Source organism: Bombina bombina, chromosome 7 (assembly GCF_027579735.1).
Source record: "Bombina bombina isolate aBomBom1 chromosome 7, aBomBom1.pri, whole genome shotgun sequence".
In the NCBI taxonomy this organism is placed as follows: domain Eukaryota; kingdom Metazoa; phylum Chordata; class Amphibia; order Anura; family Bombinatoridae; genus Bombina; species Bombina bombina.
The window spans coordinates 260,341,279-260,413,367 of NC_069505.1; the positions used below are offsets into that span (position 1 = coordinate 260,341,279).

At 40.9% G+C, this 72,089-nt stretch overlaps 1 protein-coding gene across 1 annotated transcript; it reads right to left on the bottom strand.

The window, feature by feature from the left end:
• Nucleotides 1–11,436: 11,436 nt before the first annotated feature.
• On the bottom strand, nucleotides 11,437–59,073 carry RAB7A (RAB7A, member RAS oncogene family). The gene is made up of 6 exons (XM_053720730.1): nucleotides 58,938–59,073; nucleotides 22,224–22,285; nucleotides 21,135–21,261; nucleotides 20,572–20,790; nucleotides 13,866–13,994; nucleotides 11,437–12,861 (listed from the first exon to the last, which is right to left on the bottom strand). The coding sequence occupies exons 2-6, from the start codon at nucleotides 22,274–22,276 to the stop codon at nucleotides 12,766–12,768; spliced, it is 624 nt and encodes a 207-aa protein (XP_053576705.1). The 5' UTR covers nucleotides 22,277–22,285; nucleotides 58,938–59,073; the 3' UTR covers nucleotides 11,437–12,765.
• Between the last annotated feature and the right edge of the window lie 13,016 nt (nucleotides 59,074–72,089).

Sequence of the window (72,089 nt, forward strand, 5' to 3'; positions counted from 1 at the left end):
ATAAAGCCACCAAGAGTGGCGAAACGCGTTGATGGTAAAGTGTAAGACACAAAGAATTTTCCAGGTTTATCAGACCAAATGAAACAGAGGATTGCTAAGGATACAAAGTGGGACTACTTTCAAAAGCCAAACACTCTGCGCAGAGTTGAAGAGTAAGGATATCGGACGGATCTACTTTGTTTAAAGCCCCGGACGTTGCGTGTGATGTCACCAACTAGCCACGAGCTGTAGAGACACTTGTGCTACCGGAGGAACATTTGAAAAGTGCCGATCAAAGAGCAAGTAAGCACCCAAAAGTGTATCAGCCCGGCAGTGTGGTTAGACATACATGGTACATCACAAAGACTATTCACATTGTCTATTTATCCAAAGAACGACATAATATAATTTTCAATAACGGCGTTTAAGAACTGGGACAAAAAGAAAAAAGGTTTAAACAGTTATAACAAACCTTAACGGAAGATTGCTCCCTCTAAATTCACTTCAGTAATTGTCTTCTCAGTCTATTCTAAATACTTAGGAAGATACAAAGATTGTTTTTTCTTTGAATTATTCGATACCGTGGAAAATACCTATAAGGTTTTATAAATCCAAACGCACAGTTTTAAGAAGATTTTCTAAGACTTTTTATATATATTTATTCTGAGAAGTGACCGGTCATATTTATCATCTGATTCATTTATTTGTTTGTTTTTAGACCATATTGTCAAATTAAATAAATTGTGTTATTATATTAGTTGTTATATTGTATCCATTTACTTCTACTTTTTATATCAGTTTTTAAATGCAATTTTATCTTTATCCTTTTGAGTGTACCAAGTAATATTTTTAACCCCCTATTAAAGGAAAGGTGCAATAAATATATTCATACATAGTATATAACTCTTCATCAATTTTTAGAAATCCCCATTGCTGCACAGCGCATTTACACACATTCTATAATTAATCTGCCTTTTTTACACTGTATTTTGGGAACAGAGTAGTGTATATGCAGGGGTAGGACTTGCGCACCAAAATCTCTTTTTCTTGTACCTTAATCTGCCCCCTACCAGCTGAGCTGGAATGAGGGCCGCACCTTCATGCGGACTTAGGGGCTGACTTTGTTTTCTTAAAAGGCTTGGATTTATTCCAATTTGAGGAAGGCTTCCAATTGGAAACGGATCCCTTGGGGGAAGGATTGGGTTTTTGTTCCTTATTTTGCCTTAGATTTACCCTTGGGTTTTTATCCTGAAGCAGAAAAAACTCCCTTTCCCCCAGTAACAATTGAAATAATAGAATCAAACTGAGAACCAAATAAATTATTACCTTGGAAAGAAAGATAGTAATATAGATTTAGAGGTCATATCAGCATTCCAAGATTTAAGCCACAAAGCTCTTCTAGCTAAAATAGCTAAAGACATGGATCTAACATCAATTTTGATAATATCAAAAATGGCATCATAAATAAAATTAGCATATTGCAGTAAGCGAATAATGCTAGATATGTCAGAATCCAATTCTTGTTGCGCTAAATTCTCCAACCAGAAAGTTGATGCAGCCGCAACATCAGCCAAAGAAATTGCAGGTCTGAGAAGATGACCTGAATATAAATAGGCTTTCCTTAGATAAGATTCAAGCTTCCTATCCTTAAGGATCCTTAAAGGAATACTATCTTCCATAGGAATAGTGGTACGTTTAGCAAGAGTAGAAATAGCCCCATCAACTTTGGGGATTTTTTCCCAAAACTCTATAGATTTTGCTGGGAAAGGAAACAATTTTTTAAACCTTGAAGAAGGAATAAAAGATGTACCTGGCTTATTCCATTCCTTAGAAATCATATCAGAAATAGCCTCAGGAATAGGAAAAACCCCTGGAGAAACCACAGGAGGTTTAAAAACAGCATTTAAACGTTTAATAGACTGAACGTCAAGAGGACTGGTTACCTCAATATCCAAAGTAATTAACACTTCTTTTAATAAAGAACGCATATACTCCATTTTAAATAAATAAGTAGATTTGTCAGTGTCAATGTCTGAGGAAGGATCTTCTGTATCAGATAGATCCTCATCAGAGGAGGATAAATTATTATGTTGTTGGTCATTTGAAATTTCATCAAATAAATGAGAAGTTTTAAAAGAACTTTTACGTTTATTAGAAGGTGGAAATGCAGACAAAGCCTTCTGGATAGAATCAGAAACAAATTCTTTAAAATTCATAGGTATATCATGTACATTAGAAGTTGAAGGAACTGCAACTGGCAATGTACTATTACTGATGGACACACTATCTGCATGTAAAAGTTTATCATGACAACTACTACAAATTACATTCGGAGAAATAATTTCCACAATCTTACAACAAATGCACTTAGCTTTGGTAGAACCAATGTCAGTCAGCAAAGTTCCAGCAGATACTTCTGAGGCAGGATCAGATTGAGACAACTTGCAAAATGTAAAAGAAAAAACAAAGGAATGGGAAAAAATGCAAATAGCATAGCCCTCTGATAGAGAAAAAGGCAAGAGGCAAACATCAATGGGGTATTAAAATAATGAAAAAGTTTGGTGCCAATAATAACCGGAAATGACACACTCGCGTCACTAATGACGCAACCGTGTGTAAGGCTTCGGCGTCAACTATAACACCGGAAATGACGAAGTTGCGTCAGACTTATTTTTCGCACCAAAAAAATTCTCGTGCCAAGAATGACGCAATAAAGTCTAGTATTTGGCGCACCCGCGGGCCTAATATCGCCCGCAATTTGCAAGAAAGTAGTCAATTGAAAAAAAGACTAAACCCCAGGTAAGAAAAAAAAATTCTTAAAAATGTTTATTTTCCCCAAATATGAAACTGACATTCTGCAGAAGGAAATACATGAACCTGACTCATGGCAAATAGAAGTACAATACATATATTTAGAACTTTATATAAATGCATAAAGTGCCAGACCATAGCTGGGGTGTCTTAAGTAATAAAAAAACATACTTACCAAAAGACACCCATCCACATATAGCAGATAGCCAAACCAGTACTGAAACAGTTATCAGTAGAGGTAATGGTAAATTGAGAGTATATCGCCGATCTGAAAAGGGAGGTAGGAGATGAATCTCTACGACTGAAAACAGAGAACCTATGAAATAGACCCCCGTTAGGGAAATCATTGTATTCAATAAGTGATACTCCCTTCACGTCCCTCTGACATTCGCTGTACTCTGAGAGGAATCGGGCTTGAACAATGCTGAGAAGCGCATATCAACGTAGAAATCTTAGCACAAACTTACTTCACCACCTCCATAGGAGGCAAAGTTTGTAGAACTGAATTGTGGGTGTGGTGAGGGGTGTATTTATAGGCATTTTGAGGTTTGGGAAACTTTGCCCCTCCTAGTAGGATTGTATATCCCATGTCACTAGCTCATGGACTCTTGCCAATTACATGAAAGAAAAGAAGATAACACAAAAGGTGTAGAGTTGCCTGAGGTTTTAGTAAAAAACAGAATTTATGCTTACCTGATAAATCTCTGTTTTGCGATGTACCAAGTCCACTGTTTCATCCTTACTTGTGGGATATTATTCTTCCCAACAGAAAGTGGCAAAGAAAGCACCCACAGCAGAGCTGTCTATATAGCTCCCCCCTTAACAACACCCGACAGTCATTCGACCGAAGGCTAAGGAAGAAAAAGGAGAAACTATAAGGTGCAGAGGTGACTGAAGTTTTAAAAATATACTGTCTCTCTTGAATAGACAGGGCGGGCCGTGGACTCGGTACATCGCAAAAGAAAGAAATTTATCAGGTAAGCATAAATTCTGTTTTCTTTTGCAAGATGTACCGAGGCCACGGTTTCATCCTTACTTGTGGGATACCAATACCAAAGCTTTCACGGATGAAGGGAGAGACAAGACAGGAACCTAAACGGAAGGCACCACTGCTTGCAATACCTCTCTCCCAAAAATAGCCTCCGAAGAAGCAAAAGTATCAAATTTGTAAAAGGTATGAAGCGAAGACCAAGTCGCAGCCTTACAAATTTGTTCAACAGAAGCATCATTTTTAAAAGCCCATGTGGGAGCCACCGCTCTAGTGGAGTGAGCTGTAATTCTTTCAGGAGGCTGCTGTCCAGCAGTCTCATAAGCCAAATGGATGATGCTTTTCAGCCAAAAGGAAAGAGAGGTAGCCGTAGCCTTTTGACCTCTACGCTTACCAGAATAGACAACAAAGAAGATGTTTGACGAAAATCTTTGGTTGCCTGCAAATAAAACTTCAAAGCACAAACCATGTCCAAGTTGTGCAACAGACGTTCCTTCTTAGAAGGAGGATTAGGACACAGAGCAGGAACAACAATTTCCTGATTTATATTCCTGTTAGTAACAACCTTAGGGAGGAACCCAGGTTTGGTACGCAAAACCACCTTATCAGCATGGAAAACAAGATAAGGCGAGACTCATTGCAATGCAGATAGTTCAGAAACTCTTCGAGCTGAAGAGATAGCAACTAGAAACAGAACTTTCCAAGATAAAAACTAACAGTTTATCACCTCTTTCACTTTACCCTTCCTGCTTAGAGCCGGCAAAGAGAATGACTGGGGGGTGTAGTTAAGGGGGGAGCTATATAACCAGCTCTGCTGTGGGTGCTCTCTTTGCCACTTCCTGTTGGGAAGGATAATATCCCACAAGTAAGGATGAAACCGTGGACTCGGCACGTCTTGCAAAAGAAATAACTGTTTTAAATAAAGGGTGGGCTGTAGACTCACCATATCTGGAAATAAATACTTTTAATCAGGTAAGCATCAATTACGTTTTCTTTCCTAAGATATGGTAAGTCCACGCAATCATCAATTACTAGTGGGAATCAATACCCAAGCTAGAGGAAACAGTTGATAAGAGAGGGACAAGACAGGTAGACCTAAACAGAAGGTACCACCCCTTGAAGAACCCTTCTCCCAAAAGAAGTCTCAGCTGAGGCAAAAGTATCAAAATTATAAAACTTTGAAAAAGTATGCAAAGAGGACCAAGTTGCAGCCTTGCAAATCTGTTTCACAGCTTTATTTTTAAATGCCCAGGAAGAAGAAACAGCCCTCGAATGAGCAGCGATTCTCAGGAGGTTGCTGTCCAGCAGTCTCATAGGCCAAACAAATAATACTCCTTAGCTAAAGTGAAAGAAGTAGCCGTAGCTTTCAGACCCTTGCGCTTCCCAGAAAAACAAACAAACAAAGCAGAAGACTAACAAAAGTCCTTAGTCGCCTGAAGATAGAACTTCAATGCACGCACAACATGGATGTGCAACAAACACTCCTTAGGAGAAGGAAAATTAGGACACAAAGGAGGAACCACAATCTCCTGATTAATATTCTTGTTTGAGACAACCTTAGGTAGGAAACCTAATTTAGTACATAGAACCAACTTATCAGAATAAAAAATAAGATAAGGAGAATCAAACTGCAGAGTTGAGTTCCGAAACTCTCAGAGCAGAAGAAATAGCAACAAGAAACAAAACCTTCCAAGATAACATCTTGATATCCAAGGAATGCATAGGTTCAAATGGAGACCGCTGTAAAACTCTAACAAGGTTAAGACTCCAGGGAGGAGTAACAGGCTTAAACACAGGCCTAATCCTAACCAAGGCCTGACAAAAAGATTGCATGTCTGCCACATCTGCCAAACGCTTATGCAACAAAATAGACAACGCAGAAATCTGACCTTTCAGAGAACTAGCTGGCAAACCCTTCTCCAGACCCTCCTGGAGAAAAGACAAAATCCTAGGAATCCTGACTCTACTCCAAGAGTAGCCTCTGGATTCACACCAATACAGATATTTATGCCATATCTTATAAATAAATCTTTCTTGTCACAGGCTTTGAATCATGGTCTCAATGACCAACCCTGAAAACCCACGCTTAGATAAAATCAAGCATTCAATCTTCAAGCAGTCCGCTTCAGAGAAACGAGATTTGGATGAAGAAAAAGACCCTGAAGTAGAAGGTATTTCCTCAGAGGGAGTCTCCACAGGAGGTAGAGACGACATTTCCACTAGATCTGCATACCAGATCCTGAGAGGCCACTCCGGCGCTATGAGAATCACCGACGCCCTCTCCTGCTTGATCCGAGCAATGACTCTTGGCAGGAGAGCAAACTGAGGAAATATGTATGCTATACTGAAATTCCAAAGGACCACCAGAGCATCTATCAAGAAAGCCTGTGGATCCCTTGACCATCGAACCGTACCTCAGAAGCTTGGCATTCTGCCGAGAAGCCATGAGATCCAGTTCTGACTGCCCTCAATTGAGGATTAAAACTGGAAAATACTTCCGGATGGAGTTCCCACTCCCCCGGATGAAAGGTCTGTCGGCTCAGAAAAAACGCCTCCCAATTGTCCACTCCTGGGATGTGGATCACAGAAAGACAAGAGTTGCGAGACTCCGCCCACTCAATTATCCAGCCCACTTCTGCCATGGCCAAGGAACTCAGAGTTTCCCCCTGGTGGTTGATTTACGCCGCCGATGTTAAGTTGTCCGACTGGAACCCGATAAACCGGGCTAAGGCTGAGACCAGGCCAGTAGAGCATTGAAAATCGCTCAGTTTTAGAATGTTTATAGGGAGAACTGACTCCTCCCGAGTCCAAAGACCCCGAGTCTTCAATGACCCCCAAATTGCTCCCCAACCTAGAAGGCTGGCATCCAAGGTCTCGATCACCCGGGAAGGTCTGCAAAAGCAAGTTCCCTGGGAGAGGTGTTCCTGAGACAACCTCCACAGAAGAGCGTCTCTTGTCACCTGATCCAGAACGATTTGCGTAGACAGATCCACATAGTCCCCAATCCATTGCCTTAACATGTGTAACTGCAGAGGTCTGAGATGGAAACGAGCAATGGGAATGATGTCCATGGAAGCTACCATCAGACCAATTACCTCCATACATAGAGAAACTAACGGCCGAGGAGAGGACTGAAGGACAAGACAAGAGTCAAAGATCTTTGTTTTTCTGACCTCTGTCAGAAATATCTTCATTAGTAAGGAGTCTATTATGGTCCCTAAAAACACTACTCTTGTGGCTGGAATCAGAGAACTCTTTCCCAGCTTCCAATTGTGGGAGCGAAGAAAAGACAAGATCTCAGTATGAGAGTTTGCTTGTTGAAAAGACATCGCCTGAACCAGAATGTCGTCCAGATAAGACGCAACGGCAATGCCCAGAGACCGGATCACTGCAAAAAGAGCCCCCAGGATCTTTGAGAAAATTCTGGGAGCTGTGGCAAGGTCCAAGGAAGAGCCACAAAGTAGAAATGATCGTCTAAGAAAGCAAACCTTAGATCTTGTGATGATCCCGATGAATGGAAACATGAAGTTATGCATCCTTTAAGTCTATTGTTGACACCAAAACTTCACCTCCTCCTTGCACCGCAGGCAAAGAGAATGACTGGGAATTATGGGTAGGGGAAGTGACATATATAGCAGCTTTGCTGTAGTGCTCTTTGCCTCCTCCTGCTGGCCAGAAGTGATATTCCAACTAGTAATTGACGATTCCTTGGACTCACCCTATCTTAGGAAAGAAATTGGGTTCTTATTTTTATTAAAAAAAGGCATTTTTTTTAGTAAACTGGGTACTGGCAGACAGCTGCCAGTAGCCAATATGGCGGCAAATAGGTAGAGGGGGGAGGGTTAGATAGCGGTTTGTGGGGGATCAGGGAGGTTGGGGGCTAAGAGGGGATCCAACACTGCAGAATATATATTTAAAAAAATAATAATTATATATATTTATTTTAGACTTTCTGCCGGTACTTAAAATGGCAGTGACAATTGTGAGGTGGGGGAGGGTAGAGAGCTGTTAGAGGGGTCAGGGAGGGTACAACGGGTGGGATGTGTCAGGTGGGAGGCTGATCTCTATATTAAAGCTAGAATTAACCCTACAAGCTACCTAATTAACCCCTTCACTGCTGGGCATAATACAAGTGTGGTGCTCAGCGGCCTTCTAATTTCCAAAAAGCAATGCCAAAGTCATATATGTCTGCTATTTCTGAACAATTGGGATCCCAGAGAAGCATTCATAACCATTTGTGCCATAATTGCACAAGCTGTTTGTAAATCATTTCAGCGAAAAACCTAAAGTTAGTGAAAAAGTTAACTATTTTTTTTTTTTTTGATCACATTTGGCAGTGAAATGGTGGCATGAAATATACCAAAATGGGCCTAGATCAATACTTTGGGTTGTCTACTAAAAAAAAAAAAAGTGTGCATCTCTCTCAAGAGCAAAGCACTCTCTAGTCTTATCAAGTGTACAACACAGTTTTATTTACAGTAAATAAAATTGGGTTGTACACTGGACAAGACCAGAGAGTGCTTCGTCCTTCAGCTCTATCTACTACTCTTAGCACCCTGGCATATGAAGCTGGTTAGTGGGAGTGCACCTATCTCTACACACACACACACACACAAAGGGTTATTCAGGGATTCCTGACAGATTTCAGTGTTACAATGTAACTATCGCTAATTTTGAAAAAATAAAATAAAAATGGTTTGGAAATAGTAAAGTTCTACTTGTACTTATTGCCCTATAACTTGCAAAAAAGGCAAAGAACATTTAAACATTGGGTATTTCTAAACTCAGGACAAAATTTAGAAACTATTTAGAATGGGTGTTTTTTGGTGGTTGTAGATGTGTAACAGATTTTGGAGGTCAAAGTTAAAAAAATGTGCGTTTTTTTCAATTTTCTCATATTTTATATATTTTTTTTATAGTAAATTAAGATATGACGAAAATAATGGTATCTTTATAAATTACATTTAATGGCGAGAAAAACGGTATAAAAATGTGTGGGTACAGAAAATGAGCAAGAGGAAAATTATATCTAAACAAATACGGCAGAAATGTAAAAATAGCCCTGGTCCTTAACGGTAAGAAAATTTAAAAATGGTCTGGTCACTAAGGGGTTAATTATACCTGAAAACTGTCAGCTTTCCAGTTACTGTGAGCATTGGAAGAGCAGACTTTACAAACCTATCACTCTTTAACAAAAGATACCAAGAGAGCTAATGGAAAATATAAGAGACCTACCTTGTGTCTGTGTATAGTGATTTGTACAATATGTATTGCTGACAAATCCCAGGACATTCTTAAAAATGAGAACATTTATTTTTCCCATTAAAACATTTTAAAAATAACAAAAAGATGATAAATGAACTGGATAGAGAATGATTTTTTTAAGCAACTTTCCAATTTGCTTCTAATTTTAGTGTTGACTTTATGGTCTTAAATTCAGAAGCTCATCGCCACCTACCACAAACTACTCTACATGGTCAAACGTATGTGGAATGACCAACAAACTCATAGGTGTGATGTCAGGGGCCCACATACTTTTGGCCATATAATGTACGTCTCAGGCTCCTCCATGTGACTTACCATTAGTTTTGGCTGCCATGTTTTAATTCATAAGACAACTCATTATCAGACATATGACTACCGTTTTTTATTGAAAATTGTTTCTGCGCTGCATACTTAAGATATTTGGCATTTCCTGCAACCTAGGTGGTCTTGTGCAATAATTCATTTATAAGGTTGTCTCCATGTAGTTGTAGTTTATTTTAATTTCCCTTCTACTTTTATGGAACATTGTTACCTCCGGGGCAGGACCCTACTATTCATTAAAGTGAAGGCTTGTCAGTATGGGCAGCTGAGGCTCTGCCCCACCATAAATGTAGACGTCATTAATAAAACAAAATGATTTCCTTTTATAATAGCACTTTGCTTTTCTTTAGAATCTCTATGGCTGTGATGCAGATGAACCAGACAGGCTTTGTATCACAGTAAAGGGGAAGGAGATGTAATAGATAAGGAGTGCTTTACAGGGCGGCCTGTATACAATTTTTACATTTCCCTTGAAACATGTACAACATAGGTAGCAGCAACAGTAAGCTGAGTGCCTTGTAACAGCTGCCTGGAGCCCAGTAAATCAGAAACTCTTCAAACTGGATGCACTAAACAGCTCAATTTGCACAGATTGACTCAGTAAAAACTCTTACAGATATTACCTCCTGTGCAGGAAACAACAATGATTACCATAACCTTCAGCTGTGTTATTAGCATCGGCTATTGCTTCACTGCCTGTTTAGCTTTAACAACCAGGCCCACAATTGTCTCTGCCTTCTGCTGTCCCTCCTCCCAGTTGCAGTGCTGTCAATCCATACTCCATAGAGGGGTGAGCAGAGCAGTAAATCAGCATTACAGTTACTTGTTCTCCATATAAATCTGTCGGTAACTTATAGTACAAATTATTCTTTTATCTTAAAAGCTAACATACAAGATACGACAATAGCTCATTGAGGTTGTAATCTGTTAGTTTAGTTAGTGGTATTAACTGGTTTATATAGATTGCACAGGGAAAAATACCTATTTAGCGCTTACTCAGCACTAAGCAAGGAAGTGTTTAATCTTTTTGTTCTATACCAGTGTTTCCCTACTCCAGTCCTCAGGCCACATATTAATTATATGTTAACTAGAGCACAGGTGAACTGATCAGCTGATGGGTGGACAGATTATTTCACCTGTGCTCTAGTTAAGGTATAATGAAAATGTGGCCTGTTAAGGGTTCTGTGGACTGGGTTTGGGAAACACTGTTCTATACTAATGCAAGAAATGCACTGAAAGCTGGTGTACTACAGCCCACGGTCAAGCACAATAAAGTATGCATAGAGGCAAAGCTATGACTACGGCCCTACCGGCTGAAACGCGTCAGCAATAAGTTCTTTGGGTGTTATCCACACACAACACCAAGCCCCTTTCTTTGTTGATATTATACTTCCCTGGGGAAGTTTCTGTGACCTACAATAAAAAGTTTTAAAGAAGTACTTTGGTGCAGCTCATCACTCTGTTTGCCAAAGCACTTAGGTCAGCTATTCAGGCTACATTTTGTGTTTGAGTTTATGTGCATGTGCGAGTATGCCTGTGTGCACGCATGTGCAACGGTATAAGTGTTTGTGTGGTGCATGTTTGAGGCGATTTCTCTAGGTTATCACCTCACATTCCAGTCTACAGGACATCTCCAGAATGGCCCTTGTGAAACTCTTTGCCTCACTGCGCAATAAGATAAAAGTCTCTCTCCTAGTTTTAAAAGTTTTAAGCGCTCCCTAAAGACTCTACTGTTCAGGGATGCAAACAAAGACACTAACCTTTCCTAAAACCCAGTTCCTTCTCTCCTTTGTTATCCCCTTGATCCTCTTTAGGATGCAAGCTGTTTGTAGATCACCTTCATAAGAGCAGACTACAACAGTGCAACTCTGTGCAAGGCTCTCTACCCACTTGTTCCATATAAATGTTACCTGCATACCATGCCTTTGTTTAAAGCGCTGCAGAATCTGTTAGTGCTCTACAAATAACTGATAATACAATTCCCCAAACTACATGTTTCTTGGATCACAGATTTCTAAATGTTGTTTCATTGAAATCCACACATCAGGTGCAAAGATGAAGCGAGACCTCTGTTTTCTTGTTAAGTTTATTGGCATCATTTTCATTTTTATAGAATAACCCAGCCTACCTAGTAGGATGTAAGCTGATGGAAAAAAAGGTAGAATTGCCATATGGAAGCAAGCTACAAACGCAAGAACAAAACACATAGGGGTAGCTAATCTGCCATGGGGTCATACCATTAATAACGTCTGATCTGTAGCACAGGGGAGGGTTGCAGGGAAACTAAATGAGTGCTACCAGTGCCGGAGGGATAGACGTAACATCCCAGAGAGCAGGGGCTGTAAGTCTGCAAGTTAACAAGTAAAATATTTCCCAAGTTAGTCCTTAGGAAAGGTCCCCTGCAGACTGCACGTGTGAAGATTATAAAAAAAGGGAAAATAAATGATCTGCACTGAACAGTCAGATGAGATATTACAGATCTCACTGCAGTTACGGACGAGGTAAACAAGACAGGAACAAGCCGCAGCTTAACTATGGCTTTTAACCGTGTTAAGAGTCGCCAAAACCTGCCCTGTATGTGCTGGAAGCTGCGTCTATCTGGAGTTTCTAACTTTTGCAGGCATTAGCTCACAGAAGATGGGGAATATATATCCTTGTTTACAGTCTAAATACCTGTGCTTCAAAACTTAAGTAAATCAAAAAGTATTTATACTTACACTAATTTATACATTTTAATTGGTTGCATATATTAACATGTACTATACGATTCCTTTCCTAAAGAAGCATTACATAATAAATGGATTCTGTAAAAAGTTCTGATTAGTTAAAAGTAACAAGCGTTAACAGATACATACAAAACTCAAACCTAGTGCAGACTTGGTGCTGAGCTTGCAAAGTCGTATGGAATATGCAGCCTTCCTGGTTAAAGCCTTCGATTGGGTCACAGAACATGTAAAAGGTTTTGTCTGTCATCACATAATATATTAAACACAGCTGTAAAAAGACAAAAAAAAAAAAAAAAAACACAAAAAAACCCAACAACTTCCAGTCTCTCCACAAGTCACAAAATTAATTTATGTTTAAAGAAACAGTATGCTTGAAAGTTAACGGCTTTGCTGCCAGAGAGTAACCTAATATACAATAGGCCCCTTGGCAACACAGGGGTTAACCCAACATGAATGTACAGTCCACAGGAGGTGGTATGACGAGGACCAGGTGTTCTGCTTAAGTTATGGTCTTGGGTTCCCATTTGGACCAATGTCTAGGAGTTTAAGAGGGTGCACATGTTTAATATGTATTCTTTACACTCTGGACAGAGAGGGAAGGGGTCTTGTGTTCGAAGGCCTAAGTGTGATATCGGTTAGTGAAGGGCTCCGTGTTTGCTGTCGTCCCCCCCCCTCTCAGCAACTGCAGCTCTCCGCAGAGGCTTTTGCTCGGTCGTTCTTGTCCAGTTTGATGGGTTCTGGGAATTCATTGTACAGCTCAACTTCAGTCTCCTGCAAGGTAACAAGAGGAAAAAAAACAAAGAAAGTTCTTTTGGTGCCAATGAAACTGGAATGCACAAAAAAAAAAAAAAAAAAAAATGTATTAAGTATAAAAGTATAAATCTCAGGAAGGAAACAGAATTCAAAAACATTTGCCCAGGGACAAAGTCAAGATCAGACCTGGATATGCAGATACAGCTACTCAATTTAAATAGGACATAAAACAAAACAGGTTAGCAGGACATGGAAATGATATAAAAAGTTTAATGAAGCACTAACTCCTAAGACGGAAATGCTAATTTAGCCAAAAATGTTTCTCTTGTCCTTGAGTTTGCCTCTAATTCTGCATATCACTCTCTTTATTTCTGTATGACTGAGCAGTGCTACACCAGTTCTATGCAATCCCTGAGACAAATAAAATTGCCATAGGCCAAATTAGCACAGAAGGGGATTCTGCATGTAAATGGCTATATTTTTGTTTTGCACTCAGTTATGTATGTTAATGACCACTTGTGTTCTTTTCACAGCCTTTTCAATAGGACTGGGCAATTAGAAATATCTTCCTATTACCTACAAACAATATATTCCTTATAATAAAACTTCAGACTTAAAAAGGGACAAGAAATCCAAAATTTTCTTTCATGATTCAGATAGAGAACACACAATTTTAAACAACTTTCCAATTTATTTCTATTATCTAATTTGCTTTATTCTGTTAGTATCCTTTGTTGAAGAAGCAGCAATGCACTACTGGGAGATAGCTGAACACCAGGTGAGTCAATAACATGAGGCATATATGTGTAATCACCAATCAGCAGCTCATTATCCTACCTAGGTATCCTTTTCAACAAAGGATACCAATAGAACAAAGACAGACAATAGAAGTAAATTGGAAAGTTGTTTAAAATTGTATCTTTTATCTGAACCATGAAAGGAAGAGAGGAAAAAATGGGTTCATGTCCCTTTAACAACTCTTCTAATTTAATTCTGGTTGGTAAGGACGGAATACTACATACCTGTTTAAGTGCGTTCCGTGCGATTGTTTGAAATGCCTGTTCCACATTTATAGCCTCCTTGGCACTGGTTTCAAAATACGGGATGTTATTTTTGCTGTGACACCACACCTGTGCTCGTTTTGTAGTGACCTGTGTAGATAAATACAGCAGTTACCATTTATAAAAAAAGTGGTCAGACATAAATCACTGGACACTATTTAACCCAAATTCAATATAATCACTACATCACGGCCTAATATACACTTTTTCAAAATAGTATCAGAGATATTTTTTGTAGAAAGATACACAGCATGACTAAAACATTGAGGAATCAGGTATTTTTTTGTAAGACACACAGGATTTTAAATACATTTTGTAAGTAGATTAAATAAAGTTCTAGCACTCTGGATCCTAGGATATACAAAGCCTTGGTATACAACTTTTTTACCCAAATATTTAATGATACACAAGCTGCGCTTTACATTCCGTGTTGCATATGTTGCGGCATGTAAGCAGCGCTCACATTTGTATACATGTGTATTAGGGATGGCGCATTTGTTTTGTCAAAAAAACGTCCAAATGAATGCACAAAGAATAGAGTCAGTATTGCTTTCCTTTAATTTTTATTTTTAAGAGGTTAATACCTCAAGACGCTCTTAAAAACTCGCTAACCTGATCCTCTTCGGGCCAGAGCACCGGCTGCTCAGAACAGAAGGCTTAGTGCGCTCAGCTCCCAGGACCTGCACTTAAGTTAGTGTAGGTCCTGAGAACAGTGTTTTAAGCCTGCAGTAAGTGCTGTCGCGGCTCTGGGAAGATCGGGTTAGCACGCTCTCTAGAGCGTGTTGCAGTAAGTATCGAAGCAACAAGTGAACTTTTCACTCGTAGCTTTAAAACATTTACATATGTTTTAATGAAAATTAATGTAAATATTTAAATAAAATTCAGTATTCGTTTTAAACAAAAGTGAACACCAAATGAATGCAGCCACCAAATATTTGGGGAATCCAATATCCCTGACTATTTGTAACGAAAATTTTGCCAGAAACGAAAAACATAAATTATGCTTACCTGATAATTTCATTTTCATCGAGGGGAGGAGAGTCCACGGCTTCATTCATTACTGTTGGGAATTAAGAACCTGGCCACCAGGAGGAGGCAAAGACACCCCAGTCAAAGGCTTAAATACCTCCCCCACTTCCCTCATCCCCCAGTCATTCTGCCGAGGGAACAAGGAACAGTAAGAGAAATAGGATATAAATGGTGCCAGAAGATAATTTAAATTTAGGTCCGCCCATCGGAGCTACGGGCAGGAGCCATGAACTCTCCTCCCCTTGATGGAAATGAAATTATCAGGTAAGCATAATTAATGTTTTCCATCTAAAGGGGAGGAGAGTCCATGGCTTCATTTATGGATGGTTGGGAACATATACCCAAGCTCTAGAGGACACTGAATGAAACCGGGAGGGTAAGCGCTGCGGAATCTGTTGGAGCTCTACAAATAACCGATAATAATAATAAAAGGCGGACCCTAATCTAAGGGCACCACAGCCTGCAAAACCTCTTCCCCAAAAGCAAAAACGTCAAACTTGTAAAAGGGTGTAAGGAGGACCAGGTAACCGCCTTACAAATTTGCTCCATAGAGGCCTCATTCTTGAAGGCCCAAACGAAGCCACAGCTCTAGTTGAATGAGCCATGATCCTCTGAGGAGGCTTATGTCCCGCTGTCTCATAGGCCAAGCGAATCAAGCTCCTCAACCAAAAGGACAAAGTAGAAGAGGCCCTCTTCCCCTTGCACTTCACTGAATACACCACAAAAAGAGATGTATACTGTTTGAAATCCTTTGTAGCCTGAAGAAAGAACTTTAAAGGCACGAACCACATCCAAGTTATGAAGTAACGTCTTAGAAGAAGAAGGGTTAGGACACAAAGAAGGAACAACTATTTCCTGATTGATGTTACGGTTAGACACCACCTTGGGAAGAAACCCCAAACCAGTGCGAAGTACAGCCTTATCCACATGAAAAACCAGATAAGGATGCTCACATTGCAAGGCAGTCAGTTCAGATACTCTGCGTGCCGATGCATAGCCAACAGGAAGAGAACAGAATCTTAATGTCAACGGAATGCATAGGCTCAAACTGAACCTTCTGCAATACCCTAAGGACCAAGTTTAAGCCCCATGGAGGAGCAGATTATCTAAAGACAGGCCTGATTCTAGACACAGCCTGAATAAAAGATTAAATGCCAGGGAGCTCAGCGAGCCTCCTATGAAACAAGACGGATAATGCCAAAATGTGTCCCTTTAAGGAACTTGCGGCAAGACCCTTTTCCAAACCGTCTTGGAGAAAGGACAGAATCCTGGATACCTTCACATTGTGCCAAGGATATCCATGCTTCTCAAACCAGGACAAGTAGGTCCTCCACAGCTTATGGTAGATGCGACGAGTGACTGGCATCCTTGCCTGAATTAGAGTATCAGTCACACTTTCAGAAAAGCCTCTTGGCCAGGACTAGGCATTCAATCTGTTGAAAAGGGCCCTGTTCCAGCAGATCCCTGCGACAGGGTAACCTCCACGGCGAAGAGGATGACCTCCCCACCAGATCCGCAAACCACGTCCTCCACGGCCATGATGGCGCAATCAGAATAGCCGAAGCGTGCTCCTGTTTGATGTGTGCCACTACACGAGGTAGAAGTGGTAACGGTGGAAAAATGTAAGCTAGGCTGAACCCCCAAGGTACCGCTAAGGCATTTATCACCTCTGCCTGGGGATCCCTGGACCTCGACCTGTATCGGGGTAGCTTCCAATTGAGTCTGGACGCCATGAGATCTATCTCCGGCGTTCCCCACCTGAGACAAATCTCCGCAAACACCTTGGGGTGAAGAGACCATTCCCCCGCATGGAAGGATTGTCTGCTGAGAAAGTCTACTTCCCAGTTGTCCACACCTGGAATGTGAATCGCTTTGAGCGAGCAGCTGTGGGACTCCGCCCACTCCAAGATCCAAGACACCTCCCTCATTGCTAGGGAGCTCCTCGTACCCCCCTGATGGTTGATGTAAGCCACCGAGGTAATGTTGTCGGTCTGGAATCTAATGAAGCTAAACGACCCCAGAGGCGACCATACCTTTGAGCATTGTAGATTGCTCGGAGTTCCAGAATATTTATCGGAAGGAGAGACTCCTCCCGGGACCATTTTATTTGTGCCATCCTGGCACCCCAAAAAGCCCCCCATCCTGCCAGACTGACGTCCGTGGTCACAATCTCCCAGGACGGTCTCAAGAAGGATGTCCCCATGGACAGTTGCTCCGGAAGAATCCGCCAAGAGAGGGAGACCAGAGTCTGAGCATTCATGGATATCTGCTGCGATAGATCTGAATGATCGCCGTTCCACTGTCTCAACATGCAAAACTGAAGAGGTCTGAGATGGAACCTGGTGAATGGGATGACGTCTATGCTTGAAACCATGAGCCAGATCACCTCCATACACTGAGCCACCGAGGTTCTTGAGGAGGACTGAAGGGCAAGACAAGTTGACGCAATCTTCCTGCGTCAATGGTCTGTGAGAAATATTTTCATGGACATAGAGTCTATTATCATGCCCAGGAACTCCACCCTGTTGCTGGGAACCAGGGAACTCTTTCCTGAGTTGATCTTCCAACCGTGAGATTGGAGCAAAAGAAGGAAAGCCCTCGAATGATCATCTGCGAGACTAAGCGACGGCGCCTGGACTAGGAGGTCGTCTAGATAAGGCGCTACAGCAATGCCTCTGGATCTGGCCACTGCAGGCAGCGCCCCCAGAACCTTCGTGAAGACTCTCGGGGCCGTCACCAGACCAAACGGAAGGGCCACAAACTAGAAGTGTTGGTCCAGAAACGCAAATCTTAGGAACTTGAAGTGGTCCCTGTGAATTGGCACATGAAGGTAAGTGTCCTTTAAGTCTATAGTCGTCATGAACTGTCCTTCTTGAACTAGGGGCAGAATAGATCTGATAGTTTCCATTTTGAACAATGGAACACTCAGAAACTTGTTTAAACACTTTAGGTGCAGAATCGTGCGGAACGTGCCCTCCTCCTTTGGAACCACAAAAAGATTGTAATAGTACCCTAGACCCCGTTTCTGCGTGGGGTACTGTTACAATAACGCTGAGAGAGGCAAGATCTCTCAAACACTCTAGAAAGGACTCTCTCTTTTCTGGTCTTGAAGACAGGTTTGACAGGAGGAATCTGCCCTGGGGCGGATGGGATCTGAACCCTATCCTGTAACCCTGGGTGACCACTTCCAGAACCTAAGGGTCCTGAACGTCCTGCAACCAGGATTCTGAGAAGAGATAATCTGCCGCCTACTTGGTCCAGAGACCTGTCGGCAGCCACCCCTTCATGCCGATTTAGTCTCGGCGGTCTTCTTGCTCTGCTTAGACTTGTTCCAAGATTGAGCCGGCTTCCAAGTTCCCTTGGACTGGTCCGCTTTCGCGACAGGCTGCTGGCGATGGGCCTTGGCCGCACGAAAAGTATATCCCTTAGGCTTAGCCTTCTTATACTGCGGTAGGAAAGCTCCCTTGCCTACCGTAACCGTGGATATGATCAAATCCAATCCTGGCCCGAACAGAATCTTTCCTTGAAAAGGCAGGGATAACAGCCTCGACTTAGAGGTCTTGTCTGCAGACCAAGACTTTAGCCACAGAGCCCTGCAATTTAAAAACTGAAAAACCTGACACCTTAGCGTTCAGGTGAATAATTTGCATATTGGCATAACAGATTAAATAATTGGCGATCCTCAGCGGCTTAATCTTATCCTTATCTCGTCGATGGACGTCTCCTCCTAGACCATATCACACAGGGATTCACACCAATATGTTGCAGCTCCAGCAACCGCCGCAACAGCCGCTGCAGGCTGAAAAACAAACCCTGTGTGCTGAAACATTGTTCTTAACATGTTTTCCAGCTTTTTATCCATGGGCTCTTTAAACGACGAACTATCCTCGAGGGGAATAGTTGTCCGCTTAACAAGCGTAAAGATAGCACCATCCACCTTAGGGATGGAACCCCACAGCTCAAGCTAAGAGTCCGGAATGGGGAACAGTTTCTTAAAGGAAGAAGGGGAAAAGGAAGAACCTAATCGCTCCCATTCATTCTTAATATTAGCCATCTTAACAGGAACCGGGAAAGTATGAGGTACTACCCTGTCCTCGTATACCTTATCTAGCTTAGGAATTGAAGGTTCCTCCGGAATCTTAGGCTCCGGAACCTCCAGAGTAGCAAGCACCTGCTTCAGTAAAAAGTGCAAATTCTACATCCTAAACCTAAAATCAGGCTCCTCTGCAGCCGGAGGTTTAGAGGACACGGACTCCGACCCAGAAGGAGCCTCCTCCAAAGAGTCAGAGTGGGCCTCGTCATCTTATAATGCCTCTGGGATTTCCATCGGAGTAGACAATCCCCTGGGCCGAGCCACCATGGTACACACTACGCTTGCGCTTAGCAGAACGTGGTAAAAAGCATGGATCATTTTTTTTTTAAACTGCCGATTCCAGTTGGGCCGCAAAGTCTGACTGCCAACGAATCTCTCCCGAAGGAGTAACGGTTGGACCCTGGGGCGCTGCATGTGCAATTGGAGATGACTGCAGGGAATGCACCTCACGGGACGAGGAACCCTCAGAGGTGGACAGCTCAGTAGTACTAGACATCCGTTTGTGGAACAAAGTTGAGCAGGCTGATCTACCAGAACCTCCTCACAATAAACACAGGAATGATACTTTGTTAAAGAGGGAGAACACTAACGTTTCAGAGTCCTCAATAGCTTGCGCTTTTATAACGGACTAGCTTAACTTATAAATAGGCACCTTTATACCTCCAATGGCCAGGGCACTCACCACCTAGGACCCGGACTACAGAAACAGTTTTGTCTCCTATGCCATTGATCAACAGAGGAAGAGAGATAGGCACACCCGGTCACATGGAATGCCTGGCAGGACCGCCCTTGCACTAAGGAAAAAAACGCGCCAAAAAGGACCGCGCAATACTCCCGCCAGTAACCTGAAAGTTCCACACATTGCCAGAGCCTCATCTCGCACATAACGCAGCAATGACAACAATATCATGTATAAACCCCCCTGTACAATAATCCCCTTTCCAGGACTATTAACCCTCAATTCTTTAAAGATAAAAGGTGTCACACTGTGACCCGGTCTTGCATTTTATCATTATGAATACAAAATGAAACTATCTTACCAGAATCTATGCCGTGGAACAGGAACATGGCCCTTCAAGTGTGACAGGTTAGTAGCCTTGCTCCTGACATGAACTTGAGTGAAGAAAGCAGGCAGGCAAACTCATCAATGCCGATTGCTTGTGGAGCTGTTAATATGAGTCGGGATGGTTTAACAGAAAGACTCTCCCTGCATCTCCGGACTAACTTTCACCCAGGCTCTCACTGAGAGGCTGACAGGACTGGGGGGGATGAGGGAAGTGGGGGAGGTATTTAAGCCTTTGGCTGGGGTGTCTTTGTCTCCTCCTGGTGGCCAGGTTCTTAATTCCCAACAGTAATGAATGAAGGCGTGGACTCTACTCCCCTTTAGATGGAAATTTCTTGGCTGCACATCTCCAATGTGTATCCATAGTGAAAATAAGTATTTCAGTAATTTATTCCAACATCTTATTGCAAGAGACAGCCCCAACATGGTGGGAGTTTAACCTCTAACAGAACAAGAAATAGATAACCCAAACCAAACCGTACTTGTCTGTTCTCAAGGTCAATCTTGTTTCCAAGAACAACAAATGGAAAGTTTTCTGGGTCTCGTGGACTGGCCTGAATGAGGAATTCATCTCTCCAACTATCCAGGGTTTTAAAAGTGTTTGGTGCGGTGACATCAAAGACTAGCACGCAGCAGTCAGCTCCTCGGTAAAAGGCCACGCCTAGAGACTGAAATCGCTCCTGACCTGCTGTGTCCCATATCTGGAAGGGGAAAAAAAGGGAATATTTTAAACAAATACAAAAAAAGGTAAGAGCATTACATGGCTTTAAAACAAATTGTAACAGGTCTATCAGCCGCTGAAAGGGTTATGCTACGCCACTTAACCCATTATAAAAAGCAAATATACAATTTTATATTGGTTTTCTGAACACTAAACTGACAATTCCTCACAATTTTTTAAATTCAAGACAGAACTTGACGTGTTCTGATTACAGAGAGTGCACAATTAAAATATACAGCAATAGAGAACCCGCAAACTAAATGGGGAGTTAATAGAAATAAATTGAAAACATTTCTTTCCAGAGTTTTTTTGCCAGTTACATACCTGCATGGTTACTAATCGGTCATCAACCATCACCTCCTTGGTAAGAAAATCGGCCCCTATGGTTGCTTTGTACTGGTTGGTGAACTTCTTGTTTACATACTGGTTCATGAGAGAGGTTTTGCCGACCCTTTGTGCAGATAAGGAAGGTACGTAGACATGTAACTTGCAGTAAAATGAAATTTGTAAATATATTGTACAAAGTGTGTTATCAATACACTGGCACAGAAGGATATTTTAGACTTAGTTTTTATTCAGGGAAAACTGAAATCCAGATCTCAGAAGAAATAATTATTTAACACAGTAGGAACTCAGAGCAAGACCACAATTAGCTGCAGGCCATAGTCATGACCCAGGGGCGCCAAATGTAATCCAGAGAGCTACTCGCTTCTCACGAGATCTAAGGAGTCGTCAAAAGGGTTTTTAAATTTTGCATTTGCTCTCTAATTTGTAATGCACAGACATAAGTGAAACAATCCCAAATAGTCCAACTTAACTCAGTGCAATTTGTTTCGACCACAATGTACCCTGTACCCCTGTATGTTGCTGGTTGTTAAGGGTTTTCTTGGTCTTAATAGTGCAGAACCATGCTCAGTAAGTGACTTGTGCTGCAAAAATCATGTGACAGTAAAAGTTCTGTAATATTTGCTCTCTTATCTCACCAAAGGTAGTGGTTACACTGATAATTTTGAAAGAAAACAAGTAAATTGTTTACCGTTAAAACTTTTTTTTTTTTTTTTTTAAACGAAAGGAGCACTGCTTCATATCTTTTTAATACTAGATCTCAAATGCCCATCTGTGCGTAGTAAGTCGATGATTGTTAAGCATGTTCTTTTGTGCTAGCGTGATCCAAAAGCATATTACCGCTTAAGGGCCATGTAAGCTCTGAGCATGCGCTTGTGGTACATTTCACCTTAAAAAGTTCCCGTGCAACAGTTCATATACACATCAGTACTGACATGTGATTTTAGTGCCACATAGAGAATGTATAGATAGCAGACATATAATTAAAGGCCCAGCTGACGGGTGCTAAGCAAGCTATAAGTGACACGGTACAAATGAAACTTTGTAGCACACAGTTAATTCACTTACCCAGAATCCCCTAGGATGATCACCTTCAGCAGCACTTTCTTCCTGGACGTCATTTTTCAAATCTGAAAAATAAAAAATAAAATATGAATCCTGCGGTGCAGACAAAGCAATAACCCTCATGCTGTGGTTTTAATTCACACTGTGCTTGCATAAATACAAGGTGATTTCTACCGTTAAAATGATTCTTCACTTGTGTTATAAATTAGACTAACTGTAATGCTCTCACTGGGAGGCAGAACGTCACAGCAATTCACACATGCAATAGACAGAGGGCGCTCTCATTCCTGGCTATGAGCATTGTGAATCGCCTGATTTACTTGCAGTTATTCCCTTGCTTTAGTTTGGAACTTGAATAAATAGAACTGCACACTGTCGTAAACCCCAGCATCTCATGTCTAGATGCAGTAGTCCTCTTTCCACCTGATGCCCCCTTTTATAATAAAATTCTTCACGTCATCACATTCTAGTCACCCATCCTTCACATCTCCCAACCCAATCTGGTGCCCCTCTACCCCCCACCATCTGGTGCCGCAATCCATCCTGTGCCCTCTTCCCCCCAATCGGGTGCCGCAATCCACCCTGTGCCCTCTTCTCCCCCCCCCCCCAATCTGGTGCCGCAATCCACCCTGTGGCCTCTACCCCCCCCCAATCTGGTGCCCCACTCCACCCTGTGCCCTCTACCCCCCCCCCCAATCTGGTGCCCCACTCCACCCTGTGCCCTCTACCCCCCCCCCCCAATCTGGTGCCCCACTCCACCCTGTGCCCTCTACCCCCCCCCCAATCTGGTGCCCCACTCCACCCTGTGCCCTCTACCCCCCCCCCCAATCTGGTGCCCCACTCCACCCTGTGCCCTCTCCCCTCCCCAATCTGGTGCCCCACTCCACCCTGTGCCCTTTCCCCCACAATCTGGTGCCCCACTCCACCCTGTGCCCTTTCCCCCACAATCTGGTGCCCCACTCCACCCTGTGCCCTTTCCCCCACAATCTGGTGCCCCACTCCACCCTGTGCCCTTTCCCCCACAATCTGGTGCCCCACTCCACCCTGTGCCCTTTCCCCCACAATCTGGTGCCCCACTCCACCCTGTGCCCTTTCCCCCACAATCTGGTGCCCCACTCCACCCTGTGCCCTTTCCCCCACAATCTGGTGCCCCACTGCACCCTGTGCCCTTTCCCCCACAATCTGGTGCCCCACTCCACCCTGTGCCCTTTCCCCCACAATCTGGTGCCCCACTCCACACTGTGCCCTCTATCCCCAATATAGTGCTTCACAGTACACCCTGAGCCCTCACCCCCCAATCTGCACCTACACACTCCACCCTGTGCCCTGTATCCCCAAATCTGTCGCTTTCTACTCAACCTTGTGCCCCTCGCCACCTAAAATTATTCACCACTTTTCCTTTTTGGATGACAGAAGTAGAGAACAAGCAACATTCACTTGTAACGTTTCCGACCATGAAAGCTGAAGGGCTCTCAAAACTCACTGGTCCAACCTGCCTAACAGGAATGTGAAAGACCCACAATAACAAACACTTAAAAGGTTTTGCAAAAAATATACAGCAATGCGACAACGACCTTACTGTACAGGCAAACAGAGCCATAGATAGCGATACATCCAACCTTATATAGGCAATCGGAGCCATATACAGAGATACATCAGAGCCTTATTATACAGGCAAAAAGAACCATATACAGCGATACATCAGAGCCTTATTATACAGGCAAAAAGAACCATATACAGCGATACATCAGAGCCTTATTATACAGGCAAAAAGAACCATATACAGTGATACATCAGAGCCTTATTATACAGGCAAACAGAGCCATAGATAGCGATACATCCAACCTTATATAGGCAATCAGAGCCATATACAGCAATGCGACAACCTTATTCAGGCAAAAAGAGCCATATACAGCGATACATCACAGCCTTATTATACAGGCAAAAAGAACCATATACAGCGATACATCACAGCCTTATTATACAGGCAAACAGAGCCATAGATAGCGATACATCAGAGCCTTATTATACAGGCAAACAGAGCCATAGATAGCGATACATCAGAGCCTTATTATACAGGCAAACAGAGCCATAGATAGCAATACATCAGAGCCTTATTATACAGGCAAACAGAGCCATAGATAGCAATACATCAGAGCCTTATTATACAGGCAAACAGAGCCATAGATAGCGATACATCAGAGCCTTATTATACAGGCAAAAAGAACCATATACAGCGATACATCAGAGCCTTATTATACAGGCAAACAGAGCCATAGATAGCGATACATCCAACCTTATATAGGCAATCAGAGCCATATACAGCAATGCGACAACCTTATTCAGGCAAAAAGAGCCATATACAGCGATACATCACAGCCTTATTATACAGGCAAAAAGAACCATATACAGCGATACATCAGAGCCTTATTATACAGGCAAACAGAGCCATAGATAGCGATACATCAGAGCCTTATTATACAGGCAAAAAGAACCATATACAGCGATACATCAGAGCCTTATTATACAGGCAAACAGAGCCATAGATAGCGATACATCAGAGCCTTATTATACAGGCAAACAGAGCCATAGATAGCGATACATCAGAGCCTTATTATACAGGCAAACAGAGCCATAGATAGCAATACATCAGAGCCATAGATAGCGATACATCAGAGCCTTATTATACAGGCAAACAGAGCCATAGATAGCGATACATCACAGCCTTATTATACAGGCAAACAGAGCCATAGATAGCGATACATCACAACCTTTATACAGACAGAGCCGTATACAGCGATACATCACAACCTTATACAGGCAATCAAAGCCATATACAGCGATACATCACAACCTTATACAGAGCCATAAACCGCAATACATCACAACCTTATACAGGCAAACAGAGCCATATACAGCAATACATCCCAACCTTATATAGGAGAACAGAGCCATATACAGCGATACATCCCAACCTTATACAAACAGAGCCATATACAGCGATACATCAAAACCTTATACAGACAGAGCCATATACAGCAACAACCTTATACAGAGCCATATACAGCAATACATCACAACCTTATACAAACAGAGCCATATACAGCAATACATCAAAACCTTATACAAACAGAGCCATATACAGCAATACATCAACACCTTATACAGACAGAGCCATATACAGCAATACATCACAACCTTATATAGGAGAACAGAGCAATATACAGCAATACATCAAATTTATACAGACAGACAAACAGAGCCATATACAGCAATGCATCACAACCGTATACAGACAAGCAGAGCCATATACAGCGATACATCACAACCTTATACAGACAAGCAGAGCCATATACAGCGATACATCACAACCTTATACAGACAAGCAGAGCCATATACAGAGATACATCACCACCTTATGCAGACAAGCAGAGCCATATACAGCAATACATCACAACCTTATACAGACAGAGCCATATACAGCAATACATAACCTTATACAGACAAGCAGAGCCATATACAGCAATACATCACAACCTTATACAGACAAACAGAGACATATACAGCAATACATCACAACCTTATACAGACAAGCAGAGCCATATACAGCGATACATCACAACCTTATACAGTCAAACAGAGCCATATACAGCGATACATCACAACCTTATACAGTCAAACAGCCATATACAGCAATATATCACAACCTTATACAGTCAAACAGCCATATACAGCAATACATCACAACCTTATACAGGCAAACAGAGCCATATAAAGCAATGAATCACAACCTTATACTGTACAGACAAACAGAGCCATATACAGCAATACATCACAACCTTACACAGGCAAACAGAGCCATAAACAGCAATACATCACTACCTTATACAGCAATACATCACTACCTTATACAGACAGCCATATACAGCAATACATCACAACCTTATACAGAGCCATATACAGCAATACATCACAACCTTACACAGGCAAACAGAGCCATATACAGCGATACATCACAACCTTATACAAACAGAGCCATATACAGCAATACATCACCACCTTATACAGACAGCCATATACAGCAATACATCACAACCTTATACAGAGCCATATACAGCGATACATCACAGCCTTATACAGACAAACAGAACCATATACAGCAATATTTAACAACCTTATACAGACAGAGCCATATACAGCGATACATCACAACCTTATACAGACAGAGCCATATACAGCGATACATCACAACCTTATATAGACAGAGCCATATACAGCAATACATCTCAACCTTATACAGAGCCATATACAGTGATACATCACAACCTTATACAGAGCCATATACAGCGATATATAACAACCCTATACAGACAAACAGAGCCATATACAGCAATACATCACAACCCTATATAGACAAACAGAGCCATATACAGCAATACATCACAACCTTATACAAACAGAGCCATATACAGCGATACATCACAACCTTATACAAACAGAGCCATATACAGCAATACATCACCACCTTATACAGACAGCCATATACAGCAATACATCACAACCTTATACAGACAAACAGAGCAATATACAGCAATACATCACAACCCTATATAGACAAACAGAGCAATATACAGCAATACATCACAACCTTATACAGACAAACAGAGCCATATACAGCAATACATCACAACCTTACACAGGCAAACAGAGCCATATACAGCAATACATAACCACCTTATACAGACAGCCATATACAGCAATACATAACCACCTTATACAGACAGCCATATACAGCAATACATCACAATCTTATACAGAGCCATATACAGCAATACATCACAACCTTACACAGGCAAACAGAGCCATATACAGCGATACATCACAACCTTATACAGACAAACAGAGCCATATACAGCAATACATCACAACCCTATATAGACAAAAAGAGCTATATACAGCAATATATCACAACCTTATACAGACAGAGCCATATACAGCAATACATCACAACCTTATACAAACAGAGCCATATACAGCAATACATCACCACCTTATACAAACAGAGCCATATACAGCAATACATCACAACCTTATACAAACAGAGCCATATACAGCAATACATCACAACCTTATACAGACAAACAGAGCCATATACAGCAATACATCACAACCTTATACAAAACAGAGCCATATACAGCAATACATCACCACCTTATACAGGGCCATATACAGCGATACATCACCACCTTATACAGACAGCCATATGCAGCAATACATCACAACCTTATACAAACAAAGCCATATACAGCAATACATCACCACCTTATACAGACAGAGCCATATACAGCAATACATCACAACCTTATACAAACAGAGCCATATACAGCGATACATCACCACCTTATACAGACAGCCATATACAGCAATACATCACAACCTTATACAAACAGAGCCATATACAGCGATACATCACAACCTTATACAGACAGCCATATACAGCGATACATCCCAACCTTATACAAACAGAGCCATATACAGCGATACATCACAACCTTATACAGACAGCCATATACAGCGATACATCACAACCTTATACAGACAGACATATACAGCAATACATCACAACCTTATATAGGCAAACAGAGCCATATACAGCAATACATCACACAACCTTATATAGGCAGAGCCATATACAGCAATACATCACAACCTTATACAAACAGAGCCATATACAGCAATACATCACAACCTTATACAAACAGAGCCATATACAGCAATACATCACCACCTTATACAGACAGAGCCATATACAGCAATACATCACCACCTTATACAAACAGAGCCATATACAGCAATACATCACAACTTTATACAGACAGAGCCATATACAGCAATACATCACCACCGTATACAAACAGAGCCATATACAGCAATACATCACCACCGTATACAAACAGAGCCATATACAGCAATACATCACCACCGTATACAAACAGAGCCATATACAGCAATACATCACAACCTTATACAGGCAAACAGAGCCATATACAGCAATACATCACCACCTTATACAAACAGAGCCATATACAGCAATACATCACAACTTTATACAGACAGAGCCATATACAGCAAAACATCACCACCTTATACAGACAGCCATATACAGCAATACATCACCACCGTATACAAACAGAGCCATATACAGCAATACATCACCACCGTATACAAACAGAGCCATATACAGCAATACATCACCACCGTATACAAACAGAGCCATATACAGCAATACATCACCACCTTATACAGGCAAACAGAGCCATATACAGCAATACATCACCACCTTATACAAACAGAGCCATATACAGCAATACATCAGCACCTTATACAAACAGAGCCATATACAGCAATACATCACCACCTTATACAGAGCCATAAACAGCAATACATCACCACCTTATACAGAGCCATATACAGCAAAACATCACCACCTTATACAGCAATACATCACCACCTTATACAAACAGAGCCATATACAGTGATACATCACAACCTTATACAGGGCCATATACAGCAATACATCACCACCTTATACAGACAGAGCCATATACAGCAATACATCACAACCTTATACAGGGCCATATACAGCAATACATCACCACCTTATACAGAGCCATATACAGCAATACATCACCACCTTATACAAACAGAGCCATATACAGCAATACATCACCACCTTATACAAACAGAGCCATATACAGTGATACATCACAACCTTATACAGGGCCACATACAGCAATACATCACCACCTTATGCAGACAGAGCCATATACAGCAATACATCACCACCTTATACAAACAGAGCCATATACAGCAATACATCACAACCTTATACAGGGCCATATACAGCAATACATCACCACCTTATACAGAGCCATATACAGCAATACATCACCACCTTATACAAACAGAGCCATATACAGCAATACATCACCACCTTATACAAACAGAGCCATATACAGTGATACATCACAACCTTATACAGGGCCACATACAGCAATACATCACCACCTTATGCAGACAGAGCCATATACAGCAATACATCACCACCTTATACAAACAGAGCCATATACAGCAATACATCACAACCTTATACAGAGCCATAAACAGCAATACATCACCACCTTATACAGGGCCATATACAGCAATACTTCACCACCTTATACAGACAGAGCAATATACAGCAATACATCACAACCTTATACAAACAGAGCCATATACAGCGATACATCACAACCTTATACAGGGCCATATACAGCAATACATCACCACCTTATACAGCAATACATCAACACCTTATACAGACAGAGCAATATACAGCAATACATCACAACCTTATACAGAGCCATATACAGCAATACATCACCACCTTATACAGACAGAGCCATATACAGTGATACATCACAACCTTACACAGACAAACAGAGCCATATAAAGCCAAACAGAGCCATATAGAGCGATACATCACAACCTTATATAGGCAAACAGAGCCATATACAGCAATACATCACAACCTTATACACCCAGAGGCAGAACTTTTTTGCACTTTCTGCAATGAGATTTTTTTTTAGTGAAAATTTTCTGCAGCTCATTTTTAAATAAAATTTAAAAATTAGGCAGTTACACTTAAGCACACGTTTTAATTGCAATATGTTGATTAACTGGAGAATAAAGCAATTTTAAAAAAGTTGTATAATGTAGTACAGTAGTTGAAAATTGAATTGCAAATTAGATGCAGCCAAAAAAATGAATTGTCTAATATAGAAATCTACTGCATATTCAAACACTTTTCCTGGATGCACTGTTATAAGGAAAATTTACACTGTGCAGCCAGAGCACAGCGCTGTTTGAAGAGAACAGCCTTATGTGGAGAAGTGCTGAAAAGTTAAATCTCTAACAGTTCCTGTATGTGTCCTGTTCTTTCTGCAGAGATGATGCATTTTCTGTGATGACATCTCAGATCACTGTATGTTCTGCCTTGGGGCTTATACAGCCAAACAGAGCCATATAAAGCCAAACAGAGTCATATAGAGCGATACATCACAACCTTATATAGAAAAGCAGAGCCATATACAGCAATACATGAATTAGTATAAGGGGTTAATAGCTGTGCAAGTCGCTGCAGCCATTGTGTGGTGGTGTACAGATTCTGCGACCCGTCTGGGGCACTTTCTGGTTGCAAAATCCGAACACAGAAAGCTTGTTCCATCTGATTTTGCAAACAGTAACGTGCGCTCAGTGTGGTGTGGCATACATTTCCTCAATCAGCTGTTTGTAGGAAAATAAATCTACTGCACATACAAAAGAGCATCCAGTGAGTGACAGTGTCTCTCAGCCAATGAGCATTAGCGGAAGTACGCAATGGATACCGCTGTATTAGTTTAAAGGTAAACAGACTTGACTAGAGAAGATGCATAAATGCTGCGCTTTCATATACATGATTAAATTGGGTACGCTGTCCTTTTATGGTGTGCTGGAATATCTGGGAAGACAGTTCAACGAGGACATAATGCTGATATAAATGTAATGGCTCCTGGTTTTTACACTTCATTTCATTCATATATACAGAACACGGGTGAAACTACTGGCGGTGCAGTGGCAAGAGTGCTGGGGGGCCCCAACATGCAGTGCAGCAGCAGGCTGAAACATTGTTTTCTATTTTGCACCAGTGCGATATGTAGGTAACTCTTGCCTTAGTGCAGGCCTCAATTTGTGAGACACTGGTGCCTTTAAATTCTCCCCTGGCGTCCTGTTTGTGATCCCTCAAGAGGCCCCCCCCCCACTTGCCCCTGAAGATTGCAGTTTGTCAATACCAGCTGCACCTAAATTAAGTTAAGTGTGGCTGGGTCCTTTACAGGCCATGTGCAGTGCAACTGAGGGCCCCAGAATGCCGTACGGACAGAGGGGGTGCCTTTTTTTTTTTAGGGGAGATTGTAAGCCTAGGCATTCCCTTGGTAATCATTAAAGTGGCAAATTTTGCTGTACAGTGGCTGGACTAATATATTTTTAGTGTATATCCCAAAACTTGTGATATACTTTTATTCTTGCACCAGGGCTCTTTATTCATTAGGTCCCCCACTGTTACAGAATATGCTCTTCTGCAACGCTTCAAACACAAAATGTATGACACAAAGATCCGGTTTTTAGAAAACGCAAAAAAGCCAGAGCAATGAAAAATACACAAGCGCATTTGAACTCCTTAAGTGCTGAGCCATTTCACATCCCCATGTAAAGCTATTTGGAGCTTTTAGATGCTGATCACATTTAAGTCCTCCATTCATGGTGACTTATTGGCATACCCAGATATTCCCCTGGCAATCCCAATGCCCTTAACCACCTACTAAAGCGCACTTAAGAGGTTAAAAGGAACTTAAATAGTGCAATAGTAAAATGTAATACAGCACTTTACTGTTGCACTACTTCAAGCTTCTGTGTTTATATCCAGCTGAAGAACAAAAGTATGGGTCTAAACAAATGATTGGTTGCTACACATATGACTCTCTCCTGATTGGTTCCCTAACCACAACCAACTCGCTGCTGCTCCACAACAGACTAACAATGTGTTAACCTGCTTGTAGGGAATTTACAGAGGCACACACTAGTGCACCATAGACATACTCTAGTTACAGCATTTTACTATAAAAAAATTTCATGACTCAGATAGGGCATGTAAGTTTAAACAACTTTCCAATTTACTTTTATCACCAAATTTGCTTTGTTCTTTTGGTATCCTTTGTGGAAAGCTAAACCTAGGTAGGCTTATAGGCTAATTTCTAAGCCGTTGAACTGCCTCTTATATCAGTGCAGCGATAGACACTGATAGTTCATGTGGGTCACAACTCCAAGTGAGAAACAATGTTATCTATGAGTCAGCACTGATTGGCTAAAATGCAAGTCTGTCAATAGCACTAAGATAAAGGGGCAGTTTGCAGAGACTTAGACACAAGGTAATCAGAGGTAAAAAGTGTATTTCTATAACAGTGTGGGTTATGCAAAACTGGGGAATGGGTAGTAAAGGGATTATCTACCTTTTTAAACAATTCTGGAGTAGACTGTCCCTTTAAATTGACTTATTTGCAATTCTACAGGTTTCAAGATAAGCTTAAACGTTCCTACTTGTTAACAGGTGAGAGCTATAGTATGTGATTGAAAAAGGCTTCATTTACACTATAATTATTATCATTAATAAAGTGATAATTATAGAGTTGCAGAAAAATCTGTGGCATGAAGGTTCAGAATGTCCATAATCTGCTTTATATGTGAATCATCAGCTGGGGGTAAAATAACTGGGCAGACCTGCTACAATATAAATATCGCTGGTTTAGTTACCAATAAGTAACTTCTCACACTGATACAAATTAGTCTGTGGTCTTGGAATATTACATTGTTCAGTTTGCAGAAATCACTACATGAAAAACACTGAAATCTTATTCAGCTAATATTGTAACATGAAACATTTGATCTGACTCAGAAATTAAACCTCCACCCCCATCACCAGGCTGCGAATCATTAGTCTAACTCAGCTCCCTCATTGCGACAGACCTGGGGGAAGTAAAACCAAACCTGCCAACGGCCATTTACACTTTCAAATAATCACAGTAAAACCAGCGCAGCCGATACCCATAAAAGAGCAAGATTTATCCATGTCATTCTCCTATATTTGCTCCTTAAAATGTGCACAGGAATAAATGCCCCTATTTATCAATCACAAGTTGCACTGTAAAATTCTCCTACTCTGTTCCAGTTCTCCTTGTTGTACAGGTGCAAAAAAAAAAAAAAAAAAAAAAAAAAAAAAAAAAAAAAAAAGTGAAATTAGAGGTTTTTGTTGCATTTCCTCATTAATTTGACTTGTTACAAAATGTGTAATTTATTTTCTCCTATAGATGACTGACAGTTCTCCTGCAAATGTGTGCATTAAAGGGACATAACCCAATTTTTTTCTTTCATGGTTCAGATAGAGCGTGCAATTTTAAGCAACTTTCTAATTTACTCCTATTATCAATTTTCTTCATTCTCTTGCTATCTTTATTTAGAAAGCAAGAATGTAAGTTTAGATGCTGGCCCATTTTTGGTTCACAACCTGGGTTGTGCTTGCGGATTGTGGCTAAACGCACCCACCAATAAACAAGTGCTGTCCAGGGTCTGAAACAAAAATTGTCTGGCTCCTTAGCTTAGATGCCTTTTTCTAATAAAGATAGCAAGAGAACGAAGAACAATTGATAATAGGAGTAAATTAGAAAGTTGCTTAAAATTGCTGCTCTGTCTAAATCATTAAATATAAATAAAAAATGTGGGTTTAGTATCCCTTTAAAGGGACATTAAACCCAAAAATTTTCTCTTTCATGAGTCAGAGAATTTTTTTTTTAAAAAGTTTCAAATTTTCTTCTATTATCAAATGTTTTTCATTCTCATGTTATTCTCTGTTGAAGAGACTAGGTAGGTAGCGTGCACATGTCTGCAGCACTACGTGACAGGAAATAGTGCTACCATCTAGTGCACCTGCTAATATAGAACATTGTTGCAAAATTGCTGCTGTATAGTACTGCAGACACGTGAACACTCTTGCGCTTACATTTCTACTTTTCAAATAAGGATAACAAGAAAAAGAAAATATTATAATAGAAGTAAATTAGAAAGTTGTTTAAAAGTTTATGTTCTATCTAAATCATGAAATTAAACATTTGGATTTAATGTCCGTTTAAGTTCTCCATAGCTACTGTGGCGAACAGCTTTAGAAATCTATTCTATAACTGTAGTAGAAGCTTTCCTATTTTTCATCAACCAACACGAAAAAGCCATTGGAAAGTTGTTTAAAATGGGTTGTTCTACCTGCATCATGACAGAAAAACGTGGGTTTTATGTCGCTTTAAACATGTTGAAAATATAGCAGGAGAAAAAGAAAAAAAAAAAGTAAAAAAAAAAAAAATTACATTTATAATGAAACCAATCAGTTGGGTACTTTATTCCATTGCTCATTGGCTGACAAATTAGCCTTTGTACCTATTGGCCAATCAGCATTAGTTGGAAGCACACAAGTTATACAGCTGTATTAGTTTCATCGTAAACATTTATTGTGAGGTTTATCAATGTGATCTGTGTGTGCGTGCACTGAATGCTGTACAGCGCTTGTGCCACACCACCACTTTATGCAGCCTTCCCTTTTCTATTTTAAGCCACAAGTGTGGTGCAGAATCTGCTTGTGCATTTACAGATTGTTTCACTTAACGATCGCGAATGTCTGCTGGGAACCCAAAGGCATAAACTTGTCATCTGCCTTTAGCACTTATGGTCCAGCACCCGATCACTAACTTTTGTACACACTTTATTTATAGGCATCAGAAAAACAAAATAGGATTGTCTGTAAACAATAATAACTTTATAATAAAATAGGATACTGAAAAAAAATGATTCATAAAAAAAAACAGTCTAACACACTGGTTTTAAAACCTGTCCTCCGGCCTCCTCCCCCCCTAACAGGACAGATTTTGAGGGTATCTGAGCTTTAGCACAGGTGAAATAATCAGCTGATTAGTAAACATGGTTATACTACCCGCTCTGACTATGGCAGGCACCTCGGCCATGTTTTCCTGGGAGCTTATGAGTTACAAATGCTGCAGAGTGTGCAGAGGGGAACATGCATTGTGACCCTGGACAGCCTATTCATGTTCCTCCCTGCACTCCCTGCAGCATGTGTAACTCATAAGTGTCCTGATGTGCAGTGGTCTAAGCGCTCCCCCCCCATATGTTCTGTGCTGTGTGATGAATATCCCTATAATAGCCGTTCCCTTGGCGCTGTACTAGAGAATCTAGCATGGAACTCTCAGCCATCTGTCTGCCTAATAGTCTGATTACTTAGTATATTGATTAGTTTGGTATTGTGTCAGATACTACAGCACAAAGACACATTATGGTAACATCACAGATCTGAGCAGCGCCAGACAAATCAGCCATGCACACACCAAATTATGCATTTTCTACCCCTTAAAGGTGTCCAGAATGATAAATTTTACCAGCTGGAGAGTATTAAAGGTCTTAGAATGGGCTCCTTTACATTTATTTTGCCATTAAAAATAGCTGGTTTTCTTGTGGAAACCATCAATATTGAAAATTTCAGTATTGCAGTAACGGCTATAGAAAAGCTACGTAAACAAAAAGGCATCTAAAGAATTCAACCTCTCAGTACACTGTCTCTTTAAAGACATAAGTACAGAATAAAAGCCAGAGCTGAAGGATAATATATTCTGCGGCTACACGAGAGCTGCAAGAAAATGTCACAAGCATACAATCTAAACACTGTGCTAGCGCTGCTCTGGGCATCACACAGCCTCTGCTCCAGCGTATGACAGCGCTCTCAGGATTCCTTTAACCCTACATCAACTCCCCACACTGCATATAAAAAGACTTCTCCTACCTGCTAGGAAGTGTCACTTTCACAAGAAACCTCAGATGTCCCCCGGATAGTACTGCGCACTCATATAAACGCACGTCTGCTGGTACAGCTCGCAGCATGACCCGGCTGTTACTAAACACTTCCTAGAAGAAATACGAGTAGGACACTATTGCACAAAAGCACTAGGCCTACAATTACAGAGTGGCCCAGGTGTAAAGCTGTGGATCTTACACAGAGAATATAAATACAACAGTCTGACAGTCATAAGGCAACAATGAACTCCAGCACGGGAGCCCTTGTAAAACAGGATGCATAACAGCAGCTCTGGCATCTAATATTTATGTCATTTCTTTTATAGAATTTGTGCTTTCCAAGGACCACATGCACTTCACATAATGGATTCCTTAAAGGGATAGTCCAATACAAAAAAACTAAATGCTGTACATCCCTTGCCAACCAGCTCACCACACAAAAGGTGTTAAATATATATATTTCTTTCATGATTCAGACAGGGAATAAACTTAAATAACTATCCCATTTACTTCTATTATCTAACTCGCTGGGTTCTCTTGGTATCCTTTGTTAAATACCTAGGTAGGATCAGGAGCTGGGAACTATAGCTGATTGGTGGCTGCACATATATGCCTACCGTCATTGACTTACATATGTGCTCAGCTAGCTCCTAGTAGGGCATTACTGCTCCAAAGGATACAAAGAGAATGAAGTAAACTGATAAGGGGTAAAATAGAAAGTGGTTTAAATTGTGTTTCATGTTCTTTTAAAGGGACATGAAAAAAATTTCGATCATGATTCAGATAGAGAAAACAATTTTAAACATTCCATTTTACTTCTATTATCTAATTTGCTTCATTCTTCAGATATCATTTGTTGAATAAATAGCAATGCACATGGGTGAGTCAATCACATGAGTAATCTATGTGCAGCCAATCAGCAGCTAATGGGCCTTTTTTTATGCTTTTCAACAAAGGATATGAAGAGAATGAAGCAAATTAGACGATAGAAGTAATTTGGAAAGTTGTTGTAAATTGCATGCTCTGTCTGAATCATGAAATTAAAAATGTTGGGTTTCATGTCCCTTTAAGTCCCACCCAGGTATCACAGCGCACTGCATCTCCTAAGCAGGATACAACCAGTGATATGGTTCTGGGCAGGACTTTAGCTGTGTGTTTAACCAGCCTGCAGGTATACAAGGTTTGAATATCCCTGGAACCAGAGACCTATGGATTGAAGAATTTTTCTTTACGCTCCTAACATGTTGGATAATTATATCTCCCTTCATCTCCTTAGCTGGCTCCTAAACGTTTAAAACAAAATATGTCACGTTAGGCTGCCTGACAATCAGTCAGTTACAAGATAATACATTTCCATTTGGCACAAAAAAGAAATGGACATTAATAAGCAGGTTACAAAGGGAAATATCCGCACACCATTGCATTTCCTTTCTGTACAAATTACTGCATACATAAAAAAAATAAAAAATATATATATATATATAAAAATATTGGTAAGGTTTTTTATCATCAAATTGTCTTTTCTTCTTACCCACATTCCCCTGCGTGCCCGATTAGAGTGATGGATACCAATCACCCAATACAAATTCTTGGCAAACGCTTGCACAGTTCATTTACCTTTAGAGAGCAATACTGCTCTGTCACTACACTGCAGAAATGGTGGCAGAGGGCATTGTTTATTACAGGTCTACAAAATAGGATTTCTTTTTAAAGACACGATGAGTCCACGGATTTCATCCTTACTTGTGGGATATCGCCTCCTGGTCAGCAGGAGGCGGCAAAGAGCACCACAGCAGAGCTGTATAAATAGCTCCTCCCTTCCCTCCCACTCCAGTCATTATTTGCCTGTGTTAGTGATAGGAAGAGGCAAAGTGAGGTGTTAGTTATAGATTCTTCAATCAAGAGTTTATTATTTTTAAAGTAGTGCCAGAGTGTGCTACTTTGTTCTGGGATGTAGCCTAGACCAGATCAGTCTCTACAGTAGAGCATTTGGTGGCTTTAAAGCAATGGGAACTTGTGGGACATAACTCTCACTGCGCCTCCCATACATGGTTTGCTGCCCTGCCTGCAGAAGTCTGAGTGAAGAGAGAGACTCAGTACTTTTTTTTTTTTATTTCCACAGGGCAATGTGAGGAGAAAATGAGAGCCTTGCAAGCCGGGTGGGCTGCCTTACTGCCGGGGATAAATTTGAGGTAAGTGCTGATTTTTACTTCTGGGGACACGCTCACAGAGAAATTGGCATTTTCATCTATTAGGACACACTAGATAACATTATCCCTAGGAGGGAGGTCATGTTATCGGGCAGCGATTGCAGGCACTAAAAGGACGTGGAGAAGAGGCTCTCATTTATACTGGCTTCTAACTACGGCTTATTTTACTATAAAAACACAAGCTGTCTGGAGGGTTAGTTATCATGTCAGTCCGCATGTAAAGTATGGCGCATGTTAGATGTAATTTTTACTCCCCTGGATGTTATATATTTGTGTTATAACTGTCGGGAGGTGTGTTTATTGTCATTATAGGTTTCAGTTCTCCCGGAGTCTCCATTTTGACATTTTCGCCACCCGGGAGTTTTTAGTTTGTTACGCCCACGATGTGCGGAGCTATGTTGCGCAGCATGTTTGTGCGCCATTATTCCACTGCTATGTTAGTGAATATATGGGGGACGCTGTGTGCTTTTGTATGTGAACACATTAGAAGTTGTAGTCCAGTTGCCTGTTTTTGTTGATGACAGGCACAGTCCTTTTGTATCGTTAAAATTTTCCTGGGCAAAAATAAAGCAGGGTTTTTTTTTTTTTTTTTTTAAGACTCATGTTCTAATTAGTTAGGCTACTTATGTCGTTCTAAGTATCCTACTCCATTTTGTATTAACATATTTATTGTTAATGGGTTCTTTGGCAGTTACATTAGGACGTTATACTTATTATTTAAAAAGGCAGTTACTCTTATGATGTTTATTTTTTTTAAATAAAACATGAATAGGGTTGTCTCATACACTTTATGCCCTTCACCCTGTGTATATCCAATGTTACTGGATTAATTTAAAGCAACATTAGGGCGTTTTCTTTGTTATTTCAAAGGGGCAATAAGGTTGTTTCATACTTTTTATTTCCTTCACCCCCAGTGTATCCAATGTTAATGGATTACTTTATAACATTTGGACGTTTTTCCTTGTTATTTAAAGGACACAGTACCTCTGGTTATGGTGTTCAATTTTATGGATTAAAATGTGAAGGATGTTTTTACATTTATGCCCTTTATGCTATTGCAGAAACCTTTTCTGCCTCATCTGTGCATACAGTATTGCAATTCTGAGATGAGTTTTTTATTAGAGCCGCCATTGTCTTGATTGCTGCAAGAAACATTCTGACAAGGTTTTTATACCCGCAGCCTTCTCCTCAAGTGTCCTATATATGTATATATTAATTAAAAAAAAAGGATTTTCAAATTCTTTTGCGTCCATGGTTTCAGTGCCCTGCGTTTCCTTCACGACTTCAAGACATAGTTTCTAGCTGGTGCGAAGTGGTTGCGAGTAAGTTGTCTGCTTTTCCCATGCTGCAGGGAGAGCGCAAGAGGAAATATAAACATTCAGTGAGCAAGGTTCCTGTCGCAGTTGTTGCTATCTCAAGGTACCCTCCCAGACGTGAGGATGAGGAAATTCGGTAGCATCCGAGGATATACTCAGTTTTTGACAGTATAATTCCTCCTGCTGATACTGAAGTTATATCTTTCAGGTTTAAGATAGCACACCTCCGCCTGTTACTTCAGGTGGTTTTAGCTGATCAGGACGACAATGATAACCTGGGAGTTGTCTCTATTAGGTCGTACCAAGTTCAATATTACGGAATGGGAAAGAAGGTACCCTCTCTTCTTTTTCTCCATTTCCTACGTTTTAGAGGAGATTTTTACCCGTAGTGGAGTCTTCATGGAGTCAGTTGGGACCCATGGTGGAAGGGACAAATTCCAGCTTACGGCCTCTCCACCCTGTATGCACCCGATCTTGTCCAGTTTGTTACTCTAACATCTGGCAGATGTTCTAGATGTACAATCTTTTTGTCAGACCTTGGTCAGGATCAGGCCTGTGTTCACACTAGTTACTCCTCCATGGAGTCTTAATTGGTCTCAAGATTTTTCAAGGGACTCAGTTTGAGTCTATGCATCCCTTAGATATTAGGTTGTTATCTTGGAAAATTTTATTTCTTGTTGCCATTTCTTCAGCTCTAAGAGTGTCTGAACTTTCGGCGTTTCAATTCTATTTTTCTTACCTTGTCTTTTTCATTCAGATAAGGTAGTTTTACGTTCTAGCCTAGGGTTTCTTCCTAAGGTTGTTTCAAGCAGGAACATTATTTGAAAGCTTGTTGTTCTTTCCCTGTGTCCTAATCCTTCTCAGAGGGAAGGCTTGCTCCTCAATATGGACGTAGTCCGGGTTTTATAATTTTTCTTGCTAGCGACTAAGAATCATCTTCCTTATTTGTCCTTTTTTCGAGAAAACGTAGGGGTCAGGAAGCTACGGCTACCTCTCTCTTTTAGGTTGAAGAATATCATCCGTTTTGCATATGAATCTGCTGGACTGCAGCCTCCTGTAAGGGTTACGGCTCATTCCACTAGGGATGTTACTTCCTCATGGGCATTCAAAGATGATGCTTCTGATGAAAATCATCCGTTTTGCATATGAATCTGCTGGACTGCAGCCTCCTGTAAGGGTTACGGCTCATTCCACTAGGGATGTTACTTCCTCATGGGCATTCAAAGATGATGCTTCTGTTGAACAGATTTGCAAGGGCAACTTGGTCCTCTCTTCTAAATTTTACAATTTGATGCCTTTGCCTAGACTGAGGCTGGTTTTGGGAGAAAGGTTCTTTCAGCAGTGGTGCCTTCCGTTTAGGTTCCCTGTCTTGTCCTTCCCTTTTCATCCGTGCACTCTAGCTTTGGTATTGTATCCCACAAGTAAGGATGAAATCCGTGGACTCATTGTGTCTTTAAAAAGAAAAAAGTTATGCTTACCTGATAAATTTGTTTCTTTTTAGACACGATGAGTCCATGGCCCGCCCTGTTCTGTGAGACAGGTTGTTAATTTTGTACACTTCAGACACCTCTGCACCTTGGCTTTTCCTTTCTCTTCCTAACTTCGGTCGAATGACTGGAGTGGGAGGGAAGGGAGGAGCTATATACACAGCTCTGCTGTGGTGCTCTTTGCCTCCTCCTGCTGACCAGGAGGCGTAATCCCACAAGTAAGGATGAAATCAGAGGACTCAGTGTCTAAAAAGAAACAAATTTATCAGGTAAGCATACATTTTCTTTTTAAAAACGATTAAAGGGACATGAAAAATAAGTTTCATGATTTAGGTAGAACATACAATTTTAAACAACTTTCCAGTTTACTTCTATTATCAAAATTGCTTCATTCTCTTGGTATCATTTGTTGAAGGAGCAGCAATGTACTACTGGTTTCTAATTGAACACATGAGCGAGCCAATGACAATCGGTATAAATATGCAGCCACCAATCAGCAGCTAGAACCTAGGTTCTTTGCGGCTCCTGAGCTTTCCTAGATAAACCTTTCAGCAAAGGATAATAAGAGAAGGAAGGAAATTAAATTATATAAGTTAATTGGAAAGTTGTTTAAAATCACATGCTCTTTCTGAATAATGAAAGAAAATGTGTTTCATGTCCCTTTAAACAAGTTGCAGATGCTTCATAACCTGTAAATCCACTCTGAGATGGAAGTTTGCAATTTGCATTATTGCAGAAATGCACAATTCAGTTTTGACCTTTCTATCCCTTTAACTTTTGTATTCTTCGGATACATCCCTACATAAAGTCCTCCACTGGTACATCCCTACATAAAGTCATTAAAGGGATACTGAACTCAAATTTTTTCTTTCGTGATTCAGATAGAGCATGCAATTTTAAACGACTTTCTAATTTACTTCTATTATCAATTTTTCTTCGTTCTCTTGCTTTCTTTATTTGAAAAAGAAGGCATCTAAGCTATTTTTTTGGTTCAGAACCATGAAAATCACTTGTTTATTGGTGGGTGAATTTACCCACCAATCAGCAAGAACACAGTGTGTTCAACAAAAAATGGGCCGGCATCTAAACTTACATTCTTGAATTTCAAATAAAGATACCAAGAGAATGAAAAGAATTTGATAATAGGAGTAAATTAGAGAGTTGCTTATAATTACCTGCGCTTTCTGAATCACGATAGAAAAAAATTTGGGTTCAGTGTCCCTTTAATTGCTTCATCCTTATATAAAGTCCTTCATTGGTTCTGTCACATAATTTTAGCACAAGAGGCCTTTGAAAACTGTGTTTAAAATCTTTAAAGGGACATGAAACCCAAACATTTTCTTTCACGATTTAGGTAGAACAGACAATTTTAAACAACTTTCCAGTTTACTTCTATTATCAAATTTGCTTCATTCTCTTGGCAACATTTGTTGAAGGAGCAGCAGTGCACTACTGGTTTCTAACTGAACACATAGGTGAGCCAATAACAATTGGAATATATATGCAGCCACCAATCAGCAGCTAGATCCTAGGTTCTTTGCTGCTCCTAAGCTTACCTTGATAAACCTTTCAGCAAAGGATAACAAGAGAAAGAAGCAAATTAAATAATAGAAGTAAATTGGTTTAAAGTGGTTTAAAATTGTATGCTCTGTCTGAATCATGAAATATTTTTTGGGGGTTTCATGTCCCTTTAAATAGGGATAAAAATAAAAGTGCCTTTAGCCACCAATGACCAGCTATGTCCTTCCAAAAAGGGACTTGTCCCTTGCAAATGAATTGTTAAACACAAAGCAATAGACAGAGCATTTTATTTTTATTTTCAAATGTGCCTAAAAACATGTCTAGCCCTGTCTTAAACAGCAAATAGTGCTCATCACACCGTCAGCAATTTGCCCACAAATCAGGGCGATCACCTGCTTACATGTGAGATGTTGTGAGCTAAAGGATTAGAAGGGCAAATATTTCTGCTTGTGGAATAAACCCATCAAACCGAGCCTTTCCTGTTCATGCTCATTACCACGTGATGCTGATGTGTTAAACCTCCAGAAATGGGGAAGAAAACTGCTGAAATATATACACGCACGTTTGTACAATCAAAAAATGTACTATCAATCATTTGGTTTCTTCCATCAGGTCTGTTAAACCAAACAAAAACATGAAGCAGTAAAAAAGCTCAGTTGCCAGCATGCACTGATATTTAATCAGAACTTTATTTATACCATATGTTTTTAAAGGAGTTATTTCTTCTCAACTGTATGGTAGTTCCAGACTAATAAAGTAACATAGCTGCCTGCGCAACGTCCCTACATCTTATGTAACCAATGTCTTCCTGTAACCCTCAAGCACATCAAGGGTCTGTAAAAACAAAAAATTCCAAGCAGGACTGAACTAGATAAAAAAAAAAAAAAAAAAAAAAAAAAGAGACAATCCAACAGTTAGGTTTCATGAGCTGCAGGATTTAACTGTTAAACAGGCATGTGACTAACGCGTCTGCAGAGGCAAATACCCGGTGTTATGCGAGACCCACACTGACAAACAAGGGGTTAGGAGAATAAGAGCGCTGGACTTACAGAACCCTCCGGGGAGAGAATGATCTAATTCCTGGGATACTTTACAAAGTCGATTATTAAAATTTTAGACTAATTCTTGCTATTTAGTGGAAACTGGGTTTGGTGAATAGAGAAATGAATTCATGAGTTCCATGATTATCAGTGAATCTATGCCAGCATGTAATCCCTAAGGGAGGGCAGCAACTAGTGATCAACCTTAGGGTAATAAGGCAGAATATTAACCCGTTAAATACAGCAAGCAAAGTTAATAAGGATTTGTAGTCTCTGATCACCTGTGTGCATCATTAGTCACCAGATAAGCAGAATTACTTTGTAAACAAAATGCAAGTAGTAATTAGCGTCTGACAAACACACATTATAACACAAAAATATTTACTCCCTGCCACAGAATGTACTTGATTGAAAATGTCAGGAATTATTTTTATCCCAGTTACTGACTCACTAATCAGTTTAGGGTTCCGGCTTCTAAGCATTCCCTGCTGGCTACTAGGGGGAAAGATTTTTTTTAAGGTGTGTTCTCAGCTTTCGAGACCTTCAGGTACAGTCGCACGAGTGAGTCTGCAGCCACAAGTTTAGTTCCTGCCTCCTATCCACTTGTTTGGGGTGATCGACTTCAGATGCATCATTTGGAGACAGATTTGATTGCAGAGAAGATTGAGTGCAATTCTGCCCCCTGCTATTACACAACCAATTGTGCAGGAGCAGTGGGCGGGATTACACAAGAAAACACTTGTGCAATCTTAAAGGGATAGCAAATACCAAAAATATTTTTTTACAAAAAATAGATAATCCCTTTATTACCCATTGCCCAGTTTTGCACAACCAACACTGTATATATTAATATACTTTCACCTCTGCAATTACCTTGTATCTAAGCTTCTGCAGACTGCCTCCTTATCTCAGATCTTTTGACCGACTTGCATTTCAGACAATTAGTGCTGACTCTTAAATAACTCCATGTGCAAGCACAATGTTATTTATATGAAACACATGAACTAACGCCCTCTAGCTGTAAAAAACGGTGAAATGCATTCAGATAAGAGATGGTCTTCAAGGGCTTAGAATTTAGCAGATGGTCCTACCCTGGGTTTAGCTTTCAACTAAGAATACAAAAAGAACTAAGCAAATTTGATGAAAAAGGTATATTATAAAATTCTTGAAAATTTCATCCCCTATCTGAATCATGAAAGTTTAATTTGGACTTCACTATCCCTTTAAAATTTCCCCAAGTGATGGTGCATCACAAGTGATGACTGCAGTCGGACAGCTTCTCTGCTTGAGAACTTGTCCAGTAATGGTGAGTTCCACAGGTATCTGTACACCAGGACTTGCTGACTGATAAACCTGGAATACAAATTAGTCAACCCCAGCAATAACCAGATACTAACCTAGATATTAAATATCCATATTTAATCTGGTTTGCATAAAGTAAAAAGGATATAAGAATAACGGAATGCTGATCTCAGATTATATACACTATAATTAGCGCATACACACGTACACAAGCTAATGCACACCAGTGAACTTACTACTCAGCAGCTTAGTAAGGTCTCCGACTGGCACCTGGGTCAGTTTTGTGGCACAGACCTCGTGTTCAAGGGCCACAACGGCTCAACTGTCATCATTCCCTCTTTATGTGTGTGTACCTGATGTCTTTAGGTTTTGTGGTCTCACGCATCTAAACAGCACATTATTTCAAAGAGAACATTCATTTTCTCACATGCTATTAAAAAGGTACCTAGTGCCAAACTCAAGTCTATCTATTGGGTACTTATAGAGCGCGAACTAATCACCCGTGAGGTGATCAAGGCGCTAAAGTCTATCCCCAGGACCTTTTTAACGGGTGCACCACCCGGCTAATTTTACTACAAACCCAGCTAAAATTTAGCAAATATTTCACATTTTTATTGCATAAAGTATCAATAAATACATTTGTTAAAATTATGGAATTAATTTGAGCTTTGGATAGCAGAAAAGTATATTAGAAAATATTACACTGTGCCACCACAAATTTTAGGCGAAGAACACAAACATATTTAACACATGATGTTCTCTATTAAATGGAACAGAGGATTTCAGTAGAAATATACAGTGAATAAAGATCTTTAAACTAAACATTTCTTATCTTTTCCATAGTCTGTGCAGTGATACTTTTACCTACAAGGAACCAGGGACTATAAAGGGACTTTTGTACACTAGAGATTGTTCTTTGCATAAGTAGAGGATACAAAAAGACTCCCAGATGGACTGTATAAATGTAACAATGTTTAGTTTTGCTTATTTTTAATAACATTGTGCTGATTTTTAGACTCCTAACCAAGCCCCAAAGTATTATATGTATACAGACTCCTGTGTGTAATGGGTATTTTAATATGCAGGGGAAGGGGAGTGTCTGCCTTTCATGCTTTCCCAGCCCATTTCACTGGGTGCCCCTGCCTAACCTCTTCAGCAGAGCTAAACTGGGGGCTTCTAAGTTGGGTTGTTTTTTTTTTTTTAAATTATGAAAGATCTTTTTTTACTTTACTGTCCCTTTAAGGGACTTTATAATGCAAGACAAAATGCTCTATGACTGGTGACTACACACATGTGATGCTACCAATTCACTTATTAGCCGTGTCCTCATGAACGGCACGGTGTGGCAGTTTGCAAGCAGAATACTAGCTTTTGAATAAAATAAAACATACTTAGCACGGGACAATTGAGCACAAAAATGCTCTAATAATTCAGAGCATTTTATTTTCTTAGAATGTTTCTGTAATTGTCCCTGGAACACAGCATCACCAGACCTGGCACACAATCAGATCACAGTACAGCAATAGTCTGGGGATATTATAGATTTATACTAAGTCACTTCAGATACTAAAGTCTTTTGTAGTGAAATCAGCAGAAATCACTTGACAACAAAGGGTTAAAAAAAAAAAAAAAAAAAGGCATCAGGCACCAAAACCCCTCAAGACGCTTAATTACTGAATCATGTGGTTATTCAGCTGCCTGAGTCACAAGGGAGAGGGACAGCACACTCGGGACAAAGAGGCTAAAAGATAGAGGATTCCTAAGTGCCTTAAATTAATACAGGGGAAGGGGGGGGGGGGGGTGAGGGACTGCAATGCCTACTAAATAAGAGGGGGGGGGGGGGGTATAATAAAATAAAATGAATACAAAACATGCCTGGTTGCTGAAATAAATTAAAAGGCCAGTTCAGTCCAAGTGAGACTGAAAAGTCTTAAAGGGACTTGCAAGGGAGTGTGCATCTGGCAAGTGCAAGCAAATCTCAAAATAACAGCAAAGCATGACCTAAGCACTGATTGTCTCATCGCCCCCACAACTTGCAGCTGGACTGCTTATCTGGTATTTCTTCCTGGCCTCTCACCACCTAAAGATTAACATGTCCAAGAATGAGCTCCTTCTCATCCCCCCCTCAAGTTCTATGCTGACTTCTCTATCCCTGTTGACAGCATCACCATTTCCCCAAGTTCTCTGCCGCGGAGTTACACTTGACTCAAATCTATCCTTCGTCCCTCATATCCAATCGCCTTCTACATCCGGCCGCAACCATCTATGCAATATTTCAAGATTCGCCCTTTTTTGAGAGCCAACACCACAAAGCAAATAATCCACTCCCTTGTTATCTCCCGACTTGACTACTGCAATAACCTACTCGCTGGCCTTCCTCTTTCCCGCCTCTCCCCCCTTCAATCCATCCTAAATGCCTCTGCCAGGCTGATCCACCTTTCCTGTCAATCTGTATCTGCTGCACCTCTCTGTGAGTCCCTTCATTGGCTCCAATTCACAGCAGAATTAAATTCAAAATTCTCACCCACACTGCTCCCCTCTACCTATCCTCTCTAACCAGCATACCCAAGCCCGCCCACTAAGATTCAACAATGACCTGCTCCTTGCATCCGCGATTATCACCTCTTCTCATGCTAGATGGCAGGACTTCTGTCGTGCAGCACCTACCCTCTGGAACACTCTCCCTCGTGCTGTCAGGCTTTGCCCTAATCTTTCTTCCTTTAAATGCCCCCTAAAGACTTTTCTGTTCAGGGAAGCCGACCACCCAACTAAATAAATTAATTTCACTTACCTAACATTTCCCTCATCTAACCCTGCATTAACATCTTTCTCAACCTCACCGTCTCAACCTCCTACCTTTCTAGATTGTAAATTCTCACGGGAATAGGGCCCTCAATCCCTCCTGTATGTGTTTGTAAATGTTGTCCTGTCTCTTACAAGTCTTGTATCGTTTTATTTACATTAATTGTATCCATGGACAGTGCTGCGGAATATGTTGGAGCTCCATAAATAAAGTATAATAATATTCACAGAGCACTTACTCTGGTGAGCTGAAGAAATTGTGAGGTAAAATATTCTTTACATAGAAATGTTCAGGTGATATTTTCATGTCAACTTTTTACAGTTATGCTGCATCACTTTTAAGTGATTTAGCATATGAGTATTATGTCCCTTTAATACTAGTTACACAATTATTTACCAAGACTATAGGGCACTATATATAACAGTCACATAATTCTCTTGGTATCTTGGCAGGGACTTAAGCTCAGGAGTGTGCACGTGTCTGGAGCAATATATAGCAGCATTTTTGCAAGAATGTTATCTATTTGCAAGAGCACTAGATGGCAGCACTATTCCCTGCCATATAGTGCACCAGATGTTACCTAGGTATCTCTACAACAAACATGGGAAACAAAGGAAATTTAATAGATGTAGATTGGAAGCTTTTCAAAAATAGTTTGTTCTGTCTGACCCACAAAAGATAATATTTGGGTTCCATGTCCCTGTAAAGTTTTAAAACCAATTAACATTTTACGGCAATTGGTTTTAAAGTGAATGTAAATGTTCTCTTAATTAGCAATCAATATCAATTCACAGTCATTGCATTAGTTAAAACGCATTATTTAAATTAAAAAAAAATAATCAAAATCTCTTTATATTTTATATGTAAACTTAGCTCCGTTATTGTTCTAACTCTTCCCATCCATTTCTTCCGGTATTTCAGCAGCATTACGTATAGAGCAGCCCCTCCCGCTCTATTACGCATTTGAAAAGCTCGTTTGCGACGATTAGTTATTTTGCGCATGCGTTTAACACTCGGGGCGCGATCCGATATGCAGCGTAGTTTGCGGCGCAAGCGAGGGAACCCCCGCCGCCCCCGCAGTTTCAGCTCGCAACTCGAGCTATCCTATATACGGCGCCGTCAAATGCTAAAGTGCCGTAAGTCTGATAAACCAGCAATGTCCAGAAATCTGCGTAAGTACAAATTTCTGGAGTCGCCAGTGACTTACGGCACTTTAGAAACTGCCGGCGCCTACAAAACCTGACTAAAGTACGAAATCACCCGCACTGTCTAACACGCCTCCCAAACATAGCCCGACACGTCTAACCCTCTATCCGCTACCCCCCCTCACTATCCTAACAATAAAAAATGTATTAACCCCTAAAACACCGCTCCCGGACCCCGCCGCCACCTAATAAAGTTATTAACCCCTAAACCTATGCTCCCGGACCCGCTGCCAGCTGTATTAAATCTATAACCCCCTAATGTGAGCCCCTACCCCGCCGCCATCTACCTTACCTACCCCCTAAAGTGAAACCCTTACTCCGCCGCCACCTATATTAAATTATTTAACCCTTAATCTAATCCCCCTACCTATATTAAATTATTTAACCCCTAATCTAATCCCCCTACCCCGCCGCCACCTATATTAAATTATTTAACCCCTAATCTAATCCCCCTACCCCGCCGCCACCTATATTAAATTATTTAACCCCTAATCTAATCCCCCTACCCCGCCGCCACCAATATTAAATTATTTAACCCCTAATCTAATCCCCCTACCCCGCCGCCACCTATATTAAATTATTTAACCCCTAATCTAATCCCCCTACCCCGCCGCCACCTATATTAAATTATTTAACCCCTAAAATACTAAACTATCCCTACCACTAAACCCAAGTCTAACCCTACAAATAGCCCTGAAAAGGGCTTTTTGCGTGGCATTACCCCAAAGTAAACTGCTCCATTGCCAGCCCTTAAAAGGGCTTTTTGCGGGGCATGCCCCAAAGAAAACTGCTCTTTTACGAGCCCTTAAAAGGGCTTTTGGCGGGGCTTTGTCACAAAGTAAACTGCTCTTTTGCATCTAATCTAAATCCCCCTACACCGCCGCCACCTATAATAAATGTATTAACCCCTAATCTAATCCCCCTACACCGCCGCCAGCTATATTAACCCTAATTATATTAGGGTTAATATAGTTAATATCGTTATAATATATATATATATATATATATATATATATATATATATATATATATATATATATATATATATATATATATATATATATATATATATATATATATATATATATATATATTTATTAAGTATAATAACCCTAACTCTAACATCCCTAACTAAACTCTTATTAAAATAAATCTTGGAGGACCATATCTGTGCTTTAGTCCACTGACAAAAAGGCTAGTCACGGTCAAAGTTAGTATAAAATGCATTGTTTTGAATTTAACGGATAAAGCCAATTAGGGACAAATATGTAGCAGAGTTAGCCTTGAGTGTCTCAGGAAAGTATGGATATAAAAAGACTGCACATTTTGATACTGAAAATAAAAATTGGAAAGTGTTTTTTTTTTTATTGCATGCTCTGAATGCTTAAAGTAATTTTAAAGGGACACTGAACCCAAACTTCTTTTGTGATTCAGATAGAGCATGACATTTTAATCAACTTTCTAATTTACTCCTATTATTAGGGATGCACCGAAATGAAAATTCTGGACCGAAACAGATACCGAAAATTCAGGATTCCCCTGGCTGTAAACCGAAACTATTTTTTTTTTTTTTTTTAACTGCAGTGTGTGTGTAGCTGAGATTGTAGGCGGGAAAGCTCCAACAAATGGGTATGGTCACTTGTACCGTAGGGCGTGATCCGCAGTGAAACTGGTGGAGCTCTACAAGGGAGAGCATGGTTATAGCCAGACAACACCACAAGGTGAACATGTGTTTTGTTTTTGGGTATAGTTATCCGTGCGATGGGCGTGGCTGCACCTGGATCATCTCTCCTATCTCCGCCTAGTTCCTGGTTCGGGTCTCACACTGACCTGTCAGATTATATGTCTGGAGCCCCAAATGGAGTCTGCCTGTCACCTATCACCAAGACCACCGGACTTAGCTACGACCTTACGTGCAAGGTGGCTATAGAAAGTTACTGTGCTTTTTTGTATACACTGTCTGGTGGGTGCTAATTTGTACCAACTGTCTGCGAGCTTGGGGCTTATGCATATATAGTGTGCACGCATATTTGCCTCAGGCGAAGAGAATGTCTATGCACAAGAGGCTGATGTAGGAGCACTGTATATAAGGCTTAAAGATATCCACTGTGTGTGCTTAGGGCTGTGTCTGATAATATCAAGTGTTTATAAACATGTTACTTATCCCCCCTTGAATACTGTATTCAGAACTTTGGTTCCCTTCTATAAAAATAAAAAAAAAGGGCACTGCTGGTTTCAAATATCATTATGTCATGGTACTTATGTGTGTGCTCTGTGTACCATGCCAGTGCTGCTCACCTTATGCTAAGGACAGACATGTAACGCAATAGAACAGGGGAGGGCTGTACATTTTTAGCCATTTTGGTCCTCTTTGGGCCGAAATTGGAATTGCACATTTTCGGCGGCCCAAATTTTGGTGCATCGCTAGTATTATTCTTTATTTAGTTCTGTGTAACAGAATCAGATGTAACCGTTTTTGTTTCCAATTATCAAAATAAAGTATAGTCCTAGAAAACTATTATTATATGCAAAACAGTAAGTCAAGTAATGAACTCAAACAGCAGCTCTAAGCTGGCATCAAATTTGAAATATGCAACACAATTTTACTGAAAAAAAAAAGGCAAAAAAAACCTGAAAAACGAAATAACCAAAAATGCCATTTTCGGGCGAAACTTTCTGCGGCCGAAATTTCGGTGCATCCCTACCTATTGTCAAATTTATTCATTCTCTTGGTATCTTTATTTGAAATGCAAGAATGTAAGTTTAGATGTTGGCCCATTCTTGGTGAACAACCTGGGTTGTCCTTGCCGATTGGTGGATAAATTAATTCACCAATAAAAATTTGCTGTCCAGAGTTCTGAACAAAAAAAACAAAAACTTAGATGCCTTCTTTTTCAAATAAAGATACCAAGAGAATGAAGAAGTTGAGAATAGGAGTAAATTAGAAAGTTGCTGCTCTATCTGAATCATGAAAGAAAAACAAATTGGGTTTAGTATCCCTTTAAAAAGACAAACCAAAGCTGGAAAAACCCAGGAGCCTGTGAGCTCCTTGGTTAGTCTCCATATATATCTTTTAAACAATACCATTGTCTGGCTCCTTAATTTTAAACAGATTTGTCAGCCACTGACATAAGAATCACAATAAGTTAATATACAAGTGTGAAAAGCAATTTAACAGTTTCCACCTTGTATGCTGCAATTGTTTTTCAGCTGCTAAACTCCTCCCACTGCCTTATTTAGAGGAGCCAACCTGCATTTGTTAATGGAGCACACATAGTAAAGTTGTCCGTTTTGCAGAACAAGACACAAGCAACCTTTAGGATATACACCGGTTATTATATGATTGAAATACCTCATATACTACTGAGTAGTATCCTGGCTATTTGTGTTCCATAGTTTATTAAAACTGCATTACGCTGCCTACTTAGACATGCATCACTTACTTCATATGGATTGAGGTTATTCTTATTAATATTTACAGGGGATTTTTACCATTTTTGTGATTTTTTTTTCCTGATTGCGCTATCCTACTGTTAACATATCTGAACTTTTAAACTTGTTATACTAAACAAAAAAACTTTCCAATGTACTTCTATTATCAAATTTTCTTCATTTCATTGGTATCCTTTGTTGAAAAGCAAAAATATAAGCTCAGGAGCGTGCACGTGTCTGCAGCAGTACATGGCGGCAGTTTTGCAGGAGCACTAGATGGCAGCACTATTGCCTGCAATTTAGTGCTCCAGATGTGCACGCTCTCTCTCCAACAAAGAATAACATGAAAACAAAGCAAATTGGAAACTTTTTTTAATAATTGTATGCTCTGTCTGAATCATTAAAGAAAACAGGTTGGCTTCATGTCCCTTTAAGGAAATTACTTTCTGTTCACTATTTTGTAAAATCTAAATGTTGTGGTGAGGAGGAAACAGTAGCCAACAAATTACATATTTAATTCTGGTTTGTAAATGGTACTGAAAAATAGTTAATCTATTCGCTCACAAAGCTTGCAATAATATTCAGGTTTCAATGACCGTTGCACAAAACCTCAGGTGCCAGCTTTCAAAATGCTGCTCTGCACCAAAACAGCTTCTAAATTGTACATTTCATAACAAATAGATATTTAGCTGAGAAGTATCTAAGAAGCCAGAGGAACCCTAGCAGCATAGATTACACATATAAAGTCTACACACCCCTGTTAAAATGTCAGGTTTCTGTAATGTAAAAATGAGACAAAGATAAATAATTTCAGAACTTTTTCCACCTTTAATGTGACCTATAAACTGTACAACTCAATAGAAAACAAACTGAAATCTTTTAGGTAAAGGGAAATAAAAAAAAATAATAATATGGTTGCATAAGTGTGAACACCCTTTAACTAATACTTTATTGAAGCACCTTTTGATTTTATTACAGAACTCAGTCTTTTTGGGTATGAGTTTTTCAGCATGGCACATCTTGACATAGCAAGATTTGCCCACTCTTCTTTGCAAAAACACTCTAAATCTGTCAGAATGCGAGGGCATCTCCTGTACACAGCCCTCTTCAGATCACCCCACAGATTTTGAATTGGATTCAGGTCTGGGCTCTGGCTGGGCCATCCCAAAACTTTAATCTTCTTCTGGTGAAGCCATTCCTTTGTTGATTTGGATGTATGCTTTGGGTCGTCATGCTGAAAGATGAAGTTCCTCTTCATGTTCAGCTTTCTAGCAGAAGCCTGAAGATTTTGTGCCAATATTGTCTGGTATTTGGAACTGTTCATTATTCCCTCTACCTTGACTAAGGCTCCAATTCCAGCTAAAGAAAAACAGCCCCAAAGCATGATGCTGACACCACCATGCTTCACTGTGGGTATGGTGTTCTTTTGGTGATATGCAGTGTTTTTGCGCCAAACATATCTTTTGGAATTATGGCCAAAAAGTTAAACTTTGGTTTCATCAGACCAGAACACCTTTTGCAACATGCTTTTGGGAAACCTCAGATGTGTTTTTGCAAAATTTAGCCGGGCTTGGATGTTTTTCTTTGTAAGAAAAGGCTTTCATCTTGCCACTCTACCCCATAGCCCAGACATATGAAGAATACGGGCGATTGTTGTCACATGTACCACACAGCCAGTACTTGCCAGATATTTCTGAAGCTCCTTTAATGTTGCTGTAGGCCTCTTGGCAACCTCCCAGACCAGTTTTCTTCTCATCAATTTTGGAGGGACATCCAGTTCTTGGTAATGTCACTGTTGCACCATATTTTCTTCACTTGATGACTGTCTTCACTGTGTCCCATGGTATATCTAATGCCTTGGAAATTCTTTTGTATCCTTCTCCTGACTGATACCTTTTAACAATGAGATCCCTCTGATGCTTTAAAAGCTCTCTGCGCACCATGGCTTTTGCTGTAGGATGCAACTAACAAAATGTCAGGAAAGACCTACTAGAACAGCTGAACTTTATTTGGGGTTAATCAGAGGCACTTTAAATAATGACAGGTGTGTACTGACTCCTATTTAACATGATTTTTAATGTGATTGCTTAATTCTGAACACAGCTACATCCCCAGTTATAAAAGGGTGTTTACACTTATGCAACCACATTATTTTAGTTTTTTATTTCCCTTTACCTAAAAGATTTCAGTTTGTTTTTCAATTGAGTTGTACAGTTTATTGGTCACATTAAAGGTGGAAAAAGTTCTGAAATGATTTATCTTTGTCATTTTTTTTACATCACAGAAACCTGACATATCGTGTATATAATATAAATATATATATATATATATATATATATATATATATATAAAAAAAAAACACATAGTGTGTGTGTGTATAAATATTTAAAAAAACACATACTGTAATATATACTATATATATTATGTATATATTACAGTACGTGTATTATCTATATATGTATATATTACAGTATGTGTATTATCTATCTCTCTCTCTATACACACACATATATATATATACACACACAAACCGCCTATTCATGTGCAGATGTTAATGAAGAGCAGGCACACTCCTAAGCACCAGTGAGACATGAGCACTGTAAGTCTCACATTTACCACAGCTTAAAAAAAAAAAAAAAGTACAATAAAGTGAAGTTTATTTCACGATTAAGATAATTTTTCTAAATTGTTTTAAAACTGTGTCCCCTCTCATTTTGAAATGATAGAATGTATTTTCTGTGTCTGACAGGTATAATTAGTTTACTATAACATATTGTGCATCTGTAGCGCCTGGGTATACAAGTGTCTTATAAACAGAGCACAACCTGAGTATACACCAAGGAAAACACCTTTGTTCAAATCTTACTGGATGAAAACAAACACTGCAACCAAAATAGCAACACAGTAATGTTAGCCAGAAGTCATGTGCGAGTATTGCACAACACAACGTCATTCTGAAACCAAGTAATCATATTTTAGAGATTAATGAATTGCTCCAGGCACTGAACAACTGTATAAAGGTTATTTGCAAACAAAACAAGGCCGGCCCCATGCACACAGAACAGCTGCTTGCAGGGATTTCTAGTCTCCCCCATAATGTAGCCAGCAACTCGCTGAACAGGACAATTTATTTGCACTTGTGTTTTGTCAATCACTGAAATGCAAAAATATGAGGAAGTTAGAATGTGAAGACTACCTAGAAATTCTAAGAGCAAAAGAAATATTTGAGGAAAAGGAAACCAATAGCGCTGCTAAAAAAAGAAAAATCTCAAAGTCCGACACATATTGCACCAACTGGGACCAACACTACAGTGAGAGACACAGAAATCCCCTTTATTTTATTTCTGATCATATCCTTTTAAGAATAATTAAAGGGACGTGTAAATGCAAATATAAAAATGTTCTAATTCTTTAGATTACTTTATTAATACACTAATGGTCCTAGGTAACTGTTTTAATGACAACAAAAGTGCACACATCCGCACTTTCCTCCTCTGTTAGAGGCTATGTGCATATGCAGTTCCTTATCAGTTTACCAGCTGCAGCCTGCTCTGGAGCAGTGATGCACTACAGATTTTGAGCTACAGTAGCTGTGTGTATAAATAAGATGAGCATTTCTGTAATCATACAATATATTCAAAATTACAACATTGTATGATTGTGTTAGGATGTCCCAAGGCACAGACATATTAGCATCTTATTCACATCCCAGCAATCACTTGCTGATATCAGACAGCTTACTTAATACTTCCCTATACAGGTAACACGTCTATGTCCCTTTTTTAATAACATGGGATTTGTCGATTGGGAAAGATATGGAAGATGAACTATATATTTTTATTATATTAACACATCTTTGGTGACTTAAAAGACGATTGTAATGCTGAAAGTTAGTTTGGAGTAGAGAAGATGCATAATTATTGCTCCTTGTACAGCAAGATTTCAGCAAAAAAGATTCAGATAACATTAAGGGGCAACAAGATTTCAAGGAGACAACTTTTTAAACATGAAGGGGAGAAAAAAAATGTATGCAGAATAATCCAAAACGTTTTAGCAGCCAGCCCAAAGGCTCAACTTATTTCACTTTCTGCAATGAGGTTTTATTTTTTATTTATTTTTTAAGTGAAAATTTTCTCTGCAGGTCATTTTGAAATGAAATTTAAATTATCTTCAAATAACACAGTGCAACCAGAGTGAAGCGCTAAGGAAAGGTTACTCAGTGCAGCCAGAGCACAGCTCTATTTGAAGAGAACAGCCTTATGTTGGGTAGTGCTGCTAAACAAAAGAGCTAACAGTTCCTGCATGTGTCCCATTCTTTAAACAGACATGCTGCATTTTCTGTGACAACATCTCAGAACACAGCATGTTCTGCCTTGAGGGCAGCCAGAATTACATTTTCACAGAATTTGACAAGCTGTGTGTTTCATGGCAGCCAGTGTATCTTTCTCAACTATGCCTATCAAATCTGCTCATTTTCTCAAGTTAAATTTCACTACAGTGGGATACAATTTGTAACGTGAAACAACGTTAATAATGTAATTCAGATGGCCTAAAGGCTGGTTGATCAACAGTACTGCTATAAAGACCATGGGATTATTATGGTCAAGGCAACTAGGGATGTGATAGGAAAAGAGAGGAAATGCCATTATTTGTGATGGAAAAAATAAGGGAAGAGAAAAAAAAAATAAGGGAAGAGAAAGAAAACGGGAGATGCTTAGTTTATTTAAATAACACAATAACCTTATACGTGTGTGAGAGGGGGGGGGGGGTAACAACATGCTAGGTGACCTGTATGGAAGAAACTAAACAGCAGAAAATAAATGATGTAGAGCTATAAAAATGCCAAGTGTGCAGATGTGGATTATGGTACAAAGTTTGCAAGCATAATAAAAACAACTTATGGATGGAGAAGTAAAATAAACATTATGTAGCCAGGTATTTAATACCTAAGCAGGGTTACGTTTCTCAGAGAGTATGGGTAATACAAGAGAATACCAGTTTACTGTAAGAAGAAAAAAAAGAAAAGGGACAATGATGGCAAAATTCACACAAGTATGTATGAAGCAAATGCAAAAACACCACTATAAGAAACTGTGTATATTTGGAAACAGGGTCAAGAGAGCTGGGGGATATCTCTCTGTAGTTACTCTGGGTCTTAGGCCTGTTTGACTCACAGTGCTCTTCCTTGCTGGTGTCCCTGCCACTTGCCAGCCTAGCACTCTTCCTACACATCATCCTTTCTTAGTTTTTACACCACTGCCCACCCCCCAAAACTTGCTCCACTTCCCTGGACGCCTTAGAACCTGTGACTCTCCTCAGTATCTTTTAGTTAGTTCTCTGTCTTTCCAGGACAATCTCCTAATATTTCACTAGCTCTCCTTCACAAATGCAATCACTTTCCATCCCATGACCCCCCAACCCAATACTGCAGGCTCTCCCATCCCATGACCCCCCCAATACTGCAGGCCCTCCCCATCCCATGACCCCCCCCCCCAATACTGCAGGCCCTACCATCCCATGAACCCCCAATACTGCAGGCCCTCCCCATCCCATGAACCCTCAATTCTGCAGGTCCTCCCCATCCCATGACCCCCCCCCATAATGCAGGCCCTTTCCATCCTGCAGGCCCTCTCCGTCCCATGACCCCCCCCCCCATACTGCAGGCCCTCCCCATCCCATGACCCCCCCCCCATACTGCAGGCCCTCCCCATCCCATGACCCCCCCCCCATACTGCAGGCCCTCCCCATCCCATGACCCCCCCCCCCATACTGCAGGCCCTCCCCATCCCATGACCCCCCCCAATACTGCAGGCCCTCCCCATCCCATGAACCCCCCCAATACTGCAGGCCCTCCCCATCCCATGAACCCCCCCAATACTGCAGGCCCTCCCCATCCCATGAACCCCCCCAATACTGCAGGCCCTCCCCATCCCATGAACCCCCCCAATACTGCAGGCCCTCCCCATCCCATGAACCCCCCCAATACTGCAGGCCCTCCCCATCCCATGAACCCCCCCAATACTGCAGGCCCTCCCCATCCCATGAACCCCCCAATACTGCAGGCCCTCCCCATCCCATGAACCCCCCCAATACTGCAGGCCCTTCCCATCCCATGAACCCCCCCAATACTGCAGGCCCTTCCCATCCCATGAACCCCCCCAATACCGCAGGCCCTTCCCATCCCATGAACCCCCCCAATACCGCAGGCCCTCCCATCCCATGAACCCCCCCAATACCGCAGGCCCTCGCCATCCCATGAACCCCCCCAATACCGCAGGCCCTTCCCATCCCATGAACCCCCCCAATACCGCAGGCCCTCGCCATCCCATGAACCCCCCCAATACTGCAGGCCCTCGCCATCCCTGGCCTCCCACACTGTGGCCCTCGCCATCCCTGGCCTCCCACACTGTGGCCCTCGCCATCCCTGGCCTCCCACACTGTGGCCCTCGCCATCCCTGGCCTCCCACACTGTGGCCCTCGCCATCCCTGGCCTCCCACACTGTGGCCCTCGCCATCCCTGGCCTCCCACACTGTGGCCCTCGCCATCCCTGGCCTCCCACACTGTGGCCCTGGCCATCCCTGTCCTCCCACACTGTGGCCCTGGCCTCCCACACTGTGGCCCTCGCCATCCCTGTCCTCCCACACTGTGGCCCATTTACCATCCAAGCTCATTTTGCTCTTACGGGTTCCGCAGCCGCACCTAGCTGACTTATACACGAGCCCCATTTATGAGGAACCTCACTGCCTATACACACAAGTCTCCCTTACTAACAACCCCTGTTCAGATCAGGCTTCTCTCTGACTCATTGTCAGCCCCCACCCCAGTGCCTTTCAGACCACCCAGCCACTCTCGTCCCCGCACAGGCGACTCCCAACTCCCCTCGTCCCAGCCTCAGGCCCCCGCCAGCATCACGTTCCTTACCGTCCGTGTGTCGCCGTGTATTACGGGCCGCTCTATTAATTACACCGGGCCCGCTACAGTCGTCCGCTTCCTCTCCTGCCAGCTAGCGGAAGTGACACACTGTCATGGGGCTCCTGACGTCAACGTCACCTCCTTCCTTCCTATTGGCCGAAAGAAGACAGGAAGGGCGGAAGCTTCAAAAAATATCATGGTCATGTGACATGCTTTGTCTGTACCTTGGCGCCATCTTGCTTGGGGCAGATTCTGGCAGCACAGCCAGTGACATTTATTGTAAAGGAATCAGGTTACTCTGTATATAACGCTGGCAGACCATGGTGCTTCTATTTAAACATCTGCCCAGCTTTACCCCACTGTCAAAGGGTTATTGATCTTACGGATCTAGTAACTGAGACGTCAGTGTTAGCAGAAGGTTAATGACTAGGCAAGAACCTAATGTGTTAGTTATGTTATTCACTTGATAACTGATGCCCTCTCTTGCAGCTAAAGAGTTACTTATATAATTGAGGTGGTATGGCTAGCCAAAGGGTTAATGATCTTATTGACATTACATGGTAATCTTTGAGTGGCAGCCAAAGGGTTAATGATCTTTATGACTTTGAGTTGCCATATCTGGTATTTAGGGTATTGAACTCAATTTAATGCCAAGATCATCTTTGAGTGGCAGCTAGATGCTAGATGGATAATGGTTTAAGATCTTATTGACGTGTCTGGGTCATCTCTGGAAGACAAATACTTAAATATGTTGTTGACTTGGCAAGACTCCCACTGTTAGCCAAAGGGTTATTGATCTATGTGATATTGTAATTAAGACCCTTACAGATAACCAAGTGGTTAAATAAAGTGTCAGTGTATACAGTGTGTGATCCCACTGACAGATTTAGTAATCACTGCAGTATCCCACTGCTGGGCCAGGACATTGTTGCTAAACAATCTCAAAATTAAAGATACTGTATTTGCCACCTTCAGATCGGAGCCCTCTGGTTAGTGCAGAACTGAGATTGTTCATAGTTTTGGGTGCTGTTTGCATTAAAATACCAATAGCTTATTATGTGTTGTTTGGGAGGGCTAATCCTGGGTAAAATGTAGATAATGTAGATGTCTAAAGCAGGACTGTGAAGTTTTGGTCAATGGCTCAAAAGCAAAGTAAATGTTTCAGGTATGCAATTTAATGTGTTTAAAGTACCACTTTTTAAAAAGTATATGTTGTCATCTGTGACTGTCCCTCTATAATTAATATTTAAAATGTGAAATACTGAGTTGCTGTTGTATAATCATAACCTTAGTGTAATGGGACATTAAAGTAATTAGACAGATATAGTTTATATAAGCAAATAACACTGCAGTTTAAACTATTTGCATATCAAATACATTTATAGCTGTCACTATTTGAACTGCTTTACAATCAAATAACAAACCTCTATAAGTTTGTTCATAGAAACATAGATATTGACGGCAGATTAGAGCCTGACGGCAGATAAGAGCCATAGGCCCAGCAAGTCTGCCCGATATTTCCTAAAAGTACAGTATAAACATATATAGTTTGTAGGAAAACCTTATTCTTATCCCAGGAATTAATAAGTATGTACAATACCCTTATGCTTATCCCAGGCATTAATTAGTATGTAGGATAGCCTTATGCTTGTCTCAGGCATTCTTAAAGTCCCCCACAGTGTTTGTCATTATTACCTCTTGTGGAAGTTTATTCCATGAATCAATCACCCTGCTTCTGTAAGTTACTCCTGAATATACTACCCTTCAGCTTGTAATCATGACCCCTTGTTATTGAATTTTTCTTTAGTAAAATACTCACATCTTCATCTTTACTAAGCCCATTAATATACTTTAAAGTGTCTATCATATCACTTCTTTCCCTTCTCTCCCCAAAGTATAAATACTGTATTTAAGTCATTGAACATTTCCTGGTACGTTTTATTTTTTAGACCATGTACCATTTTGGTAGCCCTCGTTTGCAGCGATTCAAGTTTGTTTATATTTTTTCTGAATATAAGGCCTCCAGAACTGCACACAATACTCAAGATGATGCCCAACTAATGATCTATAAAGTGGTATAAGAACCTTACTATTTCTGCTGCAAATACCTCTACTAATTCATCCAAGCATTCTACTGGCCTTACTCGCTGCAGTACTACATTGTTTGCTAAATTTTAAATCATCTGAAATAATAATTCCCGAGTCCCATTCCTCATTTGTAACAATCAGTAAAGGATTTTAATTCCCTAAATGTATAATTTTACACTTTGCAGTGTTAAACTTTAGATCCCAGTCATTTGTCCAATCCTCCAATTGTTGTATATCATATCTCATTTTGCCCCCCCCCCCCGAAACATCCACTCTATTAAAAAAATTTGTATCATCTGCAAACAGACATACTTTCCCCGTAACTCTTTGCTGATATCTCTGATAAATATGTTAAACAAAACAGGCCCCAGAACTGACTCCCGAGGAGCACCACTAGCAACAGCCCCCTCTGCTGAATGCACTGAATTTACTAAGACACTTCCTTAAGCCAGCATTTTACATAGTTCACAATTTGTGAGTCTAGACCAAGGAGATACAGTTAATGAATTAGTTTGTTGTGTGGGACGGTGTCAAATGCTTTTTTTAAATCTAGATATGCTACATCCACTGGTCCACACTTTTGTTACAAAATCAAAGAAGCCAATTAGATTATTTTTCCCTTTGACTTATCTCCTTTGTAGTGACACAGCTAGAGACAAATATAAAGAACTAATGAAGAAATCACTGGGTACAATCTTGTCAGTCAGACTACAAAATCTTGCTGGATTCTTCCCAGCTTCTTAATTTTCAGAGTTAAATTACAGTAAGGGGAAAATGTATCAAGCCTGCAGGCAGACACATTCTCAACAAGAGAAATTGTCCCCCCTGCAATCACCTCTTGTGATGCAGCATCATATGGCAAAATTTAACACAAGACCTCTCTTATGCAATGCCGCTCATGCTCTCACGCAACAAATTGTGCACGAGCAGTGAATGCCAATCAACCCCAACAAGAAAGTGTCAGGGAGATTTCTATTTTTCCCTTATTCCCTCAGAGGTGCTAGAGAGGCTATAAATGCTGTTTCTGCTTCTTAAATGTGTGGTTTCTAATTAAATATCTCTTGACAAATGTATATAAAATTTTGTACAGTAGCGACTTGTATCTCTTAAGACTGAGATTGCAAATAAATGAGATAACTTATTTTGTCATACATTGTGCTATCTTTAAACACACAATACATAGCAAACGATAGTTCCAAAATAAATTATGTTCCATTTTCTTCGGTTTTGTAAAAGGGCCAATATAGTACAAAAATGACAAGCTCTAATTCATCAGAGCATGTAATTTTAGTACTACCAACCGCAAAAGGAGTATATTGTAGGCCTGCTACTGCTTACTGTGTGTGCTTGGGGCCAGCAGTTCTCTGTTGTTACTGAGTGATCCTTTAGCTATGTTTAACTGATTTGTAAGGGTTAAACACATAGGGGATGATTTACCAAGTGTCTGTCCGACATGATTCGCTCAACTAATCATGTCCGACAAACATCGCTGAATGCCGACAGCATACGCTGTTGGCATTTAATATTGCACAAGCAGTTCTGGTGAACTGCTTGTGCAATGCCGCCCCCCTGCAGATTTGCGGCCAATCAGACGCTAGTAGGGGGTGTCAATCAACCCAATCGTATAGGATCGAAAGGATTGATGTCCGCAGCCTCAGAGGCAGCAGACGAGTTAAGTCTTAAGACCGCTGCTTTTTAACTGCTGTTTCCGGCGAGTCTGAAGGCTCGCACAGAAACAGGGGCATCAGGGGCCATTCGGCCCTTGATAAATCGGCCCCATAGACTTGCAGAGTTTCGAGTGCTAAAAGGACATGCTCTAACAAAATTGATCTTATCATTTTTTTTGCACTATGGGGGCCCTTTAAGTTTAGATGTTACAGCTCCTTTAAAACAAATCTGAAAGTACAAAGTTTTCTTATGCTGCTGTTGAACTATGTTAATTATTAGTTGAATGTTATATATGCAGTAATTCTGACAGGTTACTTGTGTACTATAGCACTGCATGGCTGTTATTGATCCGTCTGTTTAGAATGCAGCAGGCAGTATGGCATCTGATTGACTGTACCGCACGCAGAGACAAAAGTATAGGAAGAAAATACAATGGGGGGCTGGAAGTGAGTCTTCTCAGGCACCCAAGGTATGCAAAAAATTTAATTGTTCCACCCCAGCTATCAGGTCAGTGGAAAACATACAGCTAGATTACGAGTTTTGCGTTATGAGTGAAAAAGCAGCGTTATGGCTCTTTTCCACTACCGCTGGTATTACGAGTTTTGCAGGTATAGCTGCACCGCACACTTTTTTGGCCGTAACGCAACGTAACTACCGCAGCTTTCAAAAAGTCCTTTTTTAATGGGACTCCCATAGTGCCGGTATTACGAGTTTGCCTGTCCGGCCAAAAAGTGAGCAGCTAATACCGTCAAGATCCATACCGTAAACTGAAAGTCAGTAGTTATGGGTTTTACGCTACAAAGCTGTGATTCAAAGCTAATTTAATTCATTGTTTATGGTCATGCCCGAAATTACAAAGATTTTGGAGAATTATATCATATTGGGCTAATAAAATGTGCAATGAACAGTTGATACTGCGAACAGATCATGTTATATTCCTAAATTTAAAAAAAACAGAAGTTACACAATGTAAAACCTTTTTCTCAATGTTAGTGATAATAAGCAGGAATTTGATTTTAAAAGGCTGGAAGAATGAACGAGCACCATCACTTAAAGTATTGAAAAATGCAGTGCATAAACAATTTTAGATTGAACAAAATGATATTTCGTATAATTTAGAGGTAAAGGTTGGAAGGTTTTTTGAGAAGTGGAAATTTTGGATTAAGATACAGGATAGAGATACACAAAGGGAATTAATCTCAAGGTTCGAAAACACCACATACATAATGGAGAGTAGGCTCAGAGAGGAGTGGCTATGAACTGAATAGGGGGGGGGGAGATAACCCAACAAGAGTTTATTTCTATTTTTCTTTTCGTATCTCTCTCTTTCCTATCGAGGTTGTAATCACTGATAAAGATGATGAAAAACTGCTTAAAAGTAATATTATTGTTTTCTTATCTGTTATGAATTTTGATGAAATACAAGTCTGTACAACTATGATAAAATATCAATAAAAATTATATTGGAAAAAAGAATGCAGCAGGCAGTATGGCACCTGATTGACTGTACCGCACGCAGAGACAAAAGTATAGGAAAAAAATACAATGGGGGGCTGGAAGTGAGTCTTCTCAGGCACCCAAGGTATGCAAAAAATATAATTGTTCCACCCCAGCTATCAGGTCAGTGGAAAACATACGGCTAGATTACGAGTTTTGCGTTTTCAGTGAAAAAGCAGCGTTATGGCTCTTTTTCACTATCGCACACTTTTTTGGCTGTAACGCAACGTAACTACCACAGCTTTCAAAAAGTCCTTTTTTTAATGGGACTCCCATAGCGACGGTATTACTAGTTTGGGGAGGTGTGAGTTCTAATAGTGCGCTAAGTACAACAATTTAAAATTTAAACTACTAACATAGACCAAGTAATGGAGTGGACAATATAGACTGAATAAAATCAAACTTCAAATATGGGTATTTTGACCAATGATTATAGACCAAAAAGAATAGAGTGGATAAATAACATATAGAGGTCACAGAGAAATAATGAATATCAAAATATTCCACCTTAAGAAACAGGATGTTCAAGACTAATTTCAGTGGAAGCGCAAAAGAAGATTACCACCTTTATTGGAGCTCTAGAAATTTGTAACCAATGAGAGTAAACCAGCCTCTTTAAAATGAAGGAGAGAAGTATGGTCTACTTATTCTTGATAAAGCTCTTAAGGAGCGAAACGCATTGAAACTAGCACCATATACCAAGTTCTAAGGACCTACTTCCGATACTATATGTATTATATGGAATAAGCATTTTATTGTATGAATCAACCCGGGTTGTACAGTAACTATGTTCCTTTCCCTTGCTATTTGTGGGAGTGAGGTTGCATACAAAGCACTAAGAGCAATCTCCAACTTTAAACAAAGTGTCAAAGTGCCGGTTTTTACTAATGAACAGCGGAGCACCTTACAGAAATCCACGGAGGAATCTGTTTGGTCTGACAAAGACGAGCCTCTGAGCCGGAAGGCGTGACGTCAGACGCCGAAGCCTCGAGGAACAGACACGGAGGCTAACAGGCAGAAACCTACTACGGGTAAACTTTTACCGGAGAATCGCAACAAGGTACAGAGATTTTACAGTTACATAAGACTGAAGGCCTATAAGTATATCACGAACTGATATATGTGATACCAAAAAAACATCACAACACCCTGTATTATTTGAGAAGTGACTCTCGCATACATATTTCCGAACCACTCTATTACATTTGGACTTTTTAACTTGGTCTTATATTGTTAATTTTTAACACTAGATTGGTATAGTGCATTGAAATATTAGGAGTTGTGAATCCAGGGAGACGTCCCTATGTTTTAAAGATACATTGTAAAAAAATTTAAAATCCTGTATATACATTTGAATATAGCGTACCTGGTCATCTATATCCTACAAATATTTGTTTACTTATAAGAGGTATCTTAAGCTATCAGCGCCCTTACTTCCACTGTTTTTTTGGTATTACGAGTTTGCCTGTCCGGCCAAAAAGTGAGCGGTACAGCTAATACCGTCAAGATCCATACCGTAAACTGAAAGTCAGTAGTTATGGGTTTTACGCTACAAAGCTGTAGCATAAAACTCATAACTAAAGTGCTAAAAAGTACCCTAACACCCATAAACTACCTATTAACCCCTAAACCGAGGCCCTCCCGCATCGCAAGTACTAAAATAAAATTATTAACCCTTAATATGCCGCTCCGGACATCGCCGCCACAATAATAAACATATTAACCCCCTAACCGCTGTACTCCCGCATCACAAACACTAGTTAAATATTATTAACCCATAATCTGTTGTCCCTAACATCGCCGCAACCTATATTACTGTTATTAACCCCTAATCTGCTGCCCCCAAAATCGCTGCCACTATACTAAAGTTATAAACCCCTAAACCTAACCCTAAGTCTAATCCTAACACCCACTAACTTTAAAGGGACACTGAACCCAAATTTTTTTCTTTTGTGATTCACATAGAGCATGACATTTTAAGCAACTTTCTAATTTACTCCTATTATCAAAGTTTCTTTATTCTCTTGGTATCTTTATTTGAAATGCAAGAATGTAAGTTTAGATGCCGGCCCATTTTTGGTGAACAACCTGGGTTGTCCTTGCTGATTGGTGGATAAATTTATCCACCAATAAAAAAATGCTATCCGGAGTTCTCAACCACAAAAAAAAGCTTAGATGCCTTCTTTTTTCAAATAAAGATAGCAAGAGAACGAAGAAAAGTTGATAATAGGAGTCATTAGAAAGTTGCTTAAAATTGCATGCTCTATCTGAATCACGAAAGAAAAAAAATGACCTGTTTGTGAGAGCTCCTGTCTATTACCTGGCTGTCTGACGTCCTTCCTGGTTCCTGATCCCTGGCTTGTTCCTGACTCTGCTGTTTTCCTTGTTCCTGATTCCGGCTCGTCTGACTATTCGCTTTGGCTCCTGACTCTGCTCGTCTGACTACCAGCTCTGGTTTTGACTCCTGGCTTGTTATTTGACTTGTGGACTTTTTATTATTTTTTGCTATTAATATAGTTGTGATTATTTTTGCACTTCTCATCTCAGTCTGATTCCTGGCACCCTGACATTACGCAAAGGCCATGAATACTGATGGTGTGAATAATCCACCTTTACCTGCCATAATTTCCAGGATGGATGAACAGGATCACCGCTTGGATCAATTTGCACTAGCCCTGCAAACCCTGCTGACTCGAACTGCACATTTGGACCAAAGTGTCCCGCAAGTTATGGCTGCTCCTGTTTCCGCTGCTGCACCTAGTCCTACCAGGAGCATGTCCGGTTCTGCACCTCTACCTCAGCAATATGGAGGCGATCCTAATCAGTGCAGAGGGTTTTTGAACCAGGTGGGCATTTACTTTGAGATGTTACCTCAGGCGTTTTCCTCTGACAGAGCTAAGGTGGGATTTCTCATCTCATTACTCTCTGACACAGCTCTTGCCTGGGCTAATCCCTTGTGGGAGACTAATAAACCTGTGATTTCAAATTACCCTGAATTCGTGGCCTCCTTTCGAAGGGTATTTGATGTTCCGGCTCGCTCCTCCTCTGCTGCTAAACGACTCATGTCCATTCAGCAAGGTACAAGATCTGTTGCTCAGTATGCTATTGAGTTCCGTACGCTTGCCACAGAGGTAGGTTGGAACAATGAAGCCCTTGTTGCTGCCTTCTTTCATGGGCTCTCTTATGCGATTAAAGACGAAGTTGCTTCCAGAGATTTACCAGAGGATTTCGAGGCATTGGTGTCTTTTTTTGATCCTAATTGACATCAGACTCAGAGAGAGGCCCTCTTTCAAGGAGCGCTTGTGGAAGCCTCCTGTTCCGTTGTCTCCTACGTGTTCGTTCCCACTCATGCCTCCCTCTCCTCCCATGCCTCCTGGTCCCGAGTCACCAGGTACTGCTGAGCCGATGCAGTTGAGATTCACGCGTCTCTCCGTGGCGGAGAGGACCTTTAGGAGGAGGGAGGGGCTCTTCCTCTATTGTGGGTTACAGGGCCACCTTTTGAAGTCTTGTCCTAAACGGCCGGGAAACGCTCACACCTAAGGTCGGGGGCAGACCTTGGGTGGTTTATCCTCGTCCCCAGAACCACTAAAAGAGAAACTTTTGATCACGGTTGTCCTTTCCTGGGTGGACTCCTCCATAGTCACTCAGGCTCTTGTTGACTCCGGTGCTGCGGGCTATTTCATTGATAGTGCTTTTGTATCAAAGCACTCCATTCCTGTTTTGCCTCGGTCCGTTCCGCTTGCTATTGAAGCCATTCATGGCAGGCCCCTTAAGCCTGCACTCGTTACTCACGAAACTGCTCCGTTGTCCATGGCTGTTGGGGCTCTCCATTTTGAAACCCTCCAGTTCCAGGTGATAAACTCTCCGCATTTTCCGGTTATTCTGGGTTATCCCTGGCTCCAAAAGCACAATCCCAGTCTCGACTTGCGCAGGTCCGAAATGTTGTTGTGGTCCCCGCAATGTATTTCCACTTGTCTTCGGAAACCAGTTAAAGTCTTGTGCACTTCTTCGGTATCTCAATTGCCAGAGGAGTACCGAGAGTTCCTAGACGTGTTTGACAAGGTGTGTGCCGGTACGTAGCCTCCTCACCGGTCTTACGATTGTGCCATAGACCTGCAACCCGGAGCCATTCCTGCTCGGGGCCGGGTGTACCCTCTGTCTGTTGCAGAGAATTGTGCTATGGAGGAGTATGTTGCCGATGCTCTGTCGCGGGGGATCGTCTGCAAATCCTGCTCTCCTGCAGGGGCTGGCTTCTTCTTTGTGAAGAAAAAGGGTGACGAGTTAAGACCATGTATCGATTATAGGGGTCTTAATCGTCTTACCATTAAGAATGCTTACCCTATTCCGCTCATTACGGTACTCTTTGACCGCCTCAAGGGAGCTACGGTCTTTACTAAACTTGATTTGAGAGGAGCGTACAATCTCGTTAGGATTAAGGAGGGCCACAAATGGAAAACAGCATTTAACACCAGGAGCGGGCATTATGAGTATCTTGTAATGCCCTTTGGCCTATGTAATGCTCCTGCTGTTTTTCAGGAATTTATTAATGATGTCCTACGAGATATGTTGCAACAGTGTGTTATGGTGTACTTAGACGACATCCTCATACACTCACCCACACTTGAGGCTCATCGTTCTGATGTTACACAGGTTCTTCAGAGACTATGTGAGAACGGCCTGTTTCGTAAACTCGAGAAATGTGAGTTCCATCAGACTCAAGTAACCTTCCTAGGTTATGTTATCTCCGTTGCAGGGTTCTCCATGGATCCGGACAAGTTATCTGCAGTTCTGCAGTGGCCTCGCCCAGTTGGTCTTCGGTCTATTCAACATTTTTTGGGGTTTGCCAATTTCTTCCGGGGGACTTCCGGGCTGCGGCCATCTTACCAGTCGCACTGAGCTTCAGCTCCTTAAGTTTTCTTCACTATCGTTCAATTCTATGCCGTAGTTTTGGTGATACCCTGCTTAAAACAGTGGAGAAACTTGTCTGAAGGTAACTGGATCTGGGATATAAGGCTTTAGATTGTGTCACGGCTTAAATGCCCTCAGTACCGGACTTTTTCACTTATAACTGAAGCCTCAGTTCTGACCCCATAAAGCTGTGTCTGAGTGCGCAGTTATTGTTCCGAAGAGCATTCTATTTTTACCAAACAAGTGCGGCCAATCGCGCTACGATCTACTAAACCTCTAAGCCTTATACTGGGAACACAGTTTTAGGCCACCAGAATGGAGCGAGAATCTGCTTTACTGTTGGAAGAGATCTATGTCATTATCTCGAAGCATTTTACCCTACTTGAGAGGCAAATGGTGGCGGCCTGGAAATATGAAACCGGAGGTGAATCACCCATAGAGGACCCTGAGCTAGTAAATGGGGACCAGATGCAGGATCTCTTACCCTCAGATCAGCCAGAGACTTTTCCGTTAACTGCTATTCAGCATGGGAAGAACTCAGTTGAAGCCCACAAGCTGACAAGCGTTGATATGTCTCCGGTTGTGACTGCCCTGTATGGCTCCACTGGGAACGGGCCTGCAGAAGATGCTATCTTGATCTCTACAGAGCAGACATTGGGGAAAAAAACAGAGAGAGAGGGCCATATACTCACCGTTACTCCCCATAGAGACATGCCACCACTCTCCAGTGTCGCCTCTCTACTAGGTATCAGCCACCTTATTTCCGGGAACGGAACTAGGGAAAACATCGACACCGCGCTGACCGGGGATATTAAGAGGGTGCGAGGGCCGCACCAGAGAGACACTTTCCTTATACCCATCAGCGGGGTCCTGCTGACACTAAGAGCGGGCTTCTTACAGGCATCTGCATATTTTTGGGTTGGAGTTGGGAGTAATGACGGCCCAATTTGGCACATTTATTACACCGATCAGGACTGGTTGCAATATTCTGACTATGGCCTCTGCGCCCAGGGAATTGGGTAGATTCAGCTTCCCGGCACTATACCTAGTGGAGTTAAATAACTGGTCCTAGTGCTTGATCCGATGTTTTACTGTTAAGTATGAAAGTTTGTTTATCAACAGGACTGTTTCTGTTAATACTAGCTGTTGTTTACTATGTCTAAGTTTTATTTGTTTTTATTGTCTGTATAAAGTCTGCTTCATATGTGTACAGTTTACATAAGTCTACAGCTTTGATAATCAGTACGGCACCTCAGTGATAGCATCATGCTTATACTAAATGTACTCCATCTTATTGCAATTGTATTTAAACACCACGTAGTACTAGAGAAAAGAGGGGGCCTAAACGTCATGATTCTTTTAATATTAGGAGTGCCCAACCTGATTTAGAGGTAGTTTAACAAAAAATGCTTAATTATTTTGTGACTGTCTGTATTTCTTGGATGGAAAATTGCCCTAGATGATAAAAGTCTAGTCAGTGGGGTAGTGTTGAGCTTAATTGTTTTAGGTAATCTCCAGTTGGCCACAAAAACTCCCCACTAAGGTATCTTGTTGGATTACTTTATTCATGAAACAGTTTACTTTCAGTGCTGTGAAATTAACTGATGTCCAGCAATATAGCTTACCTAATATTTCCACCACACTCAGGCCCTATACATTTAGCTTATTATAATGCACTTCCATGAGCACAGGGATTTGTGTTATAGCATTAGAATGACTATCCATCCTCTTAGCGTTACATTAGGTGAAACAGTCCATATTTAATCTGTATACTGGGTCCAGGTTCCCTAGATGCTCTCAAAATAAGATATCTGTTCTTACTTTCACATATAATTCTGTCACTTCCCTAAACCCTCCCTGCTATTGGCTGATGTATATTCCTGATGGTCCAAGAGAGGCCATTGTTTATAATTTTGGGAGTTCATACTCTATAATTATCAAAATCTAGGAAGGTGATACTTATTTTCTCACACAAAGACAAATTTAGGTTGATTCCTGTTATATTTCATTGCCAACAGGTGCTATATTACATGCCTTTTGAACATGCATTTTATGATGATATGTAGTATAATTACTTTTTTTTTCCCGTTGGCTACCATATGTTTTATGGTGGCTGTATTTATGGCGTGCTTGTACTGTATTTATTTTTCAACCTTAATAAAAAATGAAAGAAAAAAAAAAAAAAAAAAACTTTTCTTCCTTGGTAAAACCACAGACATGACCCGTAAAGAGAATGATCCACTTCATTGGTCACCTACTGCCATTAAGGCCTTTGATAGTCTTAAGACTGCCTTTGCTGCCGCTCCAGTTCTGGCTCCTCCTAACCCTGTCCTACCTTTCGTTCTTGAGGTCGATGCGTCTGAGACTGGAGTAGGTGCCCTCTTGTCTCAACGTCCTACGCCTGACGGCTCCTTGCATTCGTGTGGTTTCTTCTCTAAGAAATTGTCTCCAGCGGAGTGCAATTAGGAAATTGGCGACAGGGAATTACTGGTCATAATTTTGGCACTCAAGGAATGGAGGCATCTTCTCGAAGGGTACTAGCGTGCCAGTGCTCATTCTTACTGACCACAAGAATTTAACTTATCTATCTGAAGCAAAACTTTTCTCGCCCCGACAGGCCAGATGGGAGCTATTTTTGTCTCGGTTTAATTATGTGGTCTCCTACCTGCCTGGTAGTAAGAATGTTAGGGCTGATGCCCTCTCTCGACAATTTTCGCCTCTGTCCAAGGAGGAGTCTGTACCTACTCCTGTTATACCTCCTGACCATATTTTGGCTACCATACGTACTAATTTGACTTCTCCCTTGGGGGAGGAGAATCTGGCTGCACAAACCAATGCATATCCTGAGAAACCTAGTGGTAAGTGTTTTGTTCCTGAGAGTCTTCAAACTAAACTTTTGCAGACTTACCACTATCCTAAAGCCGCAGGTCACCCAGGCAAGAACCAAATGATTTGGTCTGTCACTCGACAATTCTGGTGGCCAGGTCTTCGTTCTGATGT

What these genes read in the sequence shown, in the direction of transcription:
- RAB7A (XM_053720730.1), bottom strand. Translation starts at nt 22,276, where the DNA reads ATGACGTCCAGGAAGAAAGTGCTGCTGAAGGTGATCATCCTAGGGGAT. An exon ending in TTGACCTTGAGAACAGACAA is followed by an intron (nt 13,995 to 20,571) that starts GTACGGTTTGGT and finishes TTATCTACACAG; the next exon opens with GTCACTACAAAACGAGCACA. An exon ending in CACGGAACGCACTTAAACAG is followed by an intron (nt 12,862 to 13,865) that starts GTATGTAGTATT and finishes GTTACCTTGCAG; the next exon opens with GAGACTGAAGTTGAGCTGTA.